General features: G+C 40.8%; 2 protein-coding genes across 6 annotated transcripts; one reads left to right on the forward strand and one right to left on the reverse strand.

Annotated features, from left to right (window-relative positions):
* Positions 1-12,537: 12,537 nt before the first annotated feature.
* Positions 12,538-44,512, reverse strand: LOC133577688 (KN motif and ankyrin repeat domain-containing protein 1-like). The gene is made up of 16 exons (XM_072912682.1): positions 44,435-44,512; positions 44,300-44,386; positions 44,122-44,243; positions 44,047-44,050; positions 43,954-43,972; positions 36,663-38,864; positions 36,351-36,503; positions 31,445-31,570; positions 29,107-29,248; positions 24,664-24,807; positions 24,501-24,588; positions 24,026-24,236; positions 23,678-23,820; positions 13,496-13,696; positions 12,706-12,804; positions 12,538-12,609 (listed from the first exon to the last, which is right to left on the reverse strand). Exons 1-16 carry the CDS (start codon positions 44,510-44,512, stop codon positions 12,589-12,591), a joined length of 3,840 nt encoding a protein of 1,279 aa, XP_072768783.1. The 3' UTR covers positions 12,538-12,588.
* Positions 40,045-52,213, forward strand: mzt2b (mitotic spindle organizing protein 2B). Of its 5 annotated transcripts, none has more exons than XM_061931889.2 (6): positions 40,045-40,064; positions 40,294-40,441; positions 45,984-46,169; positions 46,228-46,388; positions 49,183-49,296; positions 51,833-52,213. In XM_061931889.2, exons 3-6 carry the CDS (start codon positions 46,003-46,005, stop codon positions 51,997-51,999), a joined length of 609 nt encoding a protein of 202 aa, XP_061787873.2. In that variant the 5' UTR covers positions 40,045-40,064; positions 40,294-40,441; positions 45,984-46,002; the 3' UTR covers positions 52,000-52,213. The 5 variants fall into 5 exon arrangements, with proteins under 5 accessions (XP_061787873.2, XP_061787874.2, XP_061787876.2 ...); XM_061931890.2 differs by having other exon boundaries at positions 40,384-40,441; XM_061931892.2 differs by having other exon boundaries at positions 51,836-52,212.
* Positions 52,214-72,089: the final 19,876 nt, after the last annotated feature.

Consider the following 72,089-nt stretch of genomic DNA (forward strand, 5'->3'; position numbering starts at 1 on the left):
TAAGTATATATGTCATGTAGTAACATTCATAATAACATCTAATATATACATGATGTAAGTATATATGTCATGTAGTAACATTCATAATAACATGTAATATATACATGATGTAAGTATATATGTCATGTAGTAACATTCATAATAACATGTAATATATACATGATGTAAGTATATATGTCATGTAGTAACATTCATAATAACATGTAATATATACATGATGTAAGTATATATGTCATGTAGTAACATTCATAATAACATGTAATATATACATGATGTAAGTATATATGTCATGTAGTGACATTCATAATAACATGTAATATATACATGATGTAAGTATATATGTCATGTAGTAACATTCATAATAACATGTAATATATACATGATGTAAGTATATATGTCATGTAGTAACATTCATAATAACATGTCATATATACATGATGTAAGTATATATGTCATGTAGTAACATTCATAATAACATGTAATATATACATGATGTAAGTATATATGTCATGTAGTAACATTCATAATAACATGTAATATATACATGATGTAAGTATATATGTCATGTAGTAACATTCATAATAACATGTCATATATACATGATGTAAGTATATATGTCATGTAGTAACATTCATAATAACATGTCATATATACATGATGTAAGTATATATGTCATGTAGTAACATTCATAATAACATGTAATATATACATGATGTAAGTATATATGTCATGTAGTAACATTCATAATAACATGTAATATATACATGATGTAAGTATATATGTCATGTAGTAACATTCATAATAACATGTAATATATACATGATGTAAGCATATATGTCATGTAGTAACATTCATAATAACATGTCATATATACACATGATGTAAGTATATATGTCATGTAGTAACATTCATAATGACATGTAATATATACATGATGTAAGTATATATGTCATGTAGTAACATTCATAATAACATGCAATATATACATGATGTAAGTATATATGTCATGTAGTAACATTCATAATAACATGTAATATATACATGATGTAAGTATATATGTCATGTAGTAACATTCATAATAACATGTCATATATACATGATGTAAGTATATATGTCATGTAGTAACATTCATAATAACATGTAATATATACATGATGTAAGTATATATGTCATGTAATAACATTCATAATAACATGTAATATATACATGATGTAAGTATATATGTCATGTAGTAACATTCATAATAACATGTAATATATACATGATGTAAGTATATATGTCATGTAGTAACATTCATAATAACATGTAATATATACATGATGTAAGTATATATGTCATGTAGTAACATTCATAATAACATGTCATATATACATGATGTAAGTATATATGTCATGTAGTAACATTCATAATAACATGTCATATATACATGATGTAAGTATATATGTTGTATCTAGTAACATTCATAATAACAACAGAACATGCTCATTTGAAGCATACAGCAGTGTATTAATTTCACAACGTTCACTTTCCTTTCAACACTACTAAGCATGGCAGACTTCATGACTGACAACAAATATTACTTTAGGACAAATAATGATCTGGAACCATACATTTTTTGAGCCTGAACATAAGGAGGATGACTACAAGTTTTAGAAGCATCAATAAATCAAAACTATGAACATAATACACAGCCAAAAGCAGTGAAGTTGTCACGTTGTGTAAAATGGAAAAAGTAAATAAAAAGATAATTTTTTTCTTTTTTGACTTGACTTGACTTTATTAATTCATGCTTGCAGTGGAGTCAGGGCCCCACTGAAAAAACAGCTGAACTTTACAATGAATATCAAACAAAGAAAAGAACAGACAGTATTTTATATAAAAACAACATTTTCAGGGCAACAGCAGCATGGAAACTGTTAGCATTCTGCTATATGACTGTATTACTTATTTCATTAGATAGTGTCATTATACAGTTTAATTGCAGGGTCGACTTTTGAAGTCTCTTTGTCTTGGCTTTGGGCTCGGGTTCAGCCAGCTTATGTTGGTTCCTCAATGTCCTGGCAGTGGTGTTGGAGGTAGCAGCTCATGCAGAGGGTGTTGCTCATCATGCATTCATGCAGATGACCTGGTGTTGGAGGGTTAGGGTCATGCAGATGACCTGGTGTTGGAGGGTTAGGGTCATGCAGATGAGCTGGTGTTGGAGGGTTAGGGTCATGCAGAGGGTGTTTCTCATCATGCAGATGAGCTGGTGTTGGAGGGTTAGGGTCATGCAGATGAGCTGGTGTTGGAGGGTTAGGGTCATGCAGATGAGCTGGTGTTGGAGGGTTAGGGTCATGCAGAGGGTGTTGCTCATCATGCATATCCCTGACCAGCTTCACTGCAGCAAACTCTCTCCTGGTCTGGAGTGATGGTAGTGGTTGTGAGATGTTTCCAGCTCTCCTCGTAATGATTTTACATAGCCATTTTTCTGGACTCGCTCTAGCTCTGCCTGTTGTTTTTTGGATCAGCCCACTAAGAGCACTGAGCTATATTCCAGACACGGCCTGATGAGAGTGGAGTAGATGGTAACAAGGTCGTCTGCAGGTCGTCCATGTCTGGCCATGACTGTGAGGTCGTGCAGCCGCTTGGAGGCAGTTTTTATTGCCTTCTCGATGTGCACATCTCCAGTCAGGTTTGGATGGAGGTGGTAACCCAGGGACTTTGTTGTTTCCACGACAGGGACCTCCTGTCCCCCCAACATCAGTGCAGGAGGTTGTGATGGATTTCATATCCGGAGTTCTACCGACTTCTTCCTGTTGAGTATCATTTTCTTATTTGCTGCCAGTTCGTCCAGCCTTTGTGCCTCCTGGCACATGGTTGTGTCTGACATGATGCTGGATATGGGGATCGCCCTCCATAGCCCGATGTGGTCTGCATATCCGACATCAAGGGTGTCCTCAAACACAGCATCCCTTATAAAGGAGGAAGACATATGGGGAGACAACACCCCCTTGTGGCACCCCACATGTAACTTCAACCCAGGTGCTGTGAGCTCCATTTGCCACCACTCTCTGTCTCCTTCCTGAGATGTAGCTATGTAGCCAGGCTGTCAGATATGGGTGTCACGTTCAAACACTGAGGACATCTATTAAACAAGACAAAAGGCAAGGAATCAAACAGAGACAGAATTCAATTTGGACTCAATATTGAGGAGAGACATGGCCACTGCACTCTCTGTACAGTCCTGCACCACGCTCTGACCAAGAAGGTTTTCGTCTCCTCATTTACCGTATTTTCCGCACCATAAGCCGCCCTGGGTTATAAGCCGCGCCTTCAATGAACGGCATATTTCAAAACTTTGTCCACCTATAAGCCGCCCCGTGTTGTAAGCCGCATCTAACTGCGCTAAAGGGAATGTCAAAAAAACAGTCAGATAGGTCAGTCAAACTTTAATAATATATTAAAAACCAGCGTGATGTGGGCGCGCATGGAGTCGTATATCAACATGGACGGAGCTGCGTGAAAAAAGCCACCCGGCCTCTTCGCGTAAACTTCCCTTAACCACTCGCTCATCTTTTTTTCATCCATCCCTTCGAGTTAGCTTTTATGATGACGCCGGCTGGAAAGGTCTCTTTTGGCAAGGTCTTCCTTTTGAATATCACCATGGGTGGAAGTTTCTGGCCATTAGCATGGCAAGCTAGAACCACAGTGAAGGATGACTTCTCATTCCCTGTGGTGCGAATATTCACCGTACGTGCTCCCGTTGTATCCACAGTGCGGTTCACAGAAATATCAAAAGTCAGTGGAACCTCGTCCATGTTGATAATGTTCTCTGGCCGGATCTTTTTTTCAGCTATCTTGTTTTTACAATATGCACGGAAAGTAGCCAGCTTTTCTTGAAAGTCTTTAGGCAGTTGCTGTGAAATAGTAGTCCGTGTGCGGATGGAGAGATTGCGTCTTTTCATGAACCGGAAACCTGTCGCTTAGTAGGAGCCATTTTGTGGTCTTTACAGATGTAAACACACAAAGGAAATGAAACGTAATATCCGCGCGCTTCTTCTTCTACGGGGGTGGGTGGTTGCTTACAGTAGAAGAAGAAGCGCTTCCTCTTCTATGGGGGCGGGTGCTTCCTCTTCTACGGGGAAAAAAGATGGCGGCTGTTTACCGTAGTTGCGAGACCTAAACTTTATGAAAATGAATCTTAATATTAATCCATATATAAAGCGCACTGGGTTATAAGCCGCACTGTCAGCTTTTGAGTAAATTTGTGGTTTTTAGGTGCGGCTAATAGTGCGGAAAATACGGTATTCAGATGTTCAATGTTCACGCACCAACACATGTCACAGCAGGAATGGGAAGTATGTAAAACAGTCATTGTTTTCGGTCGCTTTGAAGACCAAGAAGAGGATTTCTCGGGCTTGGGCTCTTCCTGGATCCAGCTGGGGCAGGTGTTGGAGGACAATGGGTAACCCCTCCCGTCTCCTGACCACAGCAACTTCAAGAGGGCAGCGGGTCGTAAATAGCGTTGACCTCGGTTACCAAATAGTTGGAAGAGAGTTTGTGAAATACTTCAGAGAGAGTTCGTTTAACACTTCAAAGAGAGTTCCTCTGGAAGTTGAGCAGATCCTCGCCATCTGTCCGTGTTGAAATCACAGTGGCGTTTCACGAGCGTTCTTCCTCTTGTTAGGCCTCGAAAGACAGCATTCATAATACAACGTTTCTTTTGTGATAACTTACAAACAATTATTCCAACAATGGGCACAGTCCTAGGTCCAGTATGTTTTGCATCAGGATCCAATGGTCAATTACATCAAAAGCTCTCGACATATCTGCCAACAGTACTCTCACCATGGTTGGTTTGGAGTGGGTTTCGGTAAGCCAGGTGTGCATTAGAGCCATTGTAGTACTGTGCTTAGGCAGATATGCATATTGATTTTTACACACGTCAAGCACGGTTGGCATAAGCTTTTTCAACACAAAACGTTCTATTGTTTTCCCCACACAAGAAGTTAGTGAGATAGGACGCCAGTTTGAGATTGAGCTAGGGTCTTGGCCTTTGGGTATGGGACAGACATTTGACTCTTTCCATACATCGGGGACACACCCCTGTTGGAAAGAACAGTTGGCCAGATGTGTGATGACCGGTGCCAGGTCCTCTGCATGTTCTTTCAGCAGCCAGGTGGGAATACCATCCGACCCACTTGCTTTGTGGGGGTCCAGCCGAGTGAGGGCTAGCTTCATCTCATCTATGCTACAGATGTCACATGGTGTAGCTCTTGGTAGGAGATAGACACAATAGGGCGTTGCTTTAGTCCACGACTCCGCAAGGAAGTTGTTCAGGGCTTCTGCAGCTTCGTCCTCTTCAACTTCTTGTATTTTGATTGTTCCATCAGTTGATGATTTATCCATCCATCCATCCATCTTCTTCCGCTTATCCGAGGTCGGGTCGTGGGGGCAGCAGCCTAAGCAGGGAAGCCCAGACTTCCCTCTCCCCAGCCACTTGGTCCAGCTCCTCCCGGGGGATCCCGAGGCGTTCCCAGGCCAGCCGGGAGACATAGTCTTCCCAACGTGTCCTGGGTCTTCCCCGCGGCCTCCTACCGGTCGGACGTGCCCTAAACACCTCCCTAGGGAGGCGTTCGGGTGGCATCCTGACCAGATGCCCGAACCACCTCATCTGGCTCCTCTCCATGTGGAGGAGCAGCGGCTTTTCTTTGAGCTCCTCCCGGATGGCAGAGCTTCTCACCCTATCTCTAAGGGAGAGCCCCGCCACCCGGCGGAGGAAACTCATTTTGGCTGCTTGTACCCGTGATCTTGTCCTTTCAGTCATAACCCAAAGCTCATGACCATAGGTGAGGATGGGAACGTAGATGGACCGGTAAATTGAGAGCTTTGCCTTCCGGCTCAGCTCCTTCTTCACCACAACGGATCGATACAGCGTCCGCATTACTGAAGACGCCGCACCGATCCGCCTGTCGATCTCACCATCCACTCTTCCCTCACTCGTGAACAAGACAGGTACTTGAACTCCTCCACTTGGGGCAAGATCTCCTCCCCAACCCGGAGATGGCACTCCACCCTTTTCCGGGCGAGAACCCATGGACTCGGACTTGGAGGTGCTGATTCTCATCCCAGTCGCTTCACACTCAGCTGCGAACCGATCCAGTGAGAGCTGAAGATCCTGGCCAGATGAAGCCATCAGGACCACATCATCTGCAAAAAGCAGAGACCTAATCCTGCAGCCACCAAACCAGATCCCCTCAACACCTTGACTGCGCCTAGAAATTCTGTCCATAAAAGTTCAGAACAGAATGGGTGACAAAGGGCAGCCTTGGCGGAGTCCAACCCTCACTGGAAACGTGTCCGACTTACTACCGGCAATGCGGACCAAGCTCTGGCACTGATCATACAGGGAGCGGACTGCCTGTGATGATTTAGTCCTTTATTTATATAGTCCCACCACTCCTTGGGGTTCTTTTTCTTTAGGTTTTGCATTTCATTTTTATAACATCTAGTCTTTGCCTTGCGTATAAGCCTTCTGACGGAGTTTCTGATTTCTTTCCATTTTCCCACTTTCCCCCATTTATTGTGGGCTTTTTGTCTTTTCTTTATAGTCTGTTTTATTTTCTCTGTCATCCATGCTTTGTCCGCATTTGTCATTTGTTTCAGTCGCACAGGCATGCATGTGTCCATTGCTGTCTGGATGTAGTTGTTGAAACTTGCTGATGTCCACAGCCTCAAAGCAGTCAGTCATAGTGATGCATGTTTGTTGGAATAATTGTTTGTAAGTTATCACAAAAGAAACGTGGTATTATGAATGCTGTCTTTGGAGGCCTGGCAAGAGGAAGAAGGCTCGTGAAACGCCACTGTGATTTCAACACGGACAGATGGCAGGATGTGCTCAACTCCCGGAGGAACTCTCTTTGAAGTGTTAAACGAACTCTCTTTGAAGTGGTTCCCAAACTCTCTTCCAACTATTTGGTCAACGCTATTTACGACCCGCTGCCCTCTTGAAGTTGCTGTGGTCAGGAGACGGGAGGGGTTACCCATTGTCCTCCAACACCTGCCCCAGCTGGATCCAGGAAGAGCCCAAGCCCGAGAAGTCCTCTTCTTGGACTTCAAGGCGACCGAAAACAATGACTGTTTTACATACTCCCAATTCCTGCTGTGACATATGTTGGTGCGTGAACATGGAACATCTGAATTAAAAGAGGAGACGAAGACCTTCTTCGTCAGAGCGTGCTAAGACACTGTAAGAGGTTACAGGTTGACGCCGTCTCTCCTCAATTGAGTCCAAATTGAATTCTGTCTCTGTTTGATTCCTTGCCTTTTTGTCTTGTTTAATAGATGTCCTGTGTTTGAACGTGACAATGTTGACAGAGCCTCTTTTCTTTCTGTGGTCACTAATCAAGCCCTCCTCCTCTTCACCTGTTCTTTCTGCCCTGTTCTATTCCCTGGGCTCAGCACCAAGAACTTGTGGTGGCTTGCACCTAGGGGGGGGGGGGGGGGGGGGGGGGGGGGGGGGGGGGGGCAAGGGTGGTTGGGGGGCTTGTAAAAGTTAGCCATGTTTGTAAAAATCAGATGTAGGGTGGCTTGCCCACGTGTTTGACGTTTAACTATCTGCCGAATATCAGGGTGGGAGGAGGTCAGCATTTTTGTGGGCAGTTTATTGAAATCCTCTCACACATATAGCCCCATCTGGGGGGAAGACGCTTTAATTGTGTCTATGGTGGTTATTAAATACTCCAGGACTTGATCCTGGCACGATTTATTATCTGCCCATGGTGGGTGATATAGGTTTCCCACAAATATGGTTGAGACACTGCTGGTTGTATTTCAACCCAAAGTCATCACTCTCCAGGTCCTCTCTTCTTTTTGCCTGCAGTCTCTCACGACAGTACACAGCCACGCCCCCTCCACTTTTTACATTTCTGTCTCTCCTAAATAGTTGATAGACCTTGACTGACAACCATTCATCCGGAATATTATTGTGCGCCCACGTCTCAGCAACGCATCTAAAGTTTTCAGCAACAGTTCATATTCGTCAGTTTTGTTCATCAATGACCTCGCGTTGCAGGGAGTTAACTAACTTCGGCATGCGCGGCTTCTCTCGGTCAGGTTTAACACAGCATATTTCAGCCAGGACTCTCACCCTAACCCTTCTTTGCTCTGTCTGTGTCCTTCTGTAACTCTTATTTTCTTCCCCCTGTTCTTTCCGGCTTTAGATCCTCGCGCACGCCTTCTTTTGCGAGCTATTCCAGTGCTTCTCAGCTCCTGTTTTATGTTTCCATTCAGCTGGGCTGCGTGTCTCTTCAAGTTCATTAGGAAGAGTGGAGGCTATTTGCCATTATTTAGTCCTTCCATCTCCTTTGAATCCCAGCGATGGCCACACACTGATGATGGCCACACACTGATGATGGCCACACACTGATGATGGCCACACACTGATGATGGCCACACACTGATGATGGCCACACACTGATGATGGCCACACACTGATGATGGCCACACACTGATGATGGCCACACACTGATGATGGCCACACACTGATGATGGCCACACACTGATGCATGAAACTGTTCCCAGCACGTTGCCTTGAAAATGTTACCATTCAAAAATACAAGGACAGCTTCAAAAGACATTTCCAAATGGAGGGCACACGCCGACTACAAACACTGCGGCTGCCTGGAAGCGCCACCTATCAGACCCAGAATACAATGATTTGCAAAACCTTTTCAACTTCTATTCAAGTGTTTCAAAAAAGCTGGCACAAGTGGCAAAAAAGAGTGATAAAGTTGAGGAATGCTCATCAAACACTTATTTGGAACATCCCACAGGTGAACAGGCTAATTGGGAACAGGTGGGTGCCATGATTGGGTATAAAAGTAGATTCCATGAAATGCTCAGTCATTCCCAAAGAAGGACGGGGCGAAGGTCACCACTTTGTCAACAAATCACTGCAGGTAAGCCATGATAATACACACCTTGGATCCCTCAGGCGCTACTGCATCAAAAAGCCACATCAGTGTATAAAGGATATCACCACATAGCAGCTCAGTACCCAAACTACTCATTACATGCATAGTATTTTGTAGCAATCAATCAAAGTTTTTTTATATACCGCAGATGTGGGGACCCCAGGAAGCAACCACAGATGTGGGGACCTCCCCTGGAAGGGACCACAGATGTGGGGACCTCCCCTGGAAGGGACCACAGATGTGGGGACCTCCCCTGGAAGGGACCACAGATGTGGGGACCTCCCCTGGAAGGGACCACAGATGTGGGGACCCCCCTGGAAGGGTCCACAGATGTGGGGACCCCCCTGGAAGGAACCAGAGATCTGACACTGGATTATTTGATTTGACACTGGATTATTTTATCAGACACTGGATTATTTTAATTGACACTGGATTATTTGATCTGACACCGGATTATTTTATCTGACACAGGATTATTTTATCTGACACTGGATTATTTGATCTGACACTGGATTATTTGATTTGACTCTAGATCATTTTATCTGACACTGGATTATTTTATTTGACACCGGATTATTTTAATTGACACTGGATTATTTGATTTGACACTGGATTATTTGATTTGACACTGGATTATTTTATCCGACACTGGATTATTTTAATTGACACTGATTATTTAATCTAACACTGGATTATTTTATTTGACACTGGATTATTTTAATTGACACTGGATTATTTGATCTGACACTGAATTATTTTACTTGACACTAGATTATTTCATCTGACACTGGATTATTTTAATTGACACTGGATTATTTGATTTGACTCTGGATTATTTTATCTGACACTGGATTATTTGATTTTACTCTAGATTATTTTATCCGACACTGGGTTATTTTAATTGACACTGATTATTTAATGTGACACTGGATTATTTTAATTGACACTGGATTATTTTATCAGACACTGGATTATTTTAATTGACACTGGATTATTTGATTTGACACTGGATTATTTTAATTGACACTGGATTATTTGATCTGACACTGAATTATTTTACTTGACACTGGATTATTTCATCTGACACTGGATTATTTTAATTGACACTGGATTATTTGATTTGACACTGGATTATTTTAATTGACACTGGATTATTTGATCTGACACTGAATTATTTTACTTGACACTGGATTATTTCATCTGACACTGGATTATTTTAATTGACACTGGATTATTTGATTTGACACTGGATTATTTTAATTGACACTGGATTATTTGATCTGACACTGAATTATTTTACTTGACACTGGATTATTTCATTTGACACTGGATTATTTTAATTGACACTGGATTATTTGATTTGACACTGGATTATTTTATCAGACACTGGATTATTTTAATTGACACTAATTATTTAATCTAACACTGGATTATTTGATTTGACACTGAATTATTTAATCTAACACTGGATTATTTTATTTGACACTGGAATATTTTAATTGACACTGGATTATTTGATCTGACACTGGATTATTTTACTTGACACTGGATTATTTCATCTGACACTGGATTATTTTAATTGACACTGGATTATTTGATTTGACTCTGGATTATTTGATCTGACACTGGATTATTTGATCTGACACTGAATTATTTTACTTGACACTGGATTATTTGATCTGACACTGAATTATTTTACTTGACACTGGATTATTTCATTTGACACTGGATTATTTTAATTGACACTGGATTATTTGATTTGACACTGGATTATTTTAATTGACACTGGATTATTTGATCTGACACTGAATTATTTTACTTGACACTGGATTATTTCATCTGACACTGGATTATTTTAATTGACACTGGATTATTTGATTTGACACTGGATTATTTTAATTGACACTGGATTATTTGATCTGACACTGAATTATTTTAATTGACACTGGATTATTTGATTTGACACTGGATTATTTAATCTAACACTGGATTATTTTATTTGACACTGGAATATTTTAATTGACACTGGATTATTTGATCTGACACTGAATTATTTTACTTGACACTGGATTATTTCATCTGACACTGGATTATTTTAATTGACACTGGATTATTTCATTTGACACTGGATTATTTAATCTAACACTGGATTATTTTATTTGACACTGGAATATTTTAATTGACACTGGATTATTTGATCTGACACTGAATTATTTTACTTGACACTGGATTATTTCATCTGACACTGGATTATTTTAATTGACACTGGATTATTTGATTTGACTCTGGATTATTTGATTTGACACTGGATTATTTGATCTGACACTGAATTATTTTACTTGACACTGGATTATTTCATCTGGCACTGGATTATTTTAATTGACACTGGATTATTTGATTTGACACTGGATTATTTTATTTGACACTGGATTATTTTACTTGACACTGGATTATTTCATCTGACACTGGATTATTTTAATTGACACTGGATTATTTGATTTGACACTGGATTATTTGATTTGACACTGGATTATTTTAATTGACACTGGATTATTTGATTTGACTCTGGATTATTTTATCTGACACTGGATTATTTTAATTGACACTGGATTATTTGATTTTACTCTAGATTATTTTATCCGACACTGGATTATTTTAATTAACTCTGATTATTTAATGTGACACTGGATTATTTTAATTGACACTGGATTATTTTATCAGACACTGGATTATTTTAATTGACACTGGATTATTTGATTTGACTCTGGATTATTTTATTTGACACTGGATTATTTGATTTTACTCTAGATTATTTTATCCGACACTGGATTATTTTAATTGACACTGATTATTTAATGTGACACTGGATTATTTTACTTGACACTGGATTATTTCATTTGACACTGGATTATTTTAATTGACACTGGATTATTTGATTTGACACTGGATTATTTTAATTGACACTGGATTATTTGATTTCACTCTGGATTATTTGATTTGACACTGGATTATTTTAATTGACACTGGATTATTTGATTTTACTCTAGATTATTTTATCCGACACTGGATTATTTTAATTGACACTGGATTATTTTATCAGACACTGGATTATTTTAATTGACACTGGAATATTTGATTTGACTCTGGATTATTTTATTTGACACTGGATTATTTGATTTTACTCTAGATTATTTTATCCGACACTGGATTATTTTAATTGACACTGATTATTTAATGTGACACTGGATTATTTTACTTGACACTGGATTATTTCATTTGACACTGGATTATTTTAATTGACACTGGATTATTTGATTTGACACTGGATTATTTTAATTGACACTGGATTATTTGATTTTACTCTAGATTATTTTATCCGACACTGGATTATTTTAATTGACACTGATTATTTAATGTGACACTGGATTATTTTAATTGACACTGGATTATTTTATCAGACACTGGATTATTTTAATTGACACTGGAATATTTGATTTGACTCTGGATTATTTTATTTGACACTGGATTATTTGATTTTACTCTAGATTATTTTATCCGACACTGGATTATTTTAATTGACACTGGATTATTTGATCTGACACTGGATTATAGTTGGATGGCGGCCATGCAGGATTCATCCATCAGAGTGTTGGTCCTGTCAACACAAGCGGGAGGGAGGCAGTGAGGTGACACAAGCGGGAGGGATTCAGTGAGGTGACACATGACATGAGATGATGTTTCAGTCATTTACCTCACTGAGTCCTCTGGAGAAGTTGGTGCGTGCGTACAGAAGCACCGCAATGTCGTGATGGCCCGTCTCCATGGCGATGGACAAGGCGGTGCTCTGGTCCTGGTGTGGCACACAACACAATAATGATGACAATTGATAACCACACCCTAATGTATTCAAAGTGGGCGTGGCACACAACACAATAATGATGACAATTAATAACCACACCCTAATGTATTCAAAGTGGGCGTGGCACACAACACAATAATAATGACAATTGATAACCACACCCTAATGTATTCAAAGTGGGCGTGGCACACAAGACAATAATAATGACAATTGATAACCACACCCTAATGTATTCAAAGTGGGCGTGGCACACAACACAATAATGATGACAATTGATAACCACACCCTAATGTATTCAAAGTGGGCGTGGCACACAACACAATAATGATGAGTGATATGATAACCACACCCTAATGTATCCAAAGTGGGCGTGGCACACAACACAATAATAATGACAATTGATAACCACACCCTAATGTATTCAAAGTGGGTGTGGCACACAACACTATAATGATGACAATTGATAACCACACCCTAATGTGTCCAAAGTGGGCGTGGCACACAACACAATAATAATGACAATTGATAACCACACCCTAATGTATTCAAAGTGGGCGTGGCACACAACACAATAATAATGACAATTGATAACCACACCCTAATGTATTCAAAGTGGGCGTGGCACACAACACAATAATGATGAGTGATATGATAACCCAAGTGGGCGTGGCTAATGACTCACGCTGTCCTGCAGCATGGCGTCACAGTCGGGCTGGTCCAGCAGCAACTTGACCATGGCGGTGTGTCCGTGCTCGCTGGCACACATGAGCGCCGTGGAGCCCTCGTCGTCCTGAAGGTTGACCTTTGCCCCGCGGGCCAGGAGGGCTCGCACCATGTCCACACGGCTGTGACTGACCGCCAGCATCAGAGCCGTCTGACCAGCCTGGACACAACATTGGAAAACATCTTTTACATCCAACACACAAGTTGTATCATGAATTCAATAAATACAATTCTTTTATTTGACTTTATTTATTTGGATTGAAGGTATTTTTAAATTATAATATAGATATATATTTATATGTATATTATATACATTATATCCAAATTACAATTATTATTTATACATTTTATTATTTTATTTTAGTTGAATTTATTGTATTGTATTTTATTATTATTGCATTTATTTTTTAGTTACAAATATTATATATATTTATTATATTATATTTATTATATCCAAATTGCATACAATTAAAAGACCTTCTTCAAGATCTTTTGAAATCGCCTTGTGGGATTTCTCCTGAAGAAGACCTATATTGACACCTCGGTGCAGAAGGGAGGAGTCCCAGGAGTTCCAGGGTGTATCGAACACACTGGCGTGGTAACACAGCTGAACCGTGAGGCGCGAGAGAGCAGAGGCGATTTGGCAGTACTGTGGCTGGACCTCGCCAATGTTTATGGATCCATTCCACACAAGTTGGTGGAATTGTCTCTGAGCAGATACCACATCCCAGAGAAGATTCACAATCTCATCCTCGACTATTATAACAACTTTAATCTGAGGGTGTCCTTCAGCACTTCAACAGCAGATTGGCATCGTCTGGAGAAAGGCATCATCACAGGCTGTACAATCTTTGTGTCTCTGATTGCACTGGCCATGATTATATGCTCGTGAAGTCTGCGGAAGTGGAGTGCTGAGGCCCTTTGTCTAAATCCTGCACCCGGCAACCTCCGATTAGAGCATTCATGGATGATCTCACAGTAACTACAACATCAGTGCCTGGATGCAGATGGCTCTTTCAAGGCCTTGATCAACTCATTAGTTGGGCGAGAATGAGTTTCATACCCGCTAAGTCCAGGTCCTTGGTCTTGAGGAAAGGAAAGGTAACCGACCTTTTTCGCTTCAGTCTGGCAGACACCCAAATCCCATCTGTGACAGAAAAGCCAGTGAAGAGCCTGGGCAAGCTCTTTACTGACGATCTGAAGGATACCGCTGCACATCAAGCTACCAGCGATAACCTCAACATGTGGCTCTCAGCTGTGGACAAGTCAGGACTTCCTGGGAAGTTCAAGGCCTGGATATATCAGCATGGCATCCTGCCTCGTCTCCTCTGGCCGCTGCTGATGTACGAATTCCCAATGACCTTCGTGGAGGGTTTTGAGAGGAAGATCAGCTCGTCCCATGCGCAGGTGGCTGGGTCTGCCACGGAGCCTAAGCAGCATTGATTTGTTTGGGCACAACACCAAGCTGCAGCTTTCTTTCAGTAGTCTGGCAGAGGAGTTCAAGGTTTCCCGGGCCAGAGAAGTCCTGCTTTACAGAGATTCTGCTGATGGGAAAATATCTTCAGCAGGTGTGGAGGTCTGAACAGGAAGAAAGTGGCATGCCCAGGATGCAGTGGAGTGGGCAGAGGCTAGGCTGTGGCACAGCACCCTGGTGGGTACCGTGGGTACTGGTTGGGCTGGGCTGGGTAGCAACACAAAACCAAGCTACAGCAGAGCCAGAGGAAAGGAAAGGCGAAAGCTTGTCCAAGAGGAGGTTCGCGCCAAGGTGGAGGAGGCTCGCTTCAACAGAGTAGTCGGAAAGGGGGCCTGGACCAAGTGGAAGCACATAGCTGGTCGCAAGATCACCTGGATTGAACTCTGGAAAGCGGCGCAACAAGAGTAAGATTAGGAAAAAGAGTAAGATTAAGACCCGAAACACCCTATGATCCCGGGAGAATCACTGAAGATGTGTCCAAGTTGCACCATGAGGTGTATTATACTACTATATGTCTGTGTATCTGTGATGAGGTGGCGACTTGTCCAGGGTGTTCCGCCCGATTGTAGCTGAGATAGGCTCCAGCGCCCCCCGCAACCCCGAAGGGAATAAGCGGTAGAAAATGGATGGATGTCTGTGTATATATATATATATATATATATATATATATATATATATATACAGTATATATATATATATATACACACACACACATAAAATGAAATACATAAAATCAAATTAATTGATTTTATTACGTTTTATTTTGTTTTAGTTAAATTTACACTATTTTACTTTTTTATTCGCTGACTGCTCGCTGTTTCGAAAAAGCTAAGTATCGTTCTAATTGTGTGCTTTTAAATTGTTCTGCAGCTTTCTTTATTACTTTCTCAACATATTTAGTAGTACTATTTAACTTGCAAATCACCCGATCTCTGTCTCTCCACCCCTCCCGCAGCTAGCTAGCAGCTAGCTGCTAAGCTAACGAAGCTAGCGCGGAGAAAGGCGTCGCCGGGCGCCGGTCAGAAGGAGTCTACTCCTGCACACCGTGACCAGGACTTCTCGGAAGACAGCAGGAACTTCACTCGGTGACAGAAAACACCGTGAGTATGGCTTCCTGCGCGTCTTGCACCTTACTCACGGAGAGGCTGGCTCTGCTAGAGGGCCGTGTCCGCCAGTTAGAGCAGAATAATCTCGTAACTTTAGATGTTGCGGACACATCTGCTAGCGTTAGCTGTAGCGAGCTAACTAGCCCAGCCTGTAGCAGTCCTAAGCGGCCTACAAGCTACGGTGTACCGGTTGAGACGCATAATAGATTTAGCTCTTTAGCTAGTCCTACACCCCAGTCTACCGGGCACCACACCTTAGTCATAGGGGACTCCATCACCCGAAACATAAAGCTTAGCAAACCAGCCACAATTAAGTGCATCCCGGGGGCCCGAGCACCTGACATAGAGGCTAATCTTAGGGAGCTAACTCGCAACAGGCCTAGTAAACACGTACGACAGGCTAATCGCACCACTAGTTATGCGAATATAGTTGTACACGTTGGCTCCAATGACACTAGAATGAGACAGTCAGAGATTACAAAGAGAAACATAGCCAGGACTTGTGATCTCGCTAGAAAGATGTCCAGGCATCGAGTAATTGTCTCTGGCCCCCTGCCTGCGAGAGGCAATGATGAGAGATATAGCAGATTAGTCTCGCTTAACAAGTGGCTGGCTAGCTTCTGTAGACAACAGGGACTAACGTTTATTGATAATTGGCCCTCTTTCTGGGGCAAACCAGGCTTGCTGATGAGGGACGGCCTTCACCCTAACCAGGAAGGCGCCATCATCCTGTCTAAGAATATAGACTACTGTTTAAGTCACATTTGACTAACTACACTAGAGCAAGCCCGGTCACAGGCAATTACAGAGCCTGCTAGTCCGGGTGAGGAGTCAGTTAAGCTAGAACTAGCCAGCACCAGGCTGGATAATTCCTGTACGCATAGCAATTTTCTTAGAATAACACACAACTCACATAATGTGTTTTCTGTTGTGAATGTGTCCGGGGTAGATATGCATTCTACTGAGGTGGCAAATCATGATGCGTTCAGTCGATCGCAGCATCAAGCAAACAATCTGAAAATTCCCGTCGTATCAATTCCTAGATATGGTCGAAACTATTTAAAGTGCACTACGTATAATAAACGCAACATTATTAATATTTCTACTACGGATAATTTAAACAAAAACTCGTCAAAACAGCCCAATACTTATAATATGGGCTTTTTAAACATAAGATCATTGTCTCTCAAAACGTTATTAGTTAATGAGGTCATTAGAGACAACAATCTTAACGTCATTGGTCTTAGTGAAACCTGGCTCAAACCAGACGAATTTTTTGCGCTAAATGAGGCATCTCCTCCTAACTATACGAATGCGCATATTGCCCGTCCCCTTAAAAGGGGTGGGGGGGTCGCACTAATATACAATGAAAACTTTAACCTTACCCCTAACCTAAATAATAAATACAAATCGTTTGAGGTGCTTACTATGAGGTCTGTCGCACCGCTGCCTCTCGATATGGCTGTTATCTACCGCCCCCCAGGGCCCTACTCGGACTTTATTAATGAATTCTCAGAGTTCGTTGCTGATCTAGTGACACACGCAGACAATATAATCATAATGGGGGACTTTAATATCCATATGAATACCCCATCGGACCCTCAGTGCGTGGCGCTCCAGACTATAATTGATAGCTGTGGTCTTACACAAATAATAAATGAACCTACGCATCGCAACGGCAATACGATAGATCTAGTGCTGGTCAGGGGTGTCACCACCTCCAAAGTTATGGTACTCCCGTATACTAAAGTAATGTCTGATCATTACCTTATAAAATTCGAAGTTCTGACTCATTGTCAACAAACTAATAATAATAATAACTGCTATAGCAGCCACAACATTAATGCCGCCACAACGATGACTCTTGCTGACCTACTGCCTTCGGTAATGGCACCATTCCCAAATTATGTCGGCTCTATTGATAACCTCACTAACAACTTTGACAATGCCCTGCGCAAAACCATTGATAGTATAGCACCGCTAAAACAAAAAAGGGCCCCTAAAAGGCGCACCCCATGGTTTACAGAGGAAACCAGAGCTCATAAATTATCATGTAGAAAGTTGGAACGCAAATGGCGCGCGATCAAGCTTGAGGTTTTCCATCAAGCATGGAGTGATAGTTTAATATCGTATAAACGCATGCTTACCTTAGCTAAAGCTAAATATTACTCAAATCTCATCCGCCTCAACAAAAACGACCCAAAATTTTTGTTTAGTACAGTAGCATCGCTAACCCAACAAGGGACTCCTCCCAATAGCTCCACCCACTCGGCAGATGACTTTATGAATTTCTTTAATAAGAAAATTGAACTCATTAGAAAGGAGATTAAAGACAACGCATCCCAGCTACAACTGGGTTCTATGAACACAGATACAACTGTATCTACGACGGATACTGCAATACAAAATAGTCTCTCTCTTTTTGATGAAATAACATTAGAGGAACTATTACAGCGTGTAAGTGGGATAAAACAAACAACATGTTTACTTGACCCACTTCCTGGGAAACTTATCAAGGAGCTTTTTGTATTATTAGGTCCATCAGTGCTAAATATTATAAACTTATCACTTTCCTCCGGCACTGTTCCCCTAGCATTCAAGAAAGCGGTTATTCATCCTCTGCTCAAAAGACCTAACCTTGATCCTGACCTCATGGTAAACTACCGACCGGTGTCCCACCTTCCCTTTATTTCGAAAATCCTCGAAAAAATTGTCGCACAGCAGCTAAATGAACACTTAGTGTCTAACAATCTCTGTGAACCTTTTCAATCCGGTTTCAGGGCAAATCACTCTACGGAGACAGCCCTCGCAAAAATGACTAATGATCTACTGCTAACCATGGATTCTGATGCGTCATCTATGTTGCTGCTTCTTGATCTTAGCGCTGCTTTCGATACCGTCGATCATAATATTTTATTAGAGCGTATCAAAACACGTATTGGTATGTCAGACTTAGCTTTGTCGTGGTTTAACTCTTATCTTACTGACAGGATGCAATGCGTCTCCCATAACAATGTGACCTCGGACTATGTTAAGGTAACGTGCGGAGTTCCTCAGGGTTCGGTTCTTGGCCCTGCACTCTTTAGTATTTACATGCTGCCGCTAGGCGACATCATACGCAAATACGGTGTTAGCTTTCATTGTTATGCTGATGACAGCCAACTCTACATGCCCCTAAAGCTGACCAACACGCCGGATTGTAGTCAGCTGGAGGCGTGTCTTAATGAAATTAAACAATGGATGTCCGCTAACTTCTTGCAACTCAACGCCAAGAAAACGGAAATGCTGATTATCGGTCCTGCTAAACACCGACATTTATTTGATAATACCACCTTAACATTTGACAACCAAACAATTACACAAGGCGAATCAGTAAAGAATCTGGCTATTATTTTCGACCCAACTCTCTCGTTTGAGTCACACATTAAGAGTGTTACTAAAACGGTCTTCTTTCATCTCCATAATATCGCTAAAATTCGTTCTATTTTATCCACTAGCGACGCTGAGATCATTATTCATGCGTTCGTTACGTCTCGTCTCGACTACTGTAACGTATTATTTTGGGGTCTCCCTATGTCTAGCATTAAAAAATTACAGTTGGTACAAAATGCGGCTGCTAGACTTTTGACAAGAACAAGAAAGTTTGATCATATTACGCCTATACTGTATATACCTTTATATACATATATACATATATATATACCTATACTGGCTCACCTGCACTGGCTTCCTGTGCACTTAAGATGTGACTTTAAGGTTTTACTACTTACGTATAAAATACTACACGGTCTAGCTCCGTCCTATCTTGTGGATTGTATTGTACCATATGTCCCGGCAAGAAATCTGCGTTCAAAGAACTCCGGCTTATTAGTGATTCCCAGAGCCCAAAAAAAGTCTGCGGGCTATAGAGCGTTTTCTATTGGGGCTCCAGTACTATGGAATGCCCTCCCGGTAACAATTAGAGATGCTACCTCAGTAGAAGCATTTAAGTCCCATCTTAAAACTCATTTGTATACTCTAGCCTTTAAATAGCCCCTCTGTTAGACCAGTTGATCTGCCGTTTCTTTTCTTTTCTCCTCTGCTCCCCTTTTCCTTGAGGGGGGGGGGGCACAGGTCCGGTGGCCATGGATGAAGTGCTGGCTGTCCAGAGTCGGGACCCGGGGTGGACCGCTCGCCTGTGCATCGGCTGGGAACATCTCTACGCTGCTGACCCGTCTCCGCTCGGGATGGTGTCCTGCTGGCCCCACTATGGACTGGACTCTTACTATTATGTTGGATCCACTATGGACTGGACTCTCACAATATTATGTCAGACCCACTCGACATCCATTGCTTTCGGTCTCCCCTAGAGGGGGGGGGTTACCCACATATGCGGTCCTCTCCAAGGTTTCTCATAGTCATTCACATCGACGTCCCACTGGGGTGAGTTTTTCCTTGCCCGTATGTGGGCTTTGTACCGAGGATGTCGTTGTGGCTTGTGCAGCCCTTTGAGACACTTGTGATTTAGGGCTATATAAATAAAGATTGATTGATTGATTGATTGATATTTTATATATTTGTATACATGCATATATACATATATATGTGTGTTTATATACATACTTGTATATATGTTTACATGTGTGTCTGTGTGTCTGTGTATATATATATATATATATATATATATAAATATATATATAAATCTCCTGATGATTGAGGGTATCCCCCCTCATGAAACAGGCCTGTAGAGATGAAATAGTCTTGTGATTTTTTTCCCCACACATACATATATATATATATATATATATATATATATATATATATATATATATATATATATGTCTATTTTTCTTTTATTGTATCAAAATAAAATTACATTAAATTGTATATCATTAAATGGAATCCAATCCAATTAATTAATTTTATTATGTTTATTTTACTATAGTTTACTCTATTTTATTTATTTTTTATCTATGTATGTATGTATTCGTATGTATGTAAGTGTAAAATAAATACTTGCTGCTAAAGTATGTATATAGTTGTGTCCTGCAATGAGAGGTTCAATGGCGCCATCTGCTGGTACTAAAAGTCTATTAATGTGACCCGGATGTTGTTGGCAGACTTCCGCCCTGTGCTAAAGGTAAGTCAGGTGTGATATTACTCTGCAAAGTACTAGAAATCACACTAAATTACATTTATTGTAAGATCATTTAAACGCAGTACAAATCTTATCTTGACGCATTTTACTTTTGTATTGTTTGTTGCTCACGTCAGATGTATTATTATTATTATTATAATTATTTCCCCTGTGTCAGATGTATTATTATTATTATTATTATTATTATTATTATTATTATTATTATTATTATTTCCCCTGTGTCAGATGTATTATTATTATTATTATTATTATTATTATTATTATTATTCCCCCTGTGTCAGATGTATTACTATTATTATTATTATTATTATTATTATTATTATTCCCCCTGTGTCAGATGTATTATTATTATTATTATTATTTTTATTAATATAATTATTATTATTATAATCATTTCCCCTGTGTCAGATGTATTATTATTATTATTTCCCCTATATCAGATGTATTATTATAATACAATTTTCCCTGTGTCATATTTATTCATATTATTATTATTATTCCACCTGTGTCAGATGTATTATTATTATTATTGTTATTATTATTATTATTATTATTATTATTATTATTTTATTTTTATTTTTTTAAATAATATTATTATTATTATTATAATCATTTCCCCTGTGTCAGATGTATTATTATTATTATTATTATTATTATTATTATTATTATTATTATTATTATTTCCCCTATATCAGATGTATTAATATTATTAATATTTTCCCTGTGTCAGATTTATTCATATTATTGTTATTATTATTCCCCCTGTGTCGAATGTATTATTATTATTATTATTATTATTATTATTATTGTTATTATTATTATTAGACATGTTGAAATTAAAAGCAGTGGAGGTGCTAACCACACATTGTCATTACAGATAATAACTAATAACTAATACAGATAATAACTCATACAGATAATAAGTAATAACTAATACAGATAATAAGTAATAAGTAATAACTATGTGTAACTTGATGTGTCAAGAGGTTTTTATTCAACTTTGTATTGTCCGCCATGTTGACAAGGGAACAGCCTGGCCTGTTATACTCGCTGCTCACCACTAGAGGGTGCCAGAAGTCATTTTCATCATCTTGTACTTTCTACTTCATAAATATATACAATGTTTGCTTAAACAAATGTTGTATTGAATTTAAATGTACAAACCCCGTTTCCATATGAGTTGGGAAATTGTGTTAGATGTAAATATAAACGGAATACAATGATTTGCAAATCATTTTCAAGCCATATTCAGTTGAATATGCTACAAAGACAACATATTTGATGTTCAAACTGATAAACTTTTTTTTTTTTTTTGCAAATAATCATTAACTTTAGAATTTGATGCCAGCAACACGTGACAAAGAAGTTGGGAAAGGTGGCAATAAATACTGATAAAGTTGAGGAATGCTCATCAAACACTTATTTGGAACATCCCACAGGTGTGCAGGCTAATTGGGAACAGGTGGGTGCCATGATTGGGTATAAAAGTAGATTCCATGAAATGCTCAGTCATTCACAAACAAGGATGGGGCGAGGGTCACCACTTTGTCAACAAATGCCTGAGCAAATTGTTGAACAGTTTAAGAAAAACCTTTCTCAACCAGCTATTGCAAGGAATTTAGGGATTTCACCATCTACGCTCCGTAATATCATCAAAGGGTTCAGAGAATGTGGAGAAATCACTGCACGTAAGCAGCTAAGCCCGTGACCTTCCATCCCTCAGGCTGTACTGCATCAACAAGCCACATCAGTGTGTAAAGGATATCACCACATGGGCTCAGGAACACTTCAGAAACCCACTGTCAGTAACTACAGTTGGTCGCTACATCTGTAAGTGCAAGTTAAAACTCTCCTATGCAAGGCGAAAACCGTTTATCAACAACACCCAGAAACGCCGTCGGCTTCGCTGGGCCTGAGCTCATCTAAGATGGACTGATACAAAGTGGAAAAGTGTTCTGTGGTCTGACGAGTCCACATTTCAAATTGTTTTTGGAAACTGTGGACGTCGGACCAAAGAAGAAAAGAACCATCCGGATTGTTCTAGGGTGAAAGTGTAAAAGGCAGCATGTGTGATGGTATGGGGGTGTATTAGTGCCCAAGACATGGGTAACTTACACATCTGTGAAGGCACCATTAATGCTGAAAGGTACATACAACATATGTTGCCATCCAAGCAACGTTACCATGGACGCCCCTGCTTATTTCAGCAAGACAATGCCAAGCCACGTGTTACATCAACGTGGCTTCAGAGTAAAAGAGTGCGGGTACTAGACTGGCCTGCCTGTAGTCCAGATTCTGTCTCCCAAAATGGAAGAATGAAATAATATACACAATGTGTCAGAGGAGTTACTCACCTGATTATATTATTGATATATATGATATATAAATGATATATATGATATATAAATGCTATAAGTTACTCACCTGGCTAGCTTTAGCGTTGACGTCTCCTCTGTCAAAGAGATGTTCCACCACCATCATGTCTTCTGCTTGGTCTGCGGCGGCGAGGGCGGCCAGCATGATGGGCGTGTAGCCTGCCTTGTTCTGTTTGTTGATGTCACACACGTCTGCACAACAACACAACTTCTGTGTCCAAACAACCACACAACTATGCAGCATGAGTGTACAAACACAAGTTGTGTGTCCAAACAACCACACAACTATGCAGCATGAGCGTACAAACACAAGTTGTGTGTCCAAACAACCACACAACTATGCAGCATGAGTGTACAAACACAAGTTGTGTGTCCAAACAACCCCACCACTGCGTACCTCCATCCAGCAGCAGGTGGTGCACCACGTGGAAGTTGGAGTGTGAGACGCTGTAGTGCAGAGCTGTGTTGCCGTTGCTGTCGGCCATGTTGACCACGTGACGCAGCAGCCAGGGACTAATCATCCTCAAGTTGGACATGAACTCTTCTACTAAGTCTGCACTCGCACTCTTGCTGCTCGACACTGACATCCACTCCTCTTGCACCTCACGCTGCAACACACACACACACACACACACACACACACACACACACACACACACACACACACACACACACACACACACACACACACACACACACACACACACACACACACACACACACACACACACACACACACACACACACACACACAACTTCATCTTAATCATCATGAGTGAATGTTACAACTACATCTTCCTGACGAGTGAATGTTACAACTACATCTTTCTAATGAGTGAATGTTACAACTAAGTTAGCATTTGTGACCTCACCAACTCCCTGCTGGGTAAACGTTTGCCCTCATTGAGGTGTGTCTTCAGGGCTTGGCACGCTGACAGCATCTTCTCAGAGAACTTGCACCTTTCACCAGACAGACACAGGCGTCAAACTGGCGAGTCGCGACATAAGAAGGGGCGCCCAAAAGCCTTTCAATACCTCTTGGTGATTTGAGATTTTGGGGAGCCTTTGGTTGCCTTGGTGGTGACGCTCTTGAGCCGTCTGGCTGCTGCCACATCCTGAGGAGACTTCCTGATTGGCCCTCGCTCAGCCTCCTTTTTGTCATGTGACACAGGGTTCAACCTTATTGCCAAAAACAGAAAACTTGATGACAAGGAGATGAAGCAATGGCTGTAAAAACGCTCCAATGATGAAGCTGAACTGAAATGATGATGAACTATAAGATGAATGTAGAAATGGTTTGAAAGTTGAAGAGCTGATGCTAACATGCTATTGGAATGTAGAAATGGTTTGAATGTTGAACGGGTTTAAAGGTATAATCTGGTTTGAGAGGTGAAGAGCAGAAGCTGTACTGAATACTAAATGTAGGCACAGTAAAGAGTTAGCATTCTTCAAGAGGCTACAAAGAATCTATAGATTTTGGCTGTAAATATATTCCATTAGCTTCAATGTGAGCATAACAAGTTAGCATGAATTAGCTTCAATGTGAGCATAACAAGTTAGCATGCTAACAAGGAAGCAAATACATGGCGTCAAGAAACAAAATCTGTAATCATTAACTTAGCAAATTAGCTACAATACTAGCGTGCTACAATGTAATGCTAACTTTAGCAGCATACCTATAAGATGGCGACCAGAATCACAATCCATGATTATTAGGTTGAACTTAAAAAATAAGCTAAAATGCTAGCTAAAAACATTAGCATGTTAACATTAGCATGCGAACAGGGGGAAAGCTAGTAGACTTCTAAGATGGAGCCAAGTAATAAAATCCACGACTGTTAGGTCCAAAAGTATAGAATTAGTTCGTATGCTAACATAAAATGTTAGTATGCTAACAAGGGAACAGCTAGCACATTTTTCAGATGGCACCAAGTAACAAAGTGCATGATTATTAAGTTAAAAAGTACAGAATTAGCTAAATGTTAGCATGTTAACATTAGCATGCTTACAGGGGAACAGCTAGCATACCGATAAGATGATACCAAGTAACAAAATCCTTGCTTATTAGCTTAAAAAGTATACAATTAGCTAAAATGCGAGCACAAAATGTTAGTATGTTAATGTTAGCATGCTAATGTTAGCATGTTAACATTAACATTAGGGGTGTGAATCTTTGGGCACTTAACGATTCGATCCCATTCCGGTTCCTGGGGTAATGATTTGATTCCGTATCGATTCTCCATTCAAAGCCATTTTTGCAATGCATCATTTGTTGTAATAGTTATATTGAAACTTTTTCATTTGTTGTAATAGTTGTATTGAAACTTTTTCATTTGTTGTAATAGTTATATTGAAACTTTTTCATTTGTTATAATAGTTATATTGAAACTTTTTCATTTGTTGTAATAGTTATATTGAAACTTTTTCATTTGTTGTAATAGTTGTATTGAAACTTTTTCATTTGTTGTAATAGTTACATTGAAACTTTTTCATTTGTTGTAATAGTTATATTGAAACTTTTTCATTTGTTGTAATAGTTATATTGAAACTTTTTCATTTGTTGTAATAGTTATATTGAAACTTTTTCATTTGTTATAATAGTTATATTGAAACTTTTTCATTTGTTGTAATAGTTATATTGAAACTTTTTCATTTGTTGTAATAGTTATATTGAAACTTTTTCATTTGTTGTAATAGTTATATTGAAACTTTTTCATTTGTTATAATAGTTATATTGAAACTTTTTCATTTGTTGTAATAGTTATATTGAAACTTTTTCATTTGTTGTAATAGTTATATTGAAACTTTTTCATTTGTTGTAATAGTTATATTGAAACTTTTTCATTTGTTATAATAGTTATATTGAAACTTTTTCATTTGTTGTAATAGTTATATTGAAACTTTTTCATTTGTTGTAATAGTTATATTGAAACTTTTTCATTTGTTGTAATAGTTATATTGAAACTTTTTCATTTGTTGTAATAGTTATATTGAAACTTTTTCATTTGTTGTAATAGTTATATTGAAACTTTTTCATTTGTTATAATAGTTATATTGAAACTTTTTCATTTGTTGTAATAGTTATATTGAAACTTTTTCATTTGTTGTAATAGATATATTGAAACTTTTTCATTTGTTGTAATAGTTATATTGAAACTTTTTCATTTGTTGTAATAGTTATATTGAAACTTTTTCATTTGTTGTAATAGTTGTATTGAAACTTTTTCATTTGTTGTAATAGTTGTATTGAAACTTTTTCATTTGTTGTAATAGTGGTATTGAAACTTTTTCAAAACAGGTTACTGGTTAGATCCTAAAAGTCATAGATCCTACAAATCTATATATATACAAACCTTTGTATATATATATATATATATATATATGTATATATATATATATATATATATATATATATATATATATATATATATATATATATATATATATATATATATATATATATATATATATATATATATATATACATATATATATATATATATATATATATATATATATACATATATATATATATATATATATATACATATATATATATATATATATATATATATATATATATATATATGTCTTAATAAGTTTATCCAAAAAATAGTGCTCGATACCGTAGTAGAGCGCAATATATGTTACAATAGTGGTAATAAAAGATGCAACCTATGCTTGAAAGAGAAACTGTTTATTATTTACCGTCCAGACCTGTCATCCCTCAACAAGCGCAGCGAAATTGTAACAACATGCCGCCACAGACGGAAACACCTCCTAGGTAACACATAAACCAATCACCACGCCCCTACACCAGCCTGTACCCACCCACTCTGTGCCCTATATAAACCATGGTATGTGAATGCTCCCATTAAAATCTCCTGACGATTGAGGGTACCCCCCTCATGAAACAGGCCTGTAGAGATGAAATAGTCTTGTGATTTTTTCCCCACACATACATATATATATATATATATATATATATATATATATATATATATATATATATATATATATATATATATATATATATATATATATATATGTGTGTGTGTGTGTGTGTGTGTGTAGATCACACACAACATGCTACTATTATGTGCTTGTAAGTATGTTTATAGTGTGTAGAACATCATGTAAGTAAGTATGTAAGTAGAACATAGGTGTAAGTAGAACATGGATGTAAGTAGAACATGGATGTAAGTAGAACATAGATGTAAGTAGAACATACATGTAAGTAGAACATAGATGTAAGTAGAACATACATGTAAGTAGAAAATAGATGTAAGTAGAACATAGATGTAAGTAGAACATGGATGTAAGTAGAACATAGATGTAAGTAGAACATACATGTAAGTAGAACATAGATGTAAGTAGAACATACATGTAAGTAGAACATGGATGTAAGTAGAACATAGATGTAAGTAGAACATAGATGTAAGTAGAACATACATGTTAGTAAGTATGTAAGTAGAACATGGATGTAAGTAGAACATAGATGTAAGTAGAACATACATGTAAGTAGAAAATAGATGTAAGTAGAACATAGATGTAAGTAAGTATGTAAGTAGAACATAGATGTAAGTAGAACATAGATGTAAGTAGAACATACATGTAAGTAAGTATGTAAGTAGAACATAGATGTAAGTAGAACATAGATGTAAGTAAGTATGTAAGTAGAACATTGATGTAAGTAGAACATAGATGTAAGTAGAACATTCATGTAAGTAAGTATGTAAGTAGAACATAGATGTAAGTAGAACATAGATGTAAGTAGAACATACATGTAAGTATGTATGTAAGTAGAACATAGATGTAAGTAGAACATAGATGTAAGTAGAACACAGATGTAAGTACAACATAGATGTAAGTAGAACATAGATGTAAGTAGAACATACATGTAAGTAGAACATACATGTAAGTAGATCATAGATGTAAGTAGAACATAGATGTAAGTAGAACATACATGTAAGTACAACATAGATGTAAGTAGAACATAGATGTAAGTAGAACATACATGTAAGTAGAACATACATGTAAGTAGATCATAGATGTAAGTAGAACATAGATGTAAGTAGAACATACATGTAAGTAGAACATGGATGTAAGTAGAACATGGATGTAAGTAGAACATACATGCAAGTAAGTATGTAAATAGAACATAGATGTAAGTAGAACATAGATGTAAGTAGAACATAGATGTAAGTAGAACATGGATGTAAGTAGAACATGGATGTAAGTAGAACATACATGCAAGTAAGTATGTAAATAGAACATAGATGTAAGTAGAACATAGATGTAAATAGAACATAGATGTAAGTAGAACATACATGTTAGTAAGTATGTAAGTAGAACATAGATGTAAGTAGAACATAGATGTAAGTAGAACATAGATGTAAGTAGAACATGGATGTAAGTAGAACATAGATGTAAGTAGAACATAGATGTAAGTAGAACATAGATGTAAGTAGAACATACCCACTGGTCACCTTCATGAATCTCATGTTTCTTCTGCTGTTGCTGCAGCTTTGATCTCCTTCCTTCTTCTTCTGCACATGTGATCCATCTAGGAACAACACACTTGATATTACTTCCTTCTTCTTCTGCACATGTGATCCATCTAGGAACAACACACTTTATATTACTTCCTTCTTCTTCTGCACATGTGATCCATCTAGGAACAACACACTTGATATTACTTCCTTCTTCTTCTGCACATGTGATCCATCTAGGAACAACACACTTGATATTACTTCCTTCTTCTTCTGCACATGTGATCCATCTAGGAACAACACACTTGATATTACTTCCTTCTTCTTCTGCACATGTGATCCATCTAGGAACAACACACTTGATATTACTTCCTTCTTCTTCTGCACATGTGATCCATCTAGGAACAACACACTTGATATTACTTCCTTCTTCTTCTGCACATGTGATCCATCTAGGAACAACACACTTGATATTACTTCCTTCTTCTTCTGCACATGTGATCCATCTAGGAACAACACACTTGATATTACTTCCTTCTTCTTCTGCACATGTGATCCATCTAGGAACAACACACTTTATATTACTTCCTTCTTCTTCTGCACATGTGATCCATCTAGGAACAACACACTTGATATTACTTCCTTCTTCTTCTGCACATGTGATCCATCTAGGAACAACACACTTTATATTACTTCCTTCTTCTTCTGCACATGTGATCCATCTAGGAACAACACACTTTATATTACTTCCTTCTTCTTCTGCACATGTGATCCATCTAGGAACAACACACTTTATATTACTTCCTTCTTCTTCTGCACATGTGATCCATCTAGGAACAACACACTTGATATTACTTCCTTCTTCTTCTGCACATGTGATCCATCTAGGAACAACACACTTTATATTACTTCCTTCTTCTTCTGCACATGTGATCCATCTAGGAACAACACACTTGATATTACTTCCTTCTTCTTCTGCACATGTGATCCATCTAGGAACAACACACTTGATATTACTTCCTTCTTCTTCTGCACATGTGATCCATCTAGGAACAACACACTTGATATTACTTCCTTCTTCTTCTGCACATGTGATCCATCTAGGAACAACACACTTGATATTACTTCCTTCTTCTTCTGCACATGTGATCCATCTGGGAACAACACACTTGATATTACTTCCTTCTTCTTCTGCACATGTGATCCATCTGGGAACAACACACTTGATATTACTTCCTTCTTCTTCTGCACATGTGATCCATCTAGGAACAACACACTTGATATTACTTCCTTCTTCTTCTGCACATGTGATCCATCTAGGAACAACACACTTGATATTACTTCCTTCTTCTTCTGCACATGTGATCCATCTAGGAACAACACACTTGATATTACTTCCTTCTTCTTCTGCACATGTGATCCATCTAGGAACAACACACTTGATATTACTTCCTTCTTCTTCTGCACATGTGATCCATCTAGGAACAACACACTTTATATTACTTCCTTCTTCTTCTGCACATGTGATGCATCTAGGAACAACACACTTGATATTACTTCCTTCTTCTTCTGCACATGTGATCCATCTAGGAACAACACACTTTATATTACTTCCTTCTTCTTCTGCACATGTGATCCATCTAGGAACAACACACTTGATATTACTTCCTTCTTCTTCTGCACATGTGATCCATCTAGGAACAACACACTTTATATTACTTCCTTCTTCTTCTGCACATGTGATCCATCTAGGAACAACACACTTGATATTACTTCCTTCTTCTTCTGCACATGTGATCCATCTAGGAACAACACACTTGATATTACTTCCTTCTTCTGCTGCACATGTGATCCATCTAGGAACAACACACTTTATATTACTTCCTTCTTCTGCACGCCAGGGGTCAACAACCTGTGGCTCTTTGACCACTCTGATGCGACTCAGTTGCATACTTGCCGACCCTCACGATTTTTTGGGAGACTTCTGTATTTCAGTGCCTCTCCTGGAAATCTCCCGGGTCAAACATTCTCCAATTTTCACCCGGCCAACATTATTGAGGGCGTGCCGTGATGCCACTGCCTTTATACTTTTTCATTCAAATGTGAATTTAATTTGATGCAAATTGATGAGATATAAATAGTTTATGATTTCAGTGCAAAATAAGACGTGTTTCAAAGCTAAATTTGCAGACAACTGAGATAGAGAGATTGAGCCCTACAATGAGAAGATGATATTCTTAGCAGTGATGCAGCAGGAAGGGGCTGGGGATGTGGTGAAATGTGCTGAGCCGTGGGCGGGGTTAGGGGCGGAGTCGAGCCCTGACCAATGGCGACAGAGTAGACGTGGACAGGGAGGAGCCTGACCTCTCTGAGGGCTTCAGCCAAGAGGAGGAGGATGCAGATTGTGACCTGCTGACATGACCACAACAGCTTTTCTTCTTCTTCTTCTCCTTCACAACACACAATCAACACAATGTTCATTGTGACCACAACAACAACGACTTCTCCTTCACAACACTAAGATGTTCATTGTGACAACAAGAAAGAATGAACACAGAGATGTTCATTGTGACAACAAGAAAGAATGAACACAGAGATGTTCATTGTGACAACAAGAAAGAATGAACACAGAGATGTTCATTGTGACAACAAGAAAGAATGAACACAGAGATGTTCATTGTGACAACAAGAAAGAATGAACACAGAGATGTTCATTGTGACAACAAGAAAGAATGAACACAGAGATGTTCATTGTGACAACAAGAAAGAATGAACACAGAGATGTTCATTGTGACAACAAGAAAGAATGAACACAGAGATGTTCATTGTGACAACAAGAAAGAATGAACACAGAGATGTTCATTGTGACAACAAGAAAGAATGAACACAGAGATGTTCATTGTGACAACAAGAAAGAATGAACACAGAGATGTTCATTGTGACAACAAGAAAGAATGAACACAGAGATGTTCATTGTGACAACAAGAAAGAATGAACACAGAGATGTTCATTGTGACAACAAGAAAGAATGAACACAGAGATGTTCATTGTGACAACAAGAAAGAATGAACACAGAGATGTTCATTGTGACAACAAGAAAGAATGAACACAGAGATGTTCATTGTGACAACAAGAAAGAATGAACACAGAGATGTTCATTGTGACAACAAGAAAGAATGAACACAGAGATGTTCATTGTGACAACAAGAAAGAATGAACACAGAGATGTTCATTGTGACAACAAGAAAGAATGAACACAGAGATGTTCATTGTGACAACAAGAAAGAATGAACACAGAGATGTTCATTGTGACAACAAGAAAGAATGAACACAGAGATGTTCATTGTGACAACAAGAAAGAATGAACACAGAGATGTTCATTGTGACAACAAGAAAGAATGAACACAGAGATGTTCATTGTGACAACAAGAAAGAATGAACACAGAGATGTTCATCGTGACAACAAGAAAGAATGAACACAGAGATGTTCATTGTGACAACAAGAAAGCTGGCAGAAGTTGACATTGAAAGGCTGGACCACAAATTGCTGGGCAGCAGCAGGAATAAAAATGACTTCCAGACCAAACTTTAAGTTTAACTTTAGAGAACATTCCAGAAGGCAGACATTCCTCTCTACACACAAACTCTATTTTAGTTCTGCCTGAGAAGAAGAAAACTATTTTTCAACCTGAGAGCTTTTGTTGTTAATAATCAAATGTAAACAATCAAATGCAGATATTTTTCTTATGCTTTCTGATCTCTCTCTCTCTCTCTCTCTCTCTCTCTCTCTCTCTCTCTCTCTCTCTCTCTCTCTCTCTCTCTCTCTCTCTCTCTCTCTCTCTCTCTCTCTCTCTCTCTCTCTCTGCCCACTACTTGCTGTCCATATCCTACCAAGTCAGACCTACACTGTTTCAATATCCATTTCTCTGTTCTCAATTGTTGATGATGACACACACCCCAAATTGTAGATAATGTAAATAATTGAATGTATACACCCTGATGATGAACTTGTGTGATGACTGTATTATGATGATAGTATATATCTGTATCATCAATCAATTGAAGTGGACCCCGACTAAAGAAGTGTAAAAACTTATTGGGGTGTTACCATTTAGTGGTCAATTGTACGGAATGTGTACTTCACTGTGCAACCTACTAATAAAAGTCTCAATCAATCAATCAATCAATCAATCAATCAATCAGTGTTCTCTTCCACACCTTTCTTTGCACTTCTATATTTTTTATATTTTTATATATTTACACATTGTTTTCTTGCATGCACACATCGCACTGTATGGAATGGCCTCAATCTTGTTACCCTGCGTAATGACAATAAAGCTGATTCTGATTCTGATTCTGATTCTGATACCAGTACTAGTCAAGTACCACGATACTAATGTATCATAATACTGCCTCTAAAAAGTACCAGTTCTATCTTCTTTTTTTTTTAACAGGCATGACGTCGGCTTAGGGGTCGTCACGTGGTGACATTGCAGGTTTTACAAGCAGAGGAGCATGTTGGGCAGCGCACACACACAGAGTACTTACAAGCAGACACAGTGTGGGGACAGAAAAGGGAGAATGGACGCATGTTGGTGTAAAAAGGAAAGATAAAGGTGAAGTTATAACACTGAAACACCCTCAGTCACTAATCCTGGTCTCCATGGCGACAAATAAAGTACGTTTCTTGCAAGTATCATTATCACTGGAGGACGAGGAATAGCTGAACATGCTTCACTCCACACCGTAGCTCACCACCGTCACAATGTAAACAAATATCATGGATGGATCTACACCTGACATCCATTGTAATGATATCAAGTACAAGAGCGTATCTAGTCGATACTACTATGATTAGATCAATATTTTTTAGCATCACAAAATCTGTTTTCCTTTTTCTAAATTCATATTATGTTTATAAATGAATGAAATACGTCCCTGGACACATGAGGACTTTGAATATGACCAATGTATGATCCTGTAACTACTTGGTATCAACATGATCGATACCTAAATGTGTGGTATCATCCAAAACTAATGTCAAGTATGAAAGAAGAGAAGAATAAGTGATTATTACATTTGAACAGAAGTGTAGATAGAACATGTTCAAACAGAAAGTAAGCAGATATTAACAGTAAATGAATAATCCATTTTTACAGTTTGTCCCTCATAATGTGTAGAAAATAATAGGTGTATAAATGACACAATATGTTACTGCATACGACTAATTAGGAGTCTTTGTTTGTTTACTTACTACTAAAAGAGGAGTATGCTTACTATCTTATTTAATGCCAACATTCTTCTTTGATTGCAATAATAAACAGAAGTTTCATGTATCATACTGTAAGTGTTTCTGTTCAAATAAAGCCAATAATCAAATGTTTTTGTGGTCCCTTTTATTTGAAAAGGTATTGAAAATGATCAAAATACATTTTGGTACTGGTACCGGTACCAAAATGTTGGTATAAAGACAACCCTAGTACCTGCATGGCTCTACTCACTATTTCTATTTCTTATTTGGCTCTTTGAGTAGGGCCCCGCCATTTATTATGCGTGAATAGGAGCATGAACGAATGAATGATGGGGCGCTCCGTATGAAATGTTACCACAAACATATTCCTAGCCCCTTCCTGCTCCGTCACTGATAAGGATATAATAGCAAATTCCCCTTCTCATGATCACAGTCACCTGTAGTGCGCAGCGGTAATGCACTGGTCTCATGAGCTATATGCAATGTGTGATCATTTATGTTTCCATTACTGTTTGTTAAATGTGTTATTTTGCATCCAACATAAAGGTTATTAGATCCAAAGCAGGCATTTAATCCAATTCAAGTTTGAGTCCAATGCAGTAAACCACACCTTTGCTGCAGTCAGTTGCCGACCGTGGTAGATGAGTTTTCGCAAAGTAGGCATTATTAATTATAAATACAAATGTTTTATAGCTAGAGCATGGAAAACCTTCAAAATATGTTTTTCTTAACGCTTTGAGAGCTCTCCAAACATAAAATAACAGCCACTTAGTTCCACTTAAAGTCGGGACTGGATGCTGCCTGAGGCTGAGCCAATCAGGGCCTTGTGATTGGTTTGTACTCAGGTGGGCTGCTTGTATTCCTTGTAATGGTCCATCCATCCATCTTCTTCCGCTTATCCGAGGTCGGGTCGCGGGGGCAGCAGCCTAAGCAGGGAAGCCCAGACTTCCCTCTCCCCAGCCACTTGGTCCAGCTCCTCCCGGGGGATCCCGAGGTGTTCCCAGGCCAGCCGGGAGACATAGTCTTCCCAACGTGTCCTGGGTCTTCCCCGTGGCCTCCTACCGGTCGGACGTGCCCTAAACACCTCCCGAGGGAGGCGATCGGGTGGCATCCTGACCAGATGCCCGAACCACCTCATCTGGCTCCTCTCCATGTGGAGGAGCAGCGGCTTTACTTTGAGCTTCTCACCCTATCTCTAAGGGAGAGCCCCGCCACCCGGCGGAGGAAACTCATTTGGGCCGCTTGTACCCGTGATCTTGTCCTTTCGGTCATAACCCAAAGCTCATGACCATAGGTGAGGATGGGAACGTAGATCAACCGGTAAATTGAGAGGTTTGCCTTCCGGCTCAGCTCCTTCTTCACCACAACGGATCGATACAGCGTCCGCATTACTGAAGATGCCGCACCGATCCGCCTGTCGATCTCACGATCCACTCTTCCCTCACTCGTGAACAAGACTCCGAGGTACTTGAACTCCTCCACTTGGGGCAGGGTCTCCTCCCCAACCCGAAGATGGCATTCCACCCTTTTCCGGGCGAGAACCATGGACTCGGACTTGGAGGTGCTGATTCTCATCCCAGTCGCTTCACACTCAGCTGCGAACCGTAATGTAATGGTGATATTTTTAATTCAGTAAGCACTTTCCATGCTTGGAAATGCTTAATTGAGGCCAACAATATGTAGAACATCAAGTAAAGAATGTGCGATGGAGTGAAGCCGCACACTTTTGATGGACGACTGCAGTATGAAGATGGTTCCAAAGATATTGGGGTATCCTAATAAAATGTTGCTTAGGGCCCCAGTGTAGCCAGGAGTGACTCTGTAGTAAAAAGTATACTATCGTTGGTACCTGGCCAACCTGATCTGGGTGCCACCTTAGCTCTAGACTACAGTATACACTGCTCCATTTTATGACAGCCCTCAGTCTCCTCTTGGATAAAAGACAATCCCAGAAATATGGCACACATACGAATGTTTACCTCTCATAGCGGATGACGTCTGTTGTTCTAACAGCTGTATCATTCTTTTCACTTCCGAGTCGTAACCGCCCTGCGGAGTCAGTCCAGAATCGGTTTGGTGGCAATTAGAAGAGTCTGCCGGCATCTTAGGAGGAGCTTGACTTTCTCTGTTGGCTGTGGCAAAGGAACAGGACAGATTGACATTTCAAGTCAATCTAACTCACAGGATCAAACTTTGGGGTTTTTAACATCGCCACCAGGTGGTGTATTTGAGTTACACCATTTGGGTGTGCTCAAATAGTACTACTACTACTACATGGATGAGTGGTTTACCTGAGTCAAATGGATGGACTTCTCCACCTGCTTGGACCCCACCTTTGTCATTGGATGATAGTGTTGAGTTGCTCCCCTGCTTGTTGTTGTGGTGAATCCACCCTGCCTCCGTGAGAGGATTTCCACGCTCATTGAGGACTTTTGGAGTTTTTTCTACACAACCGTACAGCTCTGAATTATTCTGGGACAATGCAACCTCTTGACTGTTTGGACCTGACAAATCCCGTATCCTGCCCTCCCCTACACCGATACTTCTCGTCTTTAATGGGTCGGGCAGATGGGACGGTCCAGAGGCCATGTTTTGGGTTTTAAGTCCCACCAGGAAGTTTTCGTAAATGCTAGCAAACCCAACACCAATGTCTCGAGTATTTTGTTTAGGGCTATATCCCTCCAGTGGGCTCGTTCCCACGCCAACTGTACGTGTCTTTGGGATGCCCTTGATGTCTTTGAGCCTGCTGCCGACGGACACCGTCCTGGTGGTGGCAGCCTTGGAGGTGTTGGTGTGCTTGTGTTGGCTTTTGAGGACAGTGTTGGTGCTGGAGTCCATGTTGAAGGCATGTCTGGTGTTAGTGAAGCGAGACACAGAGCTGAGTGAGGTGTTGCTGCGCTGTGATGACGCCGTGAGTCCAAGGGAGACCCCTTTGATTGGATCTGTGGCCACACCTTTAGAGACCATGATCTTCGCTTCACGGACAATGACATTAACGGAACAATCTCCACATGCGACTGACTTTAAATTCTTAGGCTGCGGATTTTCCCATGATGCTTCTGTGTTGCTTTCTGCATCACAAACCTTCACCTCCACCCCGACTCCTTGAGAGCTTGTTGAAATGTGGACTCCTGCACCCATCTCCTTGGTTTCCACTCGCTCTCTGACCTCCCAGTGGCTCATGGGTAGATCGGATCCTGAGCCTATGTTCTTCAAGTCCGGCCCACAACACGACACAGCCACGTTCTTCACTTCTATCACATCACCTGTGCTGGCGTCTCTGAGCTGGATGTGGTTGCCCACCCCCTGGCTGGCAGTTTGGGTCCCGGCCTGGGTACCGCTGCTCGCCGTGGACGGCCGGGCAGAGGAGGCTTTATCAGCTCTGTTTCTGGCTTCTGCAGCTTGAAGCTCCAGTTTGAGACGACTCATCTCCACCTGGAGAGCAGATTCCTTTAACTCGGCCTCCATGTGACGTATCTTCTCCTTTAGAGCGCCAATAATTTGTTGTTGAGATTCAACCTCTTTTTCCAGTTCTGTGTTACGTGCTTTGTTGTTTTCCATTGCTTCTTTTACAGAATCTTCATCGTTCATGTGGCTTTTTCCTTGCCATGCTGGAAAATGTCCACTCTCGATGGCTCTTTCGAGTGCCATCATCTCATCATCTAGGTCGCTGAAGTCGGAGCAGTTATGCTTCTCCTTGATGAGAACCCCTTCGTCGGTACTCGTCTCTGTGTCCTTATTTTGGTTCTTGAGTTGAGAGGCCAGCTTCTTCTTCTCCTCCTGAAGGACTAAGATCTTCACCTTGAGGACAGGGATTATCTTTACCTGTTCCTCCATCTCCCTCAGCTTCTGCAGAGCCACCACCATCTGATCCCGGACACTCTGTAGCTGCTGGGGACTTGTCACCGGGGTACTTCTTCCGGAGCTCTGCGGGCTCACCTGGAGGCAACCTATGCTGCCTCTGCTGCCAAGGTGTCCACACATATCGCTACCTGTGCTGGACAGTTTGCTACTGTTGTTGGGGTCATTATAAGCACCCAGACCGGTGAAGCGAGAAAGCGAGCCAGGCGAGCTCACCCCTCCAAAGCTGGCCAGTCGACGGCGGGAACCAGACTGAAGGTGGCTTGCTAACTCCTGCTCCAGGTTGAGGTTCTCCAACACTGCGTTCTGTTTTTGCATAGATGGAGATCTAGTGACAGGAGGTCCATCATTCCTGGGATGATTTTTATCAGCGGTGGATCCATGAGGTGGAGGAAGAGGAGGGCGTCCCTTGGGTGCAGAGGACATTCCTAGTAGTCTTGTGTCATCGCTGCTAGATGACTCTGCTGAAGGCCACTGGATGGATGAAACGTCACTTTGTGCTTTTTCCGCATCGCCGACGGCAGCTCTGGGCCTCCTCTTAAGGCTTAGGCGCTTAATTTTGGCGTTATTATTTCCAAATATTGCACAGGTTTTGACTGAAGTCAGTCTCCAGGTAGATCTTTTCAGTGTTCCTACAGTGCAGACCACAAAACTGTTTGATCAATAACTACAAAGTGTGACCATTAACCAAGCAGTTGCAATGGCCGTAAAACTCCAATTCTTCTTCCTTACCTCAGTACTCCTCACTGGCGAGTCCCCCTCTCACCCGACTTGTGAAACGTTCTTCTTTTATATGGTAAAGCTTTTGACAGTAATATCTTTGAGGCTGTCCCACACACAAAGAGGAGAGAGAGAGGAGGGTTAACCCGTACTGCAGAAACTGTTTTCAGCAATACAACCATTCTGAGAATGTCATGTGTCTGCATGGACTGGACTCACTACACTGTAATTACTCCTCAACTCTCCCTCTAAATGCCAGCTCCAAGTCTTCTCACCACACAGACTCGTTTTCAAGCCATAAATATAACTGCAAACAAAGTTTGTGGACAATCAGCTGATGTTTAAAGGATACAATCAAATCTAAAATAGAAGGTTTGAACACACTTATTGCACACAAATTGTTACCTGGAACTTTGCTATGTGTCACAAAGATGTTTCAAACGGCCATTTGGTAAATCCTCTTCTATCCGCCAAAAGCTGTAGAGAAGTGAAAATGTGTTGAAGCATCTTGATTGATCGCCACTGCTGAGTATGAGTGCATCACTCTTTCAACCTCTGTCTCACACACATTGTGCAGCTCTCCAAGGAAATACAATACTAGCCTTGACATCTAGTCCATCCCAAGCAGCACCATCAGCTCTAAAAGACACAACAATGCAAGCATGCCAAAGTGCTACTGAGGAGTCTCTATGTAGGCATTTTGGAAGCATTATGCACATATTTATATTTATGATGCTTAATAATTAACAGTTCGGATTACATTATAACTAATCAGATGGATTGCAGTGAAAAAGGGGATGCACAAAAATAACTGCATTGTGTTTGTTGTTTTGGCCTTTCCACAAGAGCATATACCATGAATTGATTAACGTGGACCCCGACTTAAACAAGTTGAAAAATGTATTGGGCTGTTACCATTTAGTGCTCAATTGTAGGGAATATGTACTGTACTGTGCAATCTACTAATACAAGTCTCAATCAATCAATGAAAAAGCAGAGTGCTGCCCACATGGAGCTCACTTGCTCCCTGCTGGCAGTTGGTGAGAACTGCACTTCCGGCTCGTGAGCGCGCGCCAGAGAGACGTCTGCCTCCACTTGTGTGCATAATGTCTGTAAGGAAGGTTACACTTTCTTTAACCTGAGATTTTGCATGTCTAAGATGTATCTATATACATGTGATTTGTCTCGGACTCATCTGTACTCTCAACTGACAAGGCTTTGGTGAATTGCTTAAAAAAAAAAGTATTTTCACAATATGTGAGATTATTCGGATAAAACAGAGCATTGGAGGGGCGACTTACAATTAATGTTCCGTTTTCAGTGTCGAATTGTGTTCCTTAGGTCATAAAACACTCCAATAAATACACAAATATATATTGGACTACGTATCCCACAATGCACCGTAACCGTCTTCTCTCAATGACGTCATAGCTGCGCGCCTCATCTGGCACTCCTGGATAACAACATTCTTTCTGGCTCGCCTTTAAAGGTATGTGTTTATTTTATACGTTCTTTATATAAAGTATGTATTTATTTAAAGGTATGTGTTTATATTATACGTTCTGTATCTAAAGTATGTATTTAGTTAAAGGTGTGTGTTTATATTATACGTTCTTTATCTAAAGTATACATTTATTTAAAGGTATGTGTTTATATTATACGTTCTTTATCTAAACTATGTATTTATTTAAAGGTGTGTGTTTACATTATACGTTCTTCATCTAAAGTATGTATTTATTTAAAGGTATGTGTTCACATTATACGTTCTTCATCTAAAGTATGTATTTATCACTCACACTGTACGGTTCTTTCTCTAAACTATGTATTTATCGCTCATATTGTATTGTTCTTTCTCTAAAGTAAACAGATGTCCCGCATATTATGTATGACTAACATTAGTTGTGTACATGATTAAAGTCATATTATGTATGACTAACATTAGTTGTGTACATGATTAAAGTCATATTATGTATGACTAACATTAGTTGTGTACATGATTAAAGTCATATTATGTATGACTAACATTAGTTGTGTACATGATTAAAGTTAAGTTAAAGTAGCAATGATAGTCACACACACTAGGTGTGGCGAAATTTGTCCTCTGCATTTGACCCATCCCCTTGACCACCCCCTGGGAGGTGAGGGGAGCAGTGGGCAGCGGCGGTGCCGCGCCCGGGAATCATTTTTGGTGATTTAACCCCCAATTCCAACCCTTGATGCTGAGTGCCAAGCAGGGAGGTAATGGGTCCCATTTTTTTTATAGTCTTTGGTATGACTCGGCCGGGGTTTGAACTCACAACCTACCGATCTCAGGGCGGACACTCTAACCACTAGGCCACTGAGTAGGTAAAGTCATATTATGTATGACTAGCATTAGTTGTGTACATGATTAAAGTTATACGATTCACAGGTACTGCCTCGTGTTCATTTGGGCTGTAACGGTTGATATAACAATCTCACGGTACGATATTATCACAGCATTAAGCCCACGGTACAGTATTATCACAGTATTAAGCCCACAGTACAATATTATCACAGTATTAAGCCCACGGTACAGTATTATCACAGTATTAAGCCCACAGTACAATATTATCACAGTATTAAGCCCACGGTACAGTATTATCACGGTATTAAACCCACGGTACAATATTATCACACTATTAAACCCACGTACAATATTATCACGGTATTAAACCCACGGTATGATATTATCACAGTATTAAGCCCACGGTACAATATTATCACAGTATTAAACCCACGGTACGATATTATCACGGTATTAAGGCCAGGGTACAATATTATCACGGTTTTAAAACCACGGTACGATATTATCATGGTATTGAGCTCACGGTACAATATTATCACAGTATTAAGGCCAGGGTACAATATTATCATGGTATTAAACCTACGGTACAATATTATCACGATATTATTGTGGAATGTGTCCAACAAAAGACTTAAAGCATGTTATAGTGTGTAAAAGGAAGTGGCAATAATGTTTGGGATAAACACACTTACTGTAATTGAACACAGACATGATGCTCAAATGATCTAATCATACTATTACTACAAACAACTATATAAATTAGGGATGTCCCGATCCAGGTTTTTGCACTTCCGATCCGATACTGATATTGTTTTTGCATTTCCGATCCGATACCGATACTGACCGATACTGGCCTATCCGAGCATGTATTAAAGTTTAAAGTTATTTAGCCTACTTAGTTGTCAGAATCATGTTGAAAAGGGTTTTAGTACTCTTGATAACAACTAGCCAGCTGAATTAGGGGAGTTTGAATAATACACAATGGTTGGTAACAAGAAACTGACCTGTTTATTCAAGGATAAACACAAAATAGACAAAATTATACATGACAAACAGAAATGGCATCATTGAACTAGGGCTGGGCGATATGGCCTTTTTTTAATATTGTCATATTTTAAGGCCATATTGCGATACACGATATATATCTCGATATTTTGCCTTAGCCTTGAATGAACACTTGATGCATATAATCACAGCAGTATGATGATTCTATGTGTTTTGATTGATTGATTGAGACTTTTATTAGTAGGTTGCACAGTGAAGTACATATTCCGTACAATTGACCACTAAATGGTAACACCCCAATAAGTTTTTCCAGGGGTCCACTTAAATTGATTCATGATACAGATATATACTATCAGATATATACTATCATCATAATACAGTCATCACACAAGATAATCACATTGAATTATTTACATTATTTATAATCCAGGGTGTGGAGGGGGGCGCCGGATGTAAGTGTCAAAAAGACAGCCAAAAGAGTTTGATATGAGAATAAATCTAAAGTTAAAATATAGGGTAGAAATGCACCCATTTGCAGGAAATGTAGTCTTGATTTTCAAAATGTTCTTTCAAGGCTTGCATGTCTACATTAAAACATTCTTCTTCATACTGCATTAATATATGCTACTTTTAAACTTTCATGCAGAGAAGGAAATCACAACTAAAAAAATCACTAATTTTTTCATACGGTGTTGATGTGGACATTTTTGCCATTTTGATGGTGTGGATGTGTGGCACCGAATGGAGATAAGCGTCTCGACAGACGTCACAATATTTGAACAATGATGACGAAAACTGTTGTCTCTGTCGTGTCCGTGTGTCGAAAATTGTTATGCGCTAATTTTTTTTATTTGATTTTGTGCGTGGCATAGATTTGCCGTGCGCAGAGGACGCTTGAGCAGGCGCGCACCTTAGCGGCTGCGCTAGCATCACAGCTAACGTTAGCCATGCTGCTACCTCGCTCTCTGCTGGGAGAGGACGTATACATATGTGACATATGACGTGACAGTATGTGACGTATGACGTGACCGTATGTGACGTATGACGTGACAGTATGTGACGTGTGTAAGAAGGTGCGCTTGTCTGTCTGTGAGAGGGAGACACTGGAAAGAGTGAGAAGAGCCTGTCGTGTAATGCCAGCAGCTAAAAGCAACTGCGTGAGAATTGTGGATGTGTTGAAGGTGTGCTGGAAAATGCGGAACGGAAATTACGGAGCAGCAGAAAAGTGGAATGTATTATTTAAATAAGTGCGTTGGAAAACACGGACCGGAGTTTTTTTTTTAAACTGGATCTGGATCGGCATTTTCCCATGCCTTGCCGATACGCAATTTTTGGCAAATATCGGCAGCCGATCCGATCCAAATATCGGATCGGGACATCCCTAATATAAATATATATATTTATATATACATACATATACAGTCATGCCCACAAATATTGGCACCCCTGCACTTCTCCCTAGAAAATGGATGAAATGACAAATGCTTTGGTATTCACATGTTTATTTCTGTTGTTGGCATTGGAACAAAACATCGAAAAGCCAAATCTGATATTATTTTACACATAACTCCAAAAATGAACTGGACATAATGACTGGCACCGTTTCAAAATGGCAATAAATAGTTGTATTCTAAGCATTGGATGCTCCTTTAATTTGTAATGAAACTCACCTGTAGCAAGTAGCAGGTGCTGGCAATATAGAAATCACACTTGCAGCCAGTTCAAATGAAGAAAAGTTGACTCAACCTTTGTGTTGGGTGTACCACACTGAGCACGGAGACAAGAAAGAAGATTTGAGAAGCAAGATTGTGGAAAAGCATGGACAATCTCAAGGCTACAAGTCCATCTCCAGAGATCTAAATGTTCCTGTGTCTACTGTGTCATCAAGATGTTTAAAGCCCATGGCACTGTTGCTAACCTCCCTGGATGTGGACGGAACAGAACAATTGATGAACTTGAACTGGAGATTGTTAGAATTGTGGATAAAGAACCTGGATCAAACGACTTCAAGCTGACCTGCAAACAGGGTACACCAGTGTCAGCTCGCACTATCATCTCAATGAAAAGGGACGCTATGGTAGGAGACCCAGGAGGACCCCGCTGCTGACACAGAGACATAAAACAGCAAGACTGGAGTTTGCAAAAACTTACCTGAGGAAGCCAACATCCTTCTGGGAGAAGGTCCTGTGGACAGATGAGACTAAAGTGGAGCTTTTTGGTAAAACACATCATCACACTGTTTACAGAAAACAAAATGAGGCCTTCAAAGTAAAGAACACCATACCTACAGTCAAACATGGTGGAGGTTCACTGATGTTTTGCTGCGTCTGGTAGCGGATGCCTTGACTGTGTGCATAGCATCATGAAATCTGAGGACTACCAAAGCATTTTGGGACATAATGTAGGGCCCAGTGTCAGAAAACTGGGTCTCCGTCAGAGGTCATGGGTCTTCCAGAAGGACAAAGCATACTTCAAAAAGCACACAAATGGCTTAAGACGAAGTTGTGAAGTGGCCATCAATGAGTCCAGATGTAAATCCTATAGAACATCTGTGGAGAGATCTAAAAACAGCAGTTGGGAGAAGTTGAAATCTGAGAGACCTGAAGCAGTTTGCAAAAGAAGAGTGGTCCGAAATTCCAGTAGCAAGGTGTAAGAAACTCATTGATGCTTACAGCTTACATTCAATTCACTTCTTTTTTTCCAAAGGGTGTGCTACCAAATATTAAGTTGAGTGTGTCAATCATTTTGTCCACTCCATTTTTGGAGTTATCAGATTTGGCTTTCTTTGTGTCGTTCCACTGCAAACAACAGAAATAAACATGTGAATACCAAAGCATTTGTCATTACAACAATCTTCTGGGAGAAGTGCTGCATATATGTTTGGCCATTACTGTATATAATGTATATATTCATTTGATTTGAAATATACTTTCAGTTAAGGCTCTTTGAACTGACAATATTAACATCCAGTATGTTAGTGTTAGTGTCTTTCAACTTTTAACTTCAAGCAACAGTGTCCTCTGTAGTGGACATCCTAAATGCTGATTCTCAGAAAAGTTAGCTGACAATTTAACGTTTAATAACATAAATAACTCACAAATTGATGCTTGGGATCAAATATATTTTCCAGGTGGTGGTTTATCAAGTAGCTTCTCATAATAATTGTGTTTTTTATTTGCCTGGCACATTTCCTACTTGAAACATGGCTAACAACTGATAACAAATTATTTGAAAAAAAATGTGGCTTGAAACATCACAACTTCTTACCGGCTTTATGTGTCGTCTTGGTAACGCTCCAGACGAAGTACACATACCAAAGAGGTTTGTCTGTGCTAGCAACATGAAATGTTATGGATAGATTTGAATGAATACTTCAGGAAATGTCCTCTCAAACCATCCTTTCTCCCTCCTTTATGACCTCTCAAACATGGACGTCGCGCTACGCAGAGGGCATTTTGGGAGAAGTAGTCTACTTCCCGATCGGCTAATTTAAAACTGCACTGACCAAGTTTTCATTAAATACCTTCACACGTCTCAGTACTATTGTCATGATTTTGATACCAAAATACTGCGGTACCGTTACACCCCTAGTTTCCATGTACCGTAATTCTTATGGTTTCATGTGTGTGTGTGTGTGTGTGTGTGTGTGTGTGTGTGTGTGTGTGTGTGTGTGTGTGTGTGTGTGTGTGTGTGTGTGCAGTAACAAAGAAACCGTAGCAATGTCCCAGCAAGCAGGTCACCCGGCCTCGGACAATCCCGCGCTGGTGGTCACCAGCAACGTGCATCAGTACTCCATGAAGAAGAAGAAGGTCCTGAACGCAGAGGACAGTGAGCTGTTTGAACTGAGCCAGGCTGCAGGCATCAGTGTGGACCAGGAGGTGTTCAAGTGAGTGCCATGATGATGACGACAACGTGAGACAACTGATGATGTGGTTGGTCTCTAGGATCATGGTGGACTTGCTGAAGATGAACGTGGCCCCGCAAGCCGTCTTTGAGACTTTGAAGGCCATGTCTGCAGGCCAGAAGTTCCCCGAGAGTAGCAGCGGGGACTGTGCTAGCACCTCCCACGGCACAGGAGTCCCCCCTGCGACGGCAGAGGCCAGAGGTAAGTGTTTGAACTCCTAATAAAGCACAGTACTTTGATATTACTTTAGCATGTGGGGCTGCAATAACAACAGTCACTGACTAGCTTATTGTGGGGCTGGGCGATAAAACAATATCAAGAGATATAGGGATGGACACGTAATCCATATCAATAAAACATTAATTTTTTTTCCCGTCGGAAGAAAGCGGAAGTGGCGACGCAAGGTTAGGCGCATGAATAAAAACACAATTTAAGCCAGCAACTCAAGAAGTGATGACTGACCAGCAGTGTTGGGTTAGTTATTGAAAACCAGTAATTAGTTACAGTTACTAGTTACTTTATTTCAAAAGTAACTCAGTTACTAACTCAGTTACTTACACCAAAAAGTAATGCATTACTGTGAAAAGTAACTTTTTAGTTACTTCTTTTTTTCCCCCTTTTTTTTTAAGGCTCCCATTAATGCCCTTTTAGCCTTCATGTCAGTACTGTTATTGCACTGAAGAATAATACAATGTGTTGATCAACTTGACATGCATTTGCATCACTCAACTCTGCTAAGCAATGTGCTCTACATACAACACACAAACAATGTGCTCTACATACAACACACAAACAATGTGCTCTACATACAACACACAAACAATGTGGTCTACATACAACACACAAACAATGTGCTCTACATACAACACACAAAGACAAAGATATGTTTCAAAGGGCCAATTTATTTCAGGCCAGAACAAATTGACAAAACTATTTTAAATAGCTGCAACATAATGGCACTTTAACTTTAACTTTAAGTAGATAGGATCTTTGATCCAAGACACAACTTACATTTAACTAAAATGTTATTTTCTTTGTGCTCGACAAAAGAAAAGTATTGAGAATATCTACATGTTAAAAAACTCGACTTCTGGCTTCTCCATGATGTCTTGTTAGTTGTTTTGATAGTAGCGTATGTGTGTGTGTGTGTGTGGCCCTTTAAGATATGACAGCATGTGAGGTGAGTGACGTCAGTGAGTGAGTCGGCGAGAGAGGTGAGGGAGCGGCGACAGTGAGTGCTTGCAGGTGCTCTAGCTTGGTGGATGGCTGCGTACAATAAAGTCACAAAGTTGCAACAAACCGCCGGTCTCGTCATTCACCCTCAGCTGTAAAGACCCACTGCCGGGTAAAGTGAAGGTTGTTAGCCCCGAAGTACATAGGCCCTGGAGGAACGTCTCCCCTGCGCTCCTCAACTGCGTTATGGGAGCCCCCGCGCCCCCACCCACACAGGGCACGCCTCTTCTTTTCCACGCAGCGCTGCAATAAAACACACTCAGATCTTCTGTTTCTAGCCGATACTACATGAAAAATAACGTAAAATAACGCAGTAACGCATCATGTAGTAACGGTAACTGAGTTACTGAATATAAAAAATAACGCGTTAGATTACTAGTTACCGCCGAAACTAACGGCGTTACAGTAACGCGTTACTTTGTAACGCGTTAGTCCCAACACTGCTGACCAGTAGGGAGGGACACACTAACAGCCAATCAGGTAACAGTATCAACTATCAAGTTTGGTTGCACCATCTTGTTGTCTGGCGGTTGATTCTTTGCACGATTGAGAAGAGAAAGTCAAAATGGAGAAATTGTGCATATAAGAGGAAAAGTCACCTGGACAGTTTGGCACTTTTTGCCAATTTGTTTTTCAAACGGACTGTAGTCAGACCAATGTGGTCTGTACATGATTTAAGGTGCTCGTCCCCACCAAGACCGCTAATACCACACCACCTGAGCTGCGCTCACCCTTTAGAGCACAGCTGTAACTTCCTGCCACTAAACCTGCAGAAAATAGTTCTTCTCAGGTGTCTGTGTTTACATTTTCACACTATTTTCTTACACTTTATGATGCATTTCTTACATATTCCTTATTTTTGCACCTTCATTTTAAGAGATTATTGTTAAATGTTCAATGTGATTTGACTATTTTGTTGACATTGTTTGTTTTCCATGTTTGTGTTGACATTTCCTTTCTGCTGAGGGATTGTAATCAGAGGAAGTTACATTTCATATAAAAATGGTTTACATTTAGTTGATTTTTTTCCTGCTCCATTTTTTTGTATAGATCATGAAAATATGAACAATGATTGATATTGACCGATATGAAACACTTATATTGGGATACATTTTTCATCGACATGGCCTAGCCCTAGCTAATCGATAGTCGACTATGACATGTGCGCCTATTCAGTGGCTCAGCTTTGTAAATTCAGCTTGATATATTTTTAGGCATGTCTTAACTAACAATAAAGATATAATAATATTATTTACACCATTACTGTGCTGCTCAATGGGTTGATACAAACAAATTCAATGTCCATTTCAGAGCACGGGCAGGTAACGTGCTGATAAGAAGAAATAAGGATAAGGACAAAATGGTATATAAACAAAGTTGGCTGAAATGATGGTTACAGCAATGTTTCACTCCATCTCTCTATGAACTGGAGCAATGGAGGAAGTTGTTGGTGTCTTAGTTTTCCCTGGTCACGCATGTTTGAATAAGCGCGAGCGATGACATCATGACTATGGTTAACATGTCATTTGTCTGATGGTTGGAACATGAACACATCACCAATGAGCTTTCCTGGTGTGCCAATTGAAAAGAGTTGTTGTCGTCCTATTGAAGGACTGTAAATATTGCAGCCCTTCCACTTTGCTGCTACTAATATTTCTCACTGGAATATTCCTCCTTCACGCTCAAACATGGCTCCATGCTTACTAATCTCCGTCTTTCTCCTGCTGGAATCCGCCTCCATGTCCCAATGTTCCTCCACAAGACGAGTGTTCGCTCTCTGGGAGGAGCCCAAAGCTTCCTGCAGCGTCGGGCCCCAGGGCCGCGAGGGTCAGCACTAAGATTGTGGTCTACGGCCCCCAAGATGTTAACTCTCAAGGTCCCCCTCGTCTATCCCCCCCCAACGTCTTGCACGCTTTTGTCTCATGACTTGAGTGTGATTTAGCATTGTGCATGTCTGTGTTTGCATCTCTGCATGTGCAGTCATTTAGTAGTTTTGCCTCATTCCTGTGAGAATCCTGCGTGCGACTGAAGCATTAAAGCGTGGGACGGTCTAGGACAGGGGTCACCAACGCGGTGCCTGTGGGCACCAGGTAGCCCGTAAGGAGCAGATGAGTCGCCCGCTGGCCTGTTCTAAAAATAGCTCAAATAGCAGCACTTACCAGTGAGTTGCCTCTATTTTTTAAATGTTATTTATTTACTAGCAAGCTGGTCTCGCTTTGCTCGACATTTTTAATTCTAAGAGAGACTAAACTCAAATAGAATTTGAAAATCCAAGAAATTATTTGAAAGACTTGGTCTTCACTAACTGACAAAGAAACAGATAACAGATTTGGTGTCCAGTTCAAAGTGTGACATGATTTATTTCAACATTTGTATTTGACATGAGTTATTATTTGTACAAACATGGTGCAAAGTCATTCATGATTTGTTAAAAAATGTTAGTGGCTAGCTAGTTCAAATGGGATATTGTGATTTCACAAGACTGTCTTAGAAGTCATCATTTGAAAAATGTGCACTTAGAGAAAATATAATAAAGTGTTGCATATTGATATTTATCTGTTTCTATATATATTTATTGTGAGAAATCATTAAGATGATCAGTGTTTCCAAAAAGATAAATATCATTAATTATTAATAATAATATAGAGTTAAAGGTAAATTGAGCAAATTGGCTATTTCTGGCAATTTATTTAAGAGTGTATCAAACTGGTAGCGACTTGTCCAGGGTTTACCCCGCCTTCCGCCCGATTGTAGCTGAGATAGGCTCTGGCGCCCCCCGCGACCCCAAAGGGAATAAGCGGTAGAAAATGGATGGATGGAAACTGGTAGCCCTTCGCATTAATCAGTACCCAAGAAGTAGCTCTTGGTTTCAAAAAGGTTGGTGACCCCTGGTCTAGGACTAGCTGCAGTGTGCTCACACATCCAGCAGGTAGCATCTGTGAGCAGGTAATATTGTGTCTGTATTAACGTGGAATGGTGACTTAGATAGTAGTTAAGGATTCTTTATTTTAGTTTATGTATGCAAGTCATTTACTGCGACGAATCCAAGTCCTCAAGTGTGATTAAGATCATAATCAGCTGACAGCACTAGTTTTACATACTGCAACACGTTCAAACTGTTCAAAGACCAGGACAGGCTGCAAGACTAGACTGTTACTCCCTGCAGGCCAGTCCATGGTCAACTTCCAGTCCTGCTGTTTAAAGACCAGGACAGGCTGCAAGACTAGACTGTTACTCCCTACAGGCCAGTTCATGGTAAACTTTCAGTCCTGCTGTTTAAAGACCAGGACAGGCTGCAAGACTAGACTGTTACTCCCTGCAGGCCAGTCCATTGTAAACTTTCAGTCCTGCTGTTTAAAGACCAGGACAGGCTGCAAGACTAGACTGTTACTCCCTGCAGGCCAGTCCATGGTAAACTTCCAGTCCTGCTGTTTAAAGACCAGGACAGGCTGCAAGACTAGACTGTTACTCCCTGCAGGCCAGTCCATGGTAAACTTCCAGTCCTGCTGTTTAAAGACCAGGACAGGCTGCAAGACTAGACTGTTACTCCCTACAGGCCAGTCCATGGTAAACTTCCAGTCCTGCTGTTTAAAGACCAGGACAGGCTGCAAGACTAGACTGTTACTCCCTGCAGGCCAGTCCATGGTCAACTTTCAGTCCTGCTGTTTAAAGACCAGGACAGGATGCAAGACTAGACTGTTACTCCCTGCAGGCCAGTCCATGGTAAACTTCCAGTCCTGCTGTTTAAAGACCAGGACAGGCTGCAAGACTAGACTGCAGGCCAGACCAAGGTCAACTTCTAGTCCCGCTGTCGCAAATAGCAAATCAAGTCTGTTTCATGTCCGCTTTTCACTTTAATTGTTTGTATTTCAAAATAAAATTCTAAATAAACCAATCAGTTTTTTTTTGGTTTTATAATTCCCAGTTTTGAAAAGAGAATTGAATAACCAAAACTTACACTGACTACCTCTTGCGATGACTTTTCAGCACCCATTAAGAAGTCAGGTAATAAAAGTAATAACTTTTCAATTGAACTGGTGTAGACTCCTTCCTCTGTTGAGGAAAGTGTGTGACGTAATGACTGGTCTCTGCACTGGCTGGACATGTTCTGGAACATCATTTTAGGTGAAGAGTGGGAACCCTACAGTTGACATTTTTATTAGTTTTTTTTTAGGGAACTCTACAGTTTAGGACAGCTTTTTATTTTAGGAAACTCCACAGTTTATGACATATTAAGGTCATCGTAAAAAGAAATAAGAACTGAACTGTAACTTTACTATATCATATTTGATGTCCCTAAAATGCTTCATATGCATTGAATGAAATGTGGGAAACCAGCATTTGTTCCATCGTGTTTGTTGGTCTTGTAGCGTCCATGCAGGCATCCTTGTAGCTGTATTTTCCTCTGTCAGCAGTGCGAAGCAAAGCATCAGCGGCCCCCACATCCTCAGCCGGCCACAGCGAGAAGAGCCGCGAGGCCTCCAGCCAGCGAGTGCAGCGGCAGCCCAGCGCCACTAGAGGGCAGAAGACAAAAAGCTCCGGCAGCAGTAGCTCCTCCTCGCAGATCAACTCAACCTAAAACAGTCAGTCTTTTTCTTCTCTTCAAATATGCTTCATTAACATACTTTTACTGTATTAACACATACCTAGAAAAGAAAATATTCACACCAAGGCAGCTGTTACTCTAAGCAATTATGTCCCTCAATTATTTGCTTTTGTTGCATTTTGTCCAAAATACAATTTATTGTACAACATTTTTTTTGTTTTTTAAATAAACACATATTCTAAAAAATGTAGCTTTTTTTCCTGTGCCTGCTGATCAAATCAACATTAATATGTAATATATTGTTCTGAAGAATTTGGAGCTAAACCTCCTTTTTCATTGTCCCATTTAAAGCAGCAGTTCCATTGGCAGCAAAACAGGCCCAGATCATAATACTACCAACACCTGGGATTAAAGGCCTCACCTTTTCTCCTCCAAACAGCTCCATTTGTGTTTCATCTGACCACAGAACTTTCCTCCAGAAGGTCTTATCTTCGTCCATGTGATTATCACGGCTTCACCATATTGCCGATATTTTTCCATTATTTTAAAGCATATCTACAAATTTCTTTGGTCCTAAATTAAGCATTTTCAAGCATAAAAATGGCTACAATAACTACAAATATTAATATTATATTGTTATAATTTTTACAAACAGTCTACATTTTTCTTTGGTCCTAAATGGCTACAATAACTACAAATATTAATATTATATTGTTATAATTTTTACAAACAGTCTACATTTTTCTTTGGTCCTAAATGGCTACAATAACTACAAATATTAATATTATATTGTTGTAATTATTAAAGCATATTCTACAATTTTCTTTGGTCCTAAATTAAGCATTTCCAAGCATAAAAATGGCTAAATTAAGTACAAATATTTATATCAAATTGTTGTAATTTTTACTGGCATAGTCTAAACTTTTCTTTGGTCCTAAATTAAGCATTTTCAAGCATAACAATGACTAAAATAACTACAAATATTGTTACTATGTTGTTGTAATTTTTAAAAGCATATTCTACAATTAACATAAAAATAGCTAAGCTAACTACAGAAAAAACAATTTTGTTGTGATTTTTAAAAGCATATTCAAAAATGTTCTTTGGTCCTAAATTAAGCGAATTCAAGCATAAAAATGGCAACTGCCCCCCCCAGATATTAATACTACAGTAGTATTGCAGGCCTCCAATTTTAACTTTTTAAGGTCAAGGCAAGTGTTGCCTTTAAAGGAGGGCTCATATTTTAGGGCACCAAGGCAAGTTAGAAGGGCACCAAGGCAAACATTATTTTCTTTCCAGGCATATATATATATATATATATATATATATATATATATATATATATATATATATATATTAGGGGTATATATATATATATATATATATATATATATATATATATATATATATATATATATATATATATATATATATAGTGACGTGCAGTCAGGTGAGACGGGGCCTCACGTGCCATCATGGAAAGAAAAAAATGTAAGAAGAAAAAAGATGAATTAAATTGTTATATGTATCCAGTGATTATACTATAAAGTTATTTTTCATTTAACTTCACCAGTTTTAGATTGTTTTTATTCAAAATCGCTGAATTTTCACATTTGCCGTTCAAATACTGAGAAGAGACTTGCGGTGAGGCAGCAGCCAGTTGTGCCTCACCATGGATTGCGCAATGACTGGGCTAACTGCTGGCCTGCTGTGCAGTGAGAGCGTATTGCTATATGAATTATATTATACATTTCTATAGTTTAGTTAGCTGAGGTATATAATGTACAGTGTATTTTGTCAACAACTGTATGTGTGTAACGTATTTCTTGTGCTGAGCGATCATAAAACTGCTGCGAAGACGCACTGGCTGAGGCTCGCAGTAATCCCGCCTCATGGTGGTAGAGGGCGCTAGTGATCCCGGATCATTCTTGCGACTACTCAGCTGCAGAAGAAGTGACAACAAGCAGCAACAGTTAGGAGCGATCGTTTATTTTTTCCTCTCGCCTGGATTTTTAACATGGAGGATTACATATCTAAAATAAAACAGATTTTGTTATGCCCGTTTGATTGTGGACTATTACTGACACCTTGTGGCCATGGGAAAATGCTGCGCGTCATCAGGTTGGGCACTTCCGGTTTACGATGTTAGTTCAGTTCATGAGACAATAAGAAGTAGACAAGTTGTGTTATCTCTTACAAGCCTTGGAAAAGATAAGTGTGTAAGTAAAGTGTTTAAGTTGTTTATGTGGCTCAATATGAAGGTGGAAAGTAGCTACATTTGATAGTAAGATGTGTATTGAAAAAACATTTTTGTGCACTAATTGAATGGATGTTTGAGGACTTCAAATGGCTGGCGGTCCTAGAAATAGTTTCAACACTCAGCAGTGTTAGTTTGATGTGTATTTGTGTGGAGCTGATGTTGACATATTGTGTATTGTGTTGATTGAATCATATAACTTATACATTGTCATTGTGTGCATTTCACTTTTACAAACAAATAGATAAAAGTCCAGTGCAAGACAAAGCAAGATCAACAACAATAAAGAGCCTAAATGGATTCTTCTGCTTTGGAACTTTCTTAGAAGGTCCTGGATTGGTTGTTAGCTGTCTGCCAAGCTGCATAAGCTCAACACATATAGTGAGGGCACAACACTTTTATAAACTGGACTTTCAATCCAAGCAGGAGGTCATAATTAAAGGAAGATCTCCATGGAGACAGAGAGACTTTTAAAACTGAAGAAAGATAAGGAAGTCTTCTATAAACAAGTTATCCATGCTTTTGTTCAGAAGGAGCGGCGCATGGACTTCATTTATAAGTATAGGTAAGACCATAATAACGTTTTTTTTATTAAATGTGCTTTTTTGTGTGCTACAGACTTAGACTTAGACTTAGACTTCCTTTTTATTGTCATTCAAATTTGACTTTACAGCACAGATAAGAACAACATTTCGTTACATAAACTCATGATAGTGCAGGATAAAAAAGCAATACGGTGCATATATAAATAAATATATATAAATATATATATAAAATAAATAAATATATATAAATAAATAAATAGATTACTGTACAGATAAATATATTGCACTTTTTCACATGCGTCCACGTTTATGGATGTATGTTATATTGTCTTTTTTATTCCAGCCAGTTAATCCATTTTGGGAGGAGTTGAGGGGATCATTTAATTGAATTATGATGCGTTCAAGAGTCTTACGGCCTGAGGGAAGAAGCTGTTACAGAACCTGGAGGTTCTGCTTTGGAGGCTGCGGAACCTCTTTCTAGAGTCCAGCAATGAAAACAGTCCTTGGTGGGGGTGGGAGGAGTCTTTCCAGATTTTCTGAGCCCTGGTCAGGCAGCGGCTTTTTGCCATCTCCTGGATAGGAGGAAGAGGAGTCCTGATGATCTTTTCCGCCGTCCTCACCACTCTCTGGAGAGACTTCCAGTCTGAGGCATTGCAGGCTCCAGTCCAGACAGAGATGCAGGTGGTCTCTGTAGAATGTGCTGAGAGAGCTGTGCTCTTTTCATCCCACGCAAAAAGTGCATGCGCTGCTGAGCTCTTTTTACAAGAGCTCCGGTGTGTAGGGACCAGGTCATATTGTCAGTTATCTGCACCCCCAGGAACTTGGTGCTGCTTACTATCTCCACTGCTGTGCCGTTGATGTAGAGTGGAGCAGTGGACTCAGGACGCAGCCCTGGGGGGAGCCGGTGCTCAGGGAGATGGCACTGGAGGTGTTGTTGCCCACTCTCACAGATTGCGGTCTGTCTGTGAGGAAGTCAAGCAGCCAGTTGCAAAAGGGGGGTACTGAATCCAAGGGGGCCCAGTTTGCTCAGTTTGCTTACAGTTTGTTAGTGTAAAGTTAAAGTTAAGTTTAAGTAGCAATGATTGTCACACACACACTAGGTGTGGTGAAATTTGTCCTCTGCATTTGACCCATCCCCTTGATCACCCCCTGGGAGGTGAGGGGAGCACGGTGGGAGAGGGGTTAGTGCATCTGCCTCACAATACGAAGGTCCTGAGTAGTCTTGGGTTCAATCCCGGGCTCGGGATCTTTCTGTGTGGAGTTTGTTCTCCCCGTGACTGCGTGGGTTCCCTCCGGGTACTCCGGCTTCCTCCCACCTCCAAAGACATGCACCTGGGGATAGGCCCCTCCCACCTCCAAAGACATGCACCTGGGGATAGGCCCCTCCCACCTCCAAAGACATGCACCTGGGGATAGGTTGATTGGCAACACTAAATGGTCCCTAGTGTGTGAATGTTGTCTGTCTATCTGTGTTGGCCCTGCGATGAGGTGGCGACTTGTCCAGGGTGTACCCCGCCTCCCGCCCAATTGTAGCTGAGATAGGCTCCAGCGCCCCCCGCAACCCCAAAAGGGAATAAGCGGTAGAAAATGGATGGATGGGATATATATATATATATATGAAAAAAATGGGCATAGTTCTCCCCTACCTGGCCAGTCTAGGGTGCATGTGCCTGACCTAAATCCAGCGAACGTCTGACATCCTTCCAGACTCTGATGCAACTCGTGTATCTCTGGGAAAATCTCAGAACAACTGGGCTGTTCTCCTTGTCGGTTAACCTTTGACACAATGGCTGCGCCATGTTGTTTTTTACCCATCCATCCATCCATCCATCCATCCATTTTCTACCGCTTATTCCCTTTGGGGTCGCGGGGGGTGCTGGAGCCTATCTCAGCTACAATTGGGCGGAAGGCGGGGTACACCCTGGACAAGTCGCCACCTCATCGCAGGGCCAACACAGATAGACAGACAACATTCACACACTAGGGACCATTTAGTGTTGCCAATCAACTTATCCCCAGGTGCATGTCTTTGGAGGTGGGAGGGGCCTATCCCCAGGTGCATGTCTTTGGAGGTGGGAGGGGCCTATCCCCAGGTGCATGTCTTTGGAGGTGGGAGGTAGCCGGAGTACCTGGAGGGAACCCACGCAGTCACGGGGAGAACATGCAAACTCCACACAGAAAGATCCCGAGCCCGGGATTGAACCCAAGACTACTCAGGACCTTCGTATTGTGAGGCAGATGCACTAACCCCTCTGCCACCGTGCTGCCCATTAACGTCAATTATGCCATGGTGGTGTGTGTAAATGTGTAAATGAGTGTCACCACTAGGGGGCAGTAGAGTGTGCATGTGGTGTGTATATGGTGTGTGTAAATGAGTGTCACCACTAGGGGGCAGTAAAGTGTGCATGTGGTGTGTATATGGTGTGTGTAAATGTGTAAATGAGTGTCACCACTAGGGGCCAGTAGAGTGTGCATGTAGTGTGTATATGGTGTGTGTAAATGTGTAAATGAGTGTCACCACTAGGGGCCAGTAGAGTGTGCATGTGGTGTGTATATGGTGTGTGTAAATGTGTAAATGAGTGTCACCACTAGGGGGCAGTAGAGTGTGCATGTAGTGTGTATGTGGTGTGTGTAAGTGTGTAAATGAGTGTCACCACTAGGGGCCAGTAGAGTGTGCATGTAGTGTGTATATGGTGTGTGTAAGTGTGTAAATGAGTGTCACCACTAGGGGCCAGTAGAGTGTGCATGTGGTGTGTATATGGTGTGTGTAAATGTGTAAATGAGTGTCACCACTAGGGGGCAGTAGAGTGTGCATGTAGTGTGTATGTGGTGTGTGTAAGTGTGTAAATGAGTGTCACCACTAGGGGCAAGTAGAGTGTGCATGTAGTGTGTATATGGTGTGTGTAAATGTGTAAATGAGTGTCACCACTAGGGGGCAGTAGAGTGTGCATGTAGTGTGTATATGGTGTGTGTAAATGTGTAAATGAGTGTCACCACTAGGGGGCAGTAGAGTGTGCATGTAGTGTGTATATGGTGTGTGTAAATGTGTAAATGAGTGTCACCACTAGGGGGCAGTAGAGTGTGCATGTAGTGTGTATATGGTGTGTGTAAATGAGTGTCACCACTAGGGGGCAGTAGAGTGTGCATGTAGTGTGTATATGGTGTGTGTAAATGAGTGTCACCACTAGGGGGCAGTAGAGTGTGCATGTCGTGTGTATATGGTGTGTGTAAATGAGTGTCACCACTAGGGGGCAGTAGAGTGTGCATGTAGTGTGTATATGGTGTGTGTAAATGAGTGTCACCACTAGGGGGCAGTAGAGTATGCATGTAGTGTGTATATGGAGTTTGTATATGGTGTGTGTACATGGTGTGTGTACATGGCGTGTGTACATGGTGTGTGTACATGGTGTGTGTAAAAGTGTGGGCTGATTCTAAAGTGGTGACGCGTGCGTCCGCAGGCCGCTTGGCTTTTATGTGGCCGTCCATCCTGTTTATACGGCCTGCCTGTGCACATTGATAGCTGTAATTGATGGCACCATATTGCTGTGGTGTAGCAGCTTTAATGGACCCTGACGGAGCGCAGCACGAGACCGAAGAGAGAACTTAACCCTTTCCCTGGCCTGCACACACCAAAGTTCCCTGGCCTGCACACACAAAGCCAAAGGAGGATGCAAACAAGTCGTGGCTGATGAGAGTCTTCTGCAATGGCCGCTTGCTCGCTGGTCAAGGAAACAAACATCTAAATGTGTTTGACTGCTGGCAACATATTCCTGCACCATGTTGGCTGCAGCTCCTGCTGCCTCCTCCAGGGGTCAGTGTGGCCCCGGGCTGGGCATCCACCCTCGGACCTTTGGATGTGTTTATTTTCTTAGGAGGGAATTTCACTCTTCCATTAAATAGAGAGCGCTATCCCTCACACACTGAGGTTCTGTGCGTGCGTCTGCACACTATATGCACCATTAATCAACTGTGTGTGTGTGTGTGTGTGTGTGTGTGTGTGTGTGTGAGACAGGGGCACATTGAAGAATGAGCCATTCAGAAGTGTTGGCCAATCATTAATGTACACGTCCTTACACTACACTCATGCACACACAACACAACACACCAATCAACACAACACAACAAGCAACACAACACAACAAGCAACACAACACAACAAGCAGCATAACACAACACAACAAGCAGCCCAACATAACACAACAAGCAACACAACACAATGGGTCTGATCAGACTATTTCTGCAGCCATTTAAAACAAAAAGCTGGATTAGCTCCACCTGCACATGATGGTGGAGGTGGTGTATGAGGTGCACTGCATGGTAGTAGGATGGTGCAGTGCAGGTGTGTAGAGGTGGTAGTAGGATGGTGCAGTGCAGGTGTGTAGAGGTGGTAGTAGGATGGTGCAGTGCAGGTGTGTAGAGGTGCAGTGCAGTGCAGGTGTGTAGAGGTGGTAGTAGGATGGTGCAGTGTAAGTGTGTAGAGGTGGTAGTAGGATGGTGCAGTGCAGGTGTGTAGAGTAGGATGGTGCAGTGCAGGTGTGTAGAGGTGCGGTGCGGTGCAGTGCAGGTGTGTAGAGGTGTTAGTAGGATGGTGCAGTGCAGTTGTGTAGAGGTGATAGTAGGATGGTGCAGTGCAGTTGTGTAGAGGTGATAGTAGGATGGTGCAGTGCAGGTGTGTAGAGGTGGTAGTAGGATGGTGCAGTGCAGGTGTGTAGAGGTGATAGTAGGATGGTGCAGTGCAGGTGTGTAGAGGTGATAGTAGGATGGTGCAGTGCAGGTGTGTAGAGGTGGTAGTAGGATGGTGCAGTGCAGGTGTGTAGAGGTGGTAGTAGGATGGTGCAGTGCAGGTGTGTAGATGTGGTAGTAAGATGGTGCAGTGCAGGTGTGGAGGTGGTAGTAAGATGGTGCAGTGCAGGTATGTAGAGGTGATAGTAGGATGGTGCAGTGCAGGTGTGTAGAGGTGGTGATAGACATGCACCTGGGGATAGGCCCCTCCCATTTCCAAAGACATGCACCTGGGGATAGGTTGATTGGCAACACTAAATGGTCCCGAGTGTGTGAATGTTGTCTGTCTATCTGTGTTGGCCCTGTGATGAGGTGGTGACTTGTCCAGGGTGTACCCCGCCGCATTCCACCCGATTGTAGCTGAGATAGGCTCCAGCACCCCCCGTGACCCCAAAAAGGGACAAGCGGTAGGAAATGGATGGATGGATGTGCGTAATTTGAAATATAGACCAAAAACAATCATTGACAAAATGAATGTAATTTGAACTATAGACAAAAAAACCATCAATTTAATTTTAGACAAAATGTGCATATTTGAACTATAGACAAAAATAACAATGTTTTAACTATAGACAAAATGTATGTAATTTGAACTATATACAAAAATAACATTGTTTTAACTATAGACAAAATGAATGTAATTTGAACTATATACAAAAATAACAATGTTTTAATTATAGACAAAATGAATGTATTTCAAACTATAGACAAAAATAACATTGTTTTAACTATAGACAAAATTAATGTAATTTGAACTATAGACCAAAAATACAGAGCCCCTAAAAGGACAAGGGGATTTTTTTTTCTTAGACATGTATCTCGTGGCCACGAGATACATGTCTAAGAAAAAAAAAATCCCCTTGTCCCTTTAGGGGCTCCGTACAAATGTTTTACCTACACACAAAATAGTATTTTAAATAGACAATAAATACATTTATACTATAAAGAAAAATAACATGTTTAAACGATAGACAAAAATATTTTTGATATAGACAAACAATACATTTTAAATATGAAAATAATGTAAATAGACAAAATAATATTTCAACTATTGACAAAAATACAACTGACGAAATGTACATCATTTTAAATATCGACAAAAATAACATCAATTGACGTATTGACAAAAATCATGGAATTTAAACGATTGACACAAATTGCTTTGTTTTAACAATCAACAAAAATTGTAATTTTAAATACAGACAAAAAATGACAATTTTAAAATAAAGAATGTAAATAAAGACTTAAAAAAACATTACATTTTAGATATGGACTATATATATATATATATATATATATATATATATATATATATATATATATATACAAATATAAAATGATTAAACTAAAGACAAAAATAACAATTAAAATAGACAAAAAATGCACGTAAATTATAAACAAAAATAAAAAATAACATGCTTTAACTATATACAATCTATTTTCAATATAGACAAACAGTTATTTTAAATATTTAGGTATCATAATTTAAATAGATGAGTTGGCGACTTGTCCAGGGTGTACCCCGCCTTCCGCCCGATTGTAGCTGAGATAGGCTCCAGCGCCCCCCGCGACCCCAAAGGGAATAAGCGGTAGAAAATGGATGGATGGATGGAATTTAAATAGAGTAAAACAACATTATATTTCACTATAAACCAAATAATATTTTAACTAGACAAAATACAATAATTTGAAATACAGACACCATTTAAAAAGATGATTTTTGAATATAGAGCAACATAGCAGGATGGTGTTCCTAATGTAGTGTCTGTGTGAGGACTAGCAAGTGTTCCTAATGTAGTGTCCTGGCAGGACTAACAGTGTTCCTAATGTAGTGTCCTGGCAGGACTAGCAATGTTCCTAATGTAGTGTCTGTGTCAGGACTAGCCAGTGTTCCTAATGTAGTGACTAGCCAGTGTTCCTAATGTAGTGTCTGTGTCAGGACTAGCAAGTGTTCCTAATGTAGTGTCCTGGCAGGACTAGCAGTGTTCCTAATGTGGTGTCTGTGTCAGGACTAGCAATGTTCCTAATGTAGTGTCCTGGCAGGACTAGCAGTGTTCCTAATGTAGTGTCCTGGCAGGACTAGCCAGTGTTCCTAATGTAGTGTCTGTGTCAGGACTAGCCAGTGTTCCTAATGTAGTGTCTGTGTCAGGACTAGCAATGTTCCTAATGTAGTGTCCTGGCAGGACTAGCCAGTGTTCCTAATGTAGTGTCCTGGCAGGACTAGCAATGTTCCTAATGTAGTGTCCTGGCAGGACTAGCAAGTGTTCCTAATGTAGTGTCCTGGCAGGACTAGCCAGTGTTCCTAATGTAGTGTCCTGGCAGGACTAGCAAGTGTTCCTAATGTAGTGACTAGCCAGTGTTCCTAATGTAGTGTCTAGCAAGTGTCCCTAATGTAGTGTCCTGTCAGGACTAGCGAGTGTAATGAATGGTGTCTGCTGATTGGTTGTCTGTTATCAGGTGCTTGCTGTCTGTCAGTCTGAGTGACAGTTGGCTGTGGTCAGTGTTGTCTTATCTTCTATTAACTGTGCAGGCAGCCTCCTCCATCTTGGCCCTAAGCTCCGCCCACTACACCTTGTGCTGTGTCAGCTTCTCCATCTTTAGTACATTTCTATTTTTCATGCTTCTATTCTTCTTGTTTTGGATCATTGTCTTCCATTGTTCAGTGTTGTATTACAGGGTGTCCTAACTATTTCTTCCATTGTTCAGTGTTGTATCACAGGGTGTCCTAACTATTTCTTCCATTGTTCAGTGTTGTATTACAGTGTGTCCTAACTATTTCTTCCATTGTTCAGTGTTGTATTACAGTGTGTCCTAACTATTTCTTCCATTGTTCAGTGTTGTATTACAGTGTGTCCTAACTATTTCTTCCATTGTTCAGTGTTGTATTACAGGGTGTCCTAACTATTTCTTCCATTGTTCAGTGTTGTATTACAGGGTGTCCTAACTATTTCTTCCATAGGACCGCCTTGTTCAGTGTTGTATTACAGGGTGTCCTAACTATGTCTTCCATAGGACCGCCTTGTTCAGTGTTGTATTACAGGGTTTCCTAACTATTCCTTCCATTGTTCAGTGTTGTATCACAGGGTGTCCTAACTATTTCTTCCGTTGTTCAGTGTTGTATTACAGGGTGTCCTAACTATTTCTTCCGTTGTTCAGTGTTGTATTACAGGGTGTCCTAACTATTTCTTCCATTGTTCAGTGTTGTATTACAGGGTGTCCTAACTATTTCTTCCACTGTTCAGTGTTGTATCACAGGGTGTCCTAACTATTTCTTCCATTGTTCAGTGTTGTATTACAGGGTGTCCTAACTATTTCTTCCACTGTTCAGTGTTGTATCACAGGGTGTCCTAACTATTTCTTCCATTGTTCAGTGTTGTATTACAGGGTGTCCTAACTATTTCTTCCATTGTTTAGTGTTGTATTACAGGGTGTCCTAACTATTTCTTCCATTGTTCAGTGTTGTATTACAGGGTGTCCTAACTATTTCTTCCATTGTTCAGTGTTGTATTACAGGGTGTCCTAACTATTTCTTCCATTGTTCAGTGTTGTATTACAGGGTGTCCTAACTATTTCTTCCATTGTTCAGTTTTGTATTACAGGGTGTCCTAACTATTTCTTCCATTGTTCAGTGTTGTATTACAGGGTGTCCTAACTATTTCTTCCATAGGACCGCCTTGTTCAGTGTTGTATTACAGGGTGTCCTAACTATTTCTTCCATTGTTCAGTGTTGTATCACAGGGTGTCCTAACTATTTCTTCCATAGGACCGCCTTGTTCAGTGTTGTATTACAGGGTGTCCTTACTATTTCTTCCATAGGACCGCCTTGTTCAGTGTTGTATTACAGGGTGTCCTAACTATTTCTTCCATAGGACCGCCTTGTTCAGTGTTGTATTACAGGGTGTCCTAACTATTTCTTCCATTGTTCAGTGTTGTATTACAGGGTGTCCTAACTATTTCTTCCATAGGACCGCCTTGTTCAGTGTTGTATTACAGGGTGTCCTAACTATTTCTTCCATAGGACCGCCTTGTTCAGTGTTGTATTACAGAGTGTCCTAACTATTTCTTCCATTGTTCAGTGTTGTATTACAGGGTGTCCTAACTATTTCTTCCATTGTTCAGTGTTGTATTACAGGGTGTCCTAACTATTTCTTCCATTGTTCAGTTTTGTATTACAGGGTGTCCTAACTATTTCTTCCATTGTTCAGTGTTGTATTACAGGGTGTCCTAACTATTTCTTCCATAGGACTGCCTTGTTCAGTGTTGTATTACAGGGTGTCCTAACTATTTCTTCCATTGTTCAGTGTTGTATTACAGGGTGTCCTAACTATTTCTTCCATAGGACCGCCTTGTTCAGTGTTGTATTACAGGGTGTCCTTACTATTTCTTCCATAGGACCGCCTTGTTCAGTGTTGTATTACAGGGTGTCCTAACTATTTCTTCCATAGGACCGCCTTGTTCAGTGTTGTATTACAGGGTGTCCTAACTATTTCTTCCATAGGACCGCCTTGTTCAGTGTTGTATTACAGGGTGTCCTAACTATTTCTTCCATTGTTCAGTGTTGTATTACAGGGTGTCCTAACTATTTCTTCCACTGTTCAGTGTTGTATCACAGGGTGTCCTAACTATTTCTTCCATTGTTCAGTGTTGTATTACAGAGTGTCCTAACTATTTCTTCCATTGTTCAGTTTTGTATTACAGGGTGTCCTAACTATTTCTTCCATTGTTCAGTGTTGTATTACAGGGTGTCCTAACTATTTCTTCCATAGGACCGCCTTGTTCAGTGTTGTATTACAGAGTGTCCTAACTATTTCTTGATAGGAAACATGTATGCAAATAAACAGTTTGTGAAGTAGATCAATAAAAAGAGCAATAGAAATAGTACTATTGATCATGGAGAACTGGAATAGTCCTGCTATCTGTGACCTGGACCTCTGACAGGGGGGTCGGTGAAAGCCGGCACGGACCTGGGCCTCTGGCCCGGGGAGTCAGTGGAAGCCGGCATGGACCTGGACCTCTGACCGGGGGGTCGGTGGAAGCCGGCATTGACCTGGACCTCTGGCCGGGGGTCGGTGGAAGCTGGCATGGACCTGGACCTCTGGCCGGGAGGGTCGGTGGAAGCTGGCACCGACCTGGACCTCTGGCCGGGGGGTCGGTGGAAGCCCGCACCGACCTGGACCTCTGACCGGGGTGTCAGTGGAAGCCGTCACAGACCTGGACCTCTGGCCGGAGGGTCGGTGGAAGCCGGCACCGACCTGGACCTTTGGCCGGGGGGGTCGGGGGAGGCCGGCATGGACCTGGACCTCTGGCCAGGGGTTGGGGGAGGCCGGCATGGACCTGGACCTCTGGCCAGGGGGGTCGGTGGAAGCCAGCATGGACATGGACCTCTGACCGGGGGTTCGGTGGAAGGCGGCACAGACCTGGACCTCTGGCTGGGGGTTTGGTGGAAGCCGGCACGGATCTGCACCTCTGGCTGGGGGGTCGGTGGAAGCCGACACGGACCTGGACATCTGGCTGGGGGGTCGGTGGAAGCCGGCACCGACCTGGACCTCTGGCCGGGGGGTCGGTGGAAGCCGGCACCGAGTGTCCAAATCGGTGAGTTTTAAGTGGAAGTGTAGAAAATGAGCTGGAAAAGTAGCTTAAAATGTACTAGCATGTTAATGTTAGCGTGCTAGCAATTAGCATGTGTCACATACCAAGTAATAAGACTCTGGGATAAACGCTTGCAAAAAAAATAAAATAAAAAGCTATCATGCTAATGTTTGCATGTTAACAGGTAGCATGTGATGCTACCTGTTACTGCTACCTGCAAGATGCAGTGGTGTAAAGGATATCACCACTGGACTCTAGAGCAGTCTTCTCTGGACTGATGAATGACACTTTTCCATCTAGCAATCTGATGGACCAGTCTGGCTTTGGAGGTCGCCAGGAGAACGCTACATTTGGACTGCATTGTGCACAGTGTGAAATTTGCTGGAGGAGGAATTATGGTGTGGGTTTTTTTTTCAGGAGTTGGGCTTGGCACCTTAGTTCTTGTGAAAGGAACTTTGAAAGTTCCAGGATAGCAAAAGATTTAGGACAATTCCACTTCAAGGTCATATGTGAGTCAGGCAAGTGGCCAAATACTTTTGTCAATATGGTGCACGTACTTTGTGTCTCGCACATCCTGGCAGAGGTGGCGTATTTTGAAAGGACAGGAAGTGTGTTGGAGGTGAACTATAGTAGGTACTATAGTAGGTTCTCTCAGGTGCGGCCAGCAGCCGGGTGTTGTTGGCCTGCAACATATTGTGGGGGAAAACAAGTGAAAATGTAAGAAAATAGAGCTGCAATAATGTAATATAAAATAGCTGAAATGTTGCTACTAATAATAATAATATGTCACTAAGTTATGATATATAATCTCTGCTTTTTAGCAGTTTTAAAAATATATCAAAATGCTTTTTGGACTTTTTAAATTGTGTATGAAATGTTCACATCTCTTTTCTTACATGTTGACCCTTTTTTCCCCCGACAACATTTAGCAAACTGCACTTTGCACATCCTTGTTGTGTAACATGTTTTTGTTGGGGGCAGAGACTGCCCTCTTTAGGATAATATCTTTAGGATAAAATCTGTAGGATAATATCTTTAGGATAATATCTTTATGATAATATATTTATGATAATATATTTAGGATAATATCTTTATGATAATATATTTAGGATAATATCTTTATGATAATATATTTAGGATAATATCTTTAGGGTAATATCTTTAGGATAATGTATTTAGGATAATATCTTTATGATAATATATTTATGATAATATATTTATGATAATATCTTTATGATAATATCTTTATGATAATATATTTAGGATAATATCTTTAGGATATTATATTTAGGATAATATCTTTAGGATAAAAGTGCAATTGTTTGTAGTCAAAACTATTGGAGCACAAATCCAATTTTGATGATGAAAAATACTTTTGCACATTCATGTTTGCACAATCGACCAAACTGCTAGAAGGAAGTCCTGAATTGTCTGCTAATACGGAGGAGATTCATTTGTGTCTTTATTAGCAGAGCCTTTCTCTCACACTGAATGTCAACGTTTGCACTTCCATGTTGTCGGCTCAATTTGTTTACAGCAAAAATTGAAAAATTCAAATCAATGTTTTAAAAGTCAGTGTAAAAAAATTCACTGCTGAAAAATTCTGTGTCTAATTTTTTTGACACTGAATTTTTATATATTTTTTTACTCTGAACTTTAAAACATTGATTTTTTCCCCCATGACATTTTTAACTTATGTAAAAAATTCACTTACATAAATTCAGTGTCAAAAAAAGCTCCTTGACCTCCATAGCAACATGTCACACACACACACACACACACACACACACACACACGGACGCACGCACGCACGCACGCACGCACACACACACACACACACACACACACACACACACACACACACACACACACACACACACACACACACACACACACACGGACGCACGCACGCACGCACGCACGCACACACACACACACACACACACACACACACACACACACACACACACACACACACACACACACACACACACACATACACACACCAGGCTTCTTTGTGAGTAGCTGGAGCATGGAGGGTAAACATGGCCTCTTAAGCGTTATTTATTTGTTGGCTTTATTAGCGAGAGGCTGTTTATTCCGTCTGTTAGCGGCAGATGTGCACACCCATGGAGTTCACACTCCTTGGCTCCCCTGTTGAGCACACACACACACACACACACACACACACACACACACACACACACACACACACACACACACACACACACACACACACACACACACACACACACAGACAGACAGACTATTCAATTTCCACATGCTAGGAAGAAATGTGATGTTCCTGTGGCGCTCTTGAAGCCTTTATTAGCTGCACAGTTAGCATTGTTGAGCTAACTTTGCTAAGTGTGATAAAAGTGCATAAAAGAGTTGATAAAAAAAAGCGATATAAGTTTGCCAAAAAGTCTCTGCACAACATTTGTTCCTTTTTCTGGAAGATGATTAGTTTGTTTTCACTAAGATGCAAACATCATGCACTCATCAGCGTGTGCAAACTATTAGCATGTTGCGTGTGATCTACTAACACCGTGTGTGCAATTCAAGTGGTGCAGACCATGAGGTGTGTTTACATGAGGTGTGTTTACATGAGGTGTGTTTACATGAGGTGTGTTTACATGAGGTGTGTTTACATGAGGTGTGTTTGCATGAGGTGTGTTTACATGAGGTGTGTTTACATGAGGTGTGTTTGCATGAGGTGTGTTTGCATGAGGTGTGTTTGCAGACTATGAGGCGTGTTTACATGAGGTGTGTTTACATGAGGTATGTTTACATGAGGTGTGTTTACATGAGGTGTGTTTACATGAGGTGTGTTCACATGAGGTGTGTTTGCATGAGGTGTGTTTACATGAGGCGTGTTTGCATGAGGTGTGTTTACATGAGGCGTGTTTGCATGAGGAGTGTTTACATGAGGTGTGTTTACATGAAGTGTGTTTACATGAGGTGTGTTTACATGAGGCGTGTTTACATGAGGCGTGTTTACATGAGGTGTGTTTACATGAGGTGTGTTTACATGAGGTGTGTTTGCATGAGGTGTGTTTACATGAGGTGTGTTTGCATGAGGTGTGTTTACATGAGGTGTGTTTACATGAGGTGTGTTTGCATGAGGTGTGTTTACATGAGGTGTGTTTACATGAGGTATGTTTACATGAGGTGTGTTTGCATGAGGTGTGTTTGCATGAGGTGTGTTTGCATGAGGTGTGTTTACATGAGGTGTGTTTACATGAGGTGTGTTTGCATGAGGTGTGTTTACATGAGGTGTGTTTACATGAGGTGTGTTTGCATGAGGTGTGTTTACATGAGGTGTGTTTGCATGAGGTGTGTTTACATGAGGTGTGTTTACATGAGGTGTGTTTGCATGAGGTGTGTTTACATGAGGTGTGTTTACATGAGGTGTGTTTACATGAAGTGTGTTTACATGAGGTGTGTTTGCATGAGGTGTGTTTGCATGAGGTGTGTTTGCATGAGGTGTGTTTACATGAGGCGTGTTTACATGAGGTGTGTTTACATGAGGTGTGTTTACATGAGGTGTGTTTGCATGAGCCTGGAGCCGGAGACTTGGCTACACGCGGACTTCCCAGACCACATCGCGTCTCTACCCGGCTTCACAACCTCACGGGCGGATAGAAGCAACTCCTGAGCGGTAAGAAAAAAGGCGGTGGAATAGCCATCTTGGTGAAGGAGAGGTGGTGTATTCCTGCTCATGTTACTGTAAAGGAGTGTGTTTGGACGCCGGACATTCAACTTCTGCCTGTTGGAATTATTACATATTATTTGCCAAGGGAGTTTACTTCTGTAAACTTCATTGGAGTGTATGTTCCTCCTTCTGCTGACCAAACTGCTGCTTGTGACACCATTCATGCCGCTGTTGCTAAGCAACACACCAAACATCCCGATGCCCTCATTCTCATTTCGGGTGACTTTAATCATGTTTCTCTGGACTCTATTTTACCCACTTTCCATCAATATGTACACTGTGCAACACGGCAAAATAAAACTGTGGACCTACTGTATGCTAATTGAAAAGATGCACACAGAGTCACTGCCCTGACCCCCCTGGACGGTCTGATCACAATCTGCTGCTTTTAACACCTCAATACGTTCCTGCTGTGAGGAGGCAACTAAATGAGTGCAAATGAGGAGAATTGAGGCTGGCCAGCCTTACAAGACTGCTTTGAGACTACAGACTGGGAAGTACTCTGTAAGCCTCACGGGACAGATATCAACAACATCACAGACTACATACATTTCTGTGAGGACTCCATCATCCCTACAAAAACTGTCCACTGTTACCCAAATAACAAGCCCTGGATCAGCAGCCAGCTAAAGGTGCTGCTAAATAAAAAGAAGCTAGCCTTCAGATCCGGTGATCGGGACGAGTTGAAGAGGATTCAGTGGCAGCTTAAAGTTCAGCTTCAAGAAGGGAAAGATGCCTATAGAAGGATGCTTGAAGCTAAACTCCAACAAAACAACACGCGTGAGGTTTGGAAGGGTATGAAGGCCATCACAGGCTTCAACAATAAAGCCAAACTGCTGGATGGGGGTGTAGATAGAGCCAATAGATGGGGGTGTAGATAGAGCCAATAGATGGGGGTGTAGATAGAGCCAATAGATGGGGGTGTAGATAGAGCCAATAGATGGGGGTGTAGATAGAGCCAATAGATGGGGGTGTAGATAGAGCCAATAGATGGGGGTGTAGATGGAGCCAATAGATGGGGGTGTAGATAGAGCCAATAGATGGGGGTGTAGATAGAGCCAATAGATGGGGGTGTAGATAGAGCCAATAGATGGGGGTGTAGATAGAGCCAATAGATGGGGGTGTAGATAGAGCCAATAGATGGGGGTGTAGATAGAGCCAATAGATGGGGGTGTAGATAGAGCCAATAGATGGGGGTGTAGATAGAGCCAATAGATGGGGGTGTAGATGGAGCCAATAGATGGGGGTGTAGATAGAGCCAATAGATGGGGGTGTAGATAGAGCCAATAGATGGGGGTGTAGATAGAGCCAATAGATGGAGGTGTAGATAGAGCCAATAGATGGGGGTGTAGATAGAGCCAATAGATGGGGGTGTAGATAGAGCCAATAGATGGGGGTGTAGATAGAGCCAATAGATGGGGGTGTAGATAGAGCCAATAGATGGGGGTGTAGATAGAGCCAATAGATGGGGGTGTAGATAGAGCCAATAGATGGGGGTGTAGATAGAGCCAATAGATGGGGGTGTAGATAGAGCCAATAGATGGGGGTGTAGATGGAGCCAATAGATGGGGGTGTAGATAGAGCCAATAGATGGGGGTGTAGATAGAGCCAATAGATGGGGGTGTAGATAGAGCCAATAGATGGAGGTGTAGATAGAGCCAATAGATGGGGGTGTAGATAGAGCCAATAGATGGGGGTGTAGATAGAGCCAATAGATGGGGGTGTAGATAGAGCCAATAGATGGGGGTGTAGATAGAGCCAATAGATGGGGGTGTAGATAGAGCCAATAGATGGGGGTGTAGATAGAGCCAACGAGCTGAATTTGTTTTTCAATAGATTTAGCAATGCACCCCTTACTGGCCCTCCCCCCACTACTCCTGTTCTCACACCTCCCCTGCATTTCAATACACTAACTCCTCCTCTTTTACCTGCCACAGCCATTTCTTTCTCCCCTCCCCCCTCCCCCACTTCCACCCCCACTGAGAAAGCCAGCCCGGTGTGTCTGACACCTAAACATGTGAGACGGCAGCTGGAGAGAGTCAATCCAGCTAAATCAGCAGGCCCTGACTGAGTCAACCCCTGGGTCCTGAAGACTAGCGCTGCTCAGCTAACTGGGATCCTGCGCTCCATCTTCAACCTGAGTCTGAAACTAAAACGGATACCAGTGCTATGGAACACATCCATTGTCTCCTGGATTACTGATTACTTGTCTGACAGGCCCCAGTTTGTGCGACTGGAGAGCTCCCTGTCGGATACTCTAGTCAGTGGTGTAGGTGCTCCTCAAGGGACCGTCCTGTCTCCTTTCCTGTTCACCCTGTACACCTCAGACTTCCAGTATAGTTCCAGGTCCTGCCACCTGCAGAAATACTCTGACGACTCTGCTGTGGTCGGGTGTATCAGTGTTAAGCTCCACTCTTCTACTCCAAAAAGGACCCACGGACAACTCACTCACTCCAATTGATCAACTTTTATTTTTTCCAACTTGAAGAATCGTTGGTTTCTTTTCAGTTGATCTTCAAAATCATCAGTAGGTTGTAAACCATTGGTGTGTTTGGAGAAACTTGTTGAGTGGATCTTGTGGTTGTGGCTGCTTGCTGCTGTTCTTTCCATAGAGGTTGTTTGGTGCATGCGTGACTGAACCTCCATCCTTTTCAGGTGCCTTCAATTAGTAATTTGGTGGACATTTTACCTTGGCATTCTAGGAATTGTAGTTTACAAATAATTTGACCATGGAGGGCATGGATTTCTGTCACTTCTGAGTTTTTAACTTCACACCTCCCACTTGGCCTCATGGTTTCTAAACCCAATGAGGTCACAGGTCCTTCACTCCTTTGTTCTTCAGTGGGAATTAGAATGACAAGGCGCCTGACATCTCTCAGAAGGGTAGTGACTGGGATTTTGTGTTTGAGCTTCTTGGTTCTTGTTGGTTTGTCTTTTTCAGTTTCCTTCCTGATGGGGACAGGATAGCTGGGAAAGGTCCTCACAAGCACATCTTCGAGCTCTTTGTCAGTCAACCCAGCCTGCTTGGGTGTTGTCGCCTCCCACTTTGGCTGTTTTGGGTTTGACTTCCTCTTCAGCCACTGCTCGGCAGCTCGATGTGTCCAGACAATAACTCTGACCAGTCTGGTCAGGCTACTGAATCTTTTTTCGTCCACAACATGTTTAACCCAGTCAGTGGACTTCCTTCTTGGCACAGTGGGTTTTGCCTCTTGAGTGGGACTTTCGTTTTCCTGAG

Source organism: Nerophis lumbriciformis, linkage group LG39 (genome assembly GCF_033978685.3).
Source record: "Nerophis lumbriciformis linkage group LG39, RoL_Nlum_v2.1, whole genome shotgun sequence".
NCBI lineage: Eukaryota > Metazoa > Chordata > Actinopteri > Syngnathiformes > Syngnathidae > Nerophis > Nerophis lumbriciformis.

Excerpts from the sequence above, each read along its gene's own strand:
- LOC133577688 (XM_072912682.1), bottom strand. The coding sequence starts at position 44,512 with ATGTGTTTTACCAAAAAGCTCCACTTTAGTCTCATCTGTCCACAGGAC. Across the intron at positions 36,504-36,662 it reads AGTCCATCCATTTGACTCAG|CCAACAGAGAAAGTCAAGCT; the intron begins GTAAACCACTCA and ends CCTTTGCCACAG. Across the intron at positions 24,237-24,500 it reads GTTTACCCAGCAGGGAGTTG|CGTGAGGTGCAAGAGGAGTG; the intron begins GTGAGGTCACAA and ends TGTGTGTTGCAG.
- mzt2b (XM_061931889.2), top strand. The coding sequence starts at position 46,003 with ATGTCCCAGCAAGCAGGTCACCCGGCCTCGGACAATCCCGCGCTGGTG. Across the intron at positions 46,170-46,227 it reads GTGGACCAGGAGGTGTTCAA|GATCATGGTGGACTTGCTGA; the intron begins GTGAGTGCCATG and ends GTTGGTCTCTAG. Across the intron at positions 49,297-51,832 it reads CCAAGATGTTAACTCTCAAG|CAGTGCGAAGCAAAGCATCA; the intron begins GTCCCCCTCGTC and ends TTCCTCTGTCAG.